Genomic DNA, 72,089 nt, shown 5'->3' with positions numbered 1-72,089 from the left:
GGCCATCAAACAAAATGTTCATTGAATGTTTGGGCAGGAATAGTAGAAAACCGTTTAGTTGGTCCTTATCTATTACCAGATAATTTGAATGGGGACAATTATAGCACTTTCTTGGGAGAAGTATTGCCTGAATTGTTAGAAGATGTTCCTCTGAATATCCGGAATGGAATGTGGTTTCAGCACGACGGTGCTTCTGTTCATTTTTCGTTAGCTGCTAGAGAGTACCTAAATCGGAAATTCGGTGACAATTGGATTGGTCGAGGTGGACCTCACAAATGGCCTGCCAGATCACCAGATTTGAATCCTGTTGACTATTTTCTTTGGGGTCATATGAAGTCACTGGTTTATGAAACAGAACCAAAAAGCCAAGAAGAATTAGTCGCCCGCATTCAAGCTGAATCGATAACGATTGCCGAAAATTTAGAATAATTTGAAAAAGTGCGATTTTCTATGTTGCGCCGTTGCAGATCGTGTATAAGTGTTGACGGAAAAAATTTCGAACAATTACCCTATTGATTATTCATCAGATGTTCTCATTATTATTCAAAAGCACATTTGAATTTTCAATGAAAATTTCAAAAAGAAATTCGTGTTTATGACTCACTGTTCTAGAATTTCAACAGTATTGTTTCTTATCACATTATCTAAAATATGTGTAGAGAAGGTATATTTTGAACATGATATTTCTACTCAAAGATGAATTATGAGTACCGACATCCAACTAAGAGTTATGTAATTAGCTGTAAATAGACAACTTCCATTTCTTCATTTATTTAAAAAACTTCATTTACCGACTAGAGTTAGCGAAGATCTTATCAGATGGTTATTCAAATAAATTGACTTCTTCCAAATACATTTCTTTTTTTCAGGCGTATAATTAGAGTCTACTGGTAAAATTTTGTTTTTCGGCTTCATCTGTGGAAATTTGAAAACACTGTAAACTTTGAGAATGTTTTTCATTTTCTTATTAATGAATATTCTTCAAGATATTTACGATTCTACAAAGAGAAGTGTGATTTCACGAATGGGAAAGACAGGATAATTGTGAACAAAAAATAATTTTCCCAAAATCCAGAATAATGTTGTTATTTTAGGATTATTGGAGCCTAACTCAGTCGAGATTCCGAATGATCGCAAATTTTATTTGGGGTCACTTTTTTTCAGATCACAAAGTCACTCGAAGATCTGAGAACAATGAAAACATTTCAACAATGAAGTCTATTGACAAGCACGAAAATAAGCCTCAAGAGTTATGATTTTTCATTACAATATGCTAAACATAACAAAAATTGGTACGATGATAGAAAACCCACAATAATTACCATCACTTGCAAGCGCTAAATTAATGGTAAAATCATAAAAAAGTTCAAATAATTTTGGTTTTGGAATTTCGATTATTTTAATCGATTATTCCCATATAAGAATGCACGTATCAGTTCAACTCAATTTTTCTCGAAAACTACTGGTTTTTTCATAGTGAATGTTTATTTGGTTTTTACGATGAAAGCTCATCGAAGGAATTCATTTGTTTAGTCAATTACCAAAATTTGGATGATTTTGAATATTCACTTGAAAAGTTATCAAAGAAAAATATTTTTCATTTTGCAACTTCGAGGGCCCGTTACTTGGTAAAGAAGGATTTTAGGAAAAAAAGTTATATGAAGTACTGGTGATATTTTGACCCCATCTATTCATTCCCGAGAGGAAAAGAGGAAGTCCAGGGACACCCTGTATATATATATATATATATATATATATATATATATATATATATATATATATATATATATATATAATATATTATATATATATATATATATATATATATATATATATAACTGTCGAAAGCGCTCGCTGATAATTAATAGAAGATATGAAGCTTCAAATCCTTTTTGTAGAATTTATTATTGAAATACCCAAAATAAAGGAAAATTAGTTGCATCAATCAAAATATATAAATATATATATATATATATATATATATATATATATATATATATATATATATATATATATATATATATATGTATATATGTATATATATATATAAATGAATGGATAAGTACTTTTTGATCATTTCCATATTGATTTCAATTCAAGAGCCACCGGTAGACAGCTGTTTCAGCCTATTGGGCATCGTCAGTACTGGGCAGGCGGTCCTGCCTTTGTCGAAATGATTGGAATACATTGTTGAAAGAGTACACTTTCTCAATTGCTGATATATATATATATATATATATATATATATATATATATTTACAACTACGGCCAATATGGGAGTGAAATTGAAATGCGTTTATCTCATTCAATTGATGGGTCCAGTATCTACCCAATATTGATAATTCGTACATTATCTATGCTTGAACCAATATGAAATGAATACTGATGTTTGATCTAATCTAAATACAGTACTTCAATACCTGTGTCAAATGTTTTAACCTATAGATGAATGACATGAAAACAAAAAATGCATGCATTCAACCGGTATTTCCGGAACTGAATTTTTACAAGATTACCAGAAATCATGTCCTAATGACAGCCGTTACTTATCAATCTAACTCAAGCGAATATCTACGTTATAAGTAATACACACCTTCGTTTTTTCAAGTATCACTTTCGTTCTATCAACTACTTATTCACTTGTTGAGAAATAACCTACAAATACAAAAAACACAACATACACATGGACCTCAATAGGGAACTGGGAATGTGAAAGGCTGAGCGGCGCCGGCGTTCGTTTGCGCTTTTCTATTGGTAGAAATCCATCGGAATTTGTGTCTTCACCCAATATTGGATTCATAATATTTACTAACCTATAAATCACATTAATATGTGAATTGGATATAAACAAATTTTACATTCACTTCAAATATAGTTATACTGATGATATTTATTATTATAACGGAAAAGAGAGAAATAACATAAGTAATTACAATATTCGTATCTTTTGTCAGGTTTAAGGATCTAATTTATAGCGATGCTAGAATATATTTACATCCAAAATAATAATCCAAAATAATTTACATCCAATTCAATGATACGCCAAATGTTACCACCAATATTTCACCTATATTGGAATTACAATATCTGTTTCCAACTTTCAATGAGTAATGAGCCAATATTAGAATTACACTTCCAACCAATATTTATTAATATACAATTGTCTAGCCAATATGGGAGTGATGTTGGATTTATGATATTTCATTCAAATGGTGCGTCCAATATTTATTCAATATATGAATACTATTGAAATTATCATATACATTCCAAATTTTACCACCAATATTTTACCAATATTGGTATTACAATATCTGTTTCCAACTTTCAATGAGTAATGAACCAATATTAGAATTACACTTCCAACCAATATTTATATACAATTGTCTAGCCAATTATTATATTTCATTCAAATGGTGCGTCCAATATTTATTCAATATATAAATAATATTGAAATTCTCATATACATTTCAAATATTACACCAATATTAGAATTACAATATCTGTTTCCAACTTTCAATGAGTAATGAGCCAATATTAGAATTACACTTGCAACCAATATTAATATACAATTATCTAGCCAGTATGGGAGTGATGTTGAAATTATTATATTCCATTCAGATGGTACGTCCAATATTCATCCAATATTGAAAGGATATGAAAATAACCATATAGTTTTTCGGATATATATCAATATTGGCTCAATATGTTTTTCATATTTACAATATGTCTACATTGGCCCAATGCTAATTTACACTCTAGCCAATATAGTGTGCCACAATTGAAATCGATATAGGAATCATCAGAATAGTATATATATATATATATATATATATATATATATATATATATATATATATATATATATATATATACAGGGGGTAACATAAGTACCGTAAAATATTCAAGTGACGTATTCCTGAGACAATTTTGAGAAAAAAAGTCTATATGAACTTGTGTTAGAAAATGCTTCACTTCGGAGATACGGGGTGTTGAAATTGAATTTTATTTTTCGCTTTTTAAAAATAACTCTTGCAAAAATAAGTTATTTGCACGAAATTCGGTATTCAGGGTTTTTTTGACGTGGGAAATCATAACTTCGTATTAATTTTTATGTAACATCTAGAGGGCGCTGCGTACGCTGTCATTATTTACTTCAAATTGCCTTAACTTTTTTGACAGTAAACTTTTGATACTTTTCATGAAAAAACCTAAATCCCACACCTTTTTCAGGTAAAAAAGGTACACCTCCTCGCTCTAGGAGCTAAGTAATATGCATCGATATAGAAAATTGTAAATGTCTCGAAAACGATCACCTCCAGCGTTATTAATGAGGTGTACCTTTTTTACTTGGAGAAGGTGTGGGAATTAGGTTTTTTCATGAAAAGTACCAAAAGTTTACTGTCAAAAAAGTTAAGGCAATTTGAAATAAATAATGACAGCGTACGCAGCGCCGTCTAGATGTTACATGAAAATTAATACGAAATTATGATTTCCCACGTCAAAAAAACCCCGGGTGCCAAATTTCGTGCGAATAACTTATTTTTTGCTAGAGTGATTTTCAAAAAGCGAACAAAAAAATTTAATTTCAACACCCCGTATCTCCGAAAGGAAGCATTTTCGGACACAAGTTCATATACACTTTTTTTGCCTCAGGAATACGTCACTTGAATATTTTCAGTCAAACACATTCTTGTTCGCACCAGTCAGGCCCTTATCCGAAAAACCATCCACGACATCAGACGTAACCTACACTTCAATAATGAATCATTATATCAATGCTATGGTATGCTATCACTCGCCAAAATCCATTCACTCATCTGAGACATATTCCTCAGAATTTCTCAAGAGAAAGCGGACCATATCAGCACACAAAAAACAGCAACCCACAAGAATGAGCTATCATTTCTCCTGGAAGCCAATACACCAACGCCATTCCCCAGTCCTAGTTCACAATCTCTCCGATACCCCACTGGACAAAAATGCCCACAACATTTTATCTGAAGGTTTCAATTTCTCCATCACTTCCACTTCAATTCCAACCGAAACTCTCATCACTCAAATCAAATGTGCTATCTCTCACCTTCCTGAGCCGATGAAACTCAACAAGATATCGCTACTACTCTCAGGAGGGCAACATTTCCCAAATCCAACATCAAACCGACAGAGAGACATTCTCGCAAAAGTCTCCACAACAACCCAGACCCGATCATCCTCCCAGCAGACAAAGGCGTATTCTCAACACCTCTGACTATGTTGATAAAATGAGTACACTACTTGATTCCCCGGAATATCAACCCACCGATAAAGACCCAATTAAATATCTTGAGAAGAAAACCAATACTCTTATCAACAACTCCAATCTTCCTACCGAAACTAAGAAAGCTCTCATCCCCCGGGAAAAATCCTCACGTACCCCCCGCATATACGGTCTCCCAAAAATACAGAAACCCAATGTTCGTCTTTGCCCCATTGTCAGTGCTTTCGGTTCTCCAACACAAAACCTTGCTAAACATCTTGCAAACACTCTCCAACCCCTTGCAGAACAGTCCTTGTCATACGTACGAAATTCATTTCACTTCTTTGAAATCCTCAAAAACCTCAACATCCAACAGACTGACATCCTTGTGAGTTTCGACGTAGCGTCTTTATTCACTAATATTCCCGTATCAGACACATTGAAGATTCTCGAAACAAAACATCAAATTTCCAAAAGCACCCTCAACCACATCAGTCACTGTATGCCCAGTCATACTGGTTCTTTCAAGATACTTTCTACAAACAAGTAAAGGGCGCCCCCATGGGTTCTCCTCTTTCACCAGTCTTTGCAAACCTTTTCATAGAAGACTTCGAACCAAGGCTACTGACAGGTTCGACCACAAACCCTCTTGCTGGTACAGATACGTAAATGACGTTTTTGTCATATGGCCTCACGGCTCCGACCTCTCCATAATTTCTTTTATCACCTCAACGACCTCCACTCAAATATAAAATTCACAATGGAAATTGAAACCAATAACTCCCTTCCATTTCTAGATGTCCTAATTACAAAACCAATAACTCTTTCACCCACAGGAAATCAATACACACAAACAGATATCTCAACGCAAACTCCCACCATCATCCAGCACAAACCAACTCCGTCTGGAATTTAATCATCCATAGATCTATCAACCTCACAGATCACCACAACAAACCACAAAAGCTAGCCCAACTCAAATCAGCTCTTCTTCAAAATGGACCAGACCATCAAATTAACAGATCCATCTGTCGTCAACATACTCCTTCGTCCAATCTCAAAGATCCAAAAGACAACAAGTTCCCCACAAAGCCTTCCCTCTCTACATCAAAGGTGTATCTGACAAAAATAGCCGAATTCTGAAAAAAAAGGACATAAAAACTATATTCACCGCCAAGAATCAAATTTCCACATTCCTTCGTTCTTCCAAGGACAAAATTATTAATGAATCCCAGGGTATATACGAAATTCCATGCTCCGATTGCGATAGAACATATGTAGGCCAGACTAACAGACGTGTGACAAGTAGAGTATATATCTCTCTGTATTTATATCCTGGACCCGGATGTCACGCAGGTAGCTATAGTTGCCTACGTGGTCATGTTAGATGTAGCCTGGGAATTCTAGGTTTTCTAACTGGAACCACAAATGTGCGGTTGACTCCTGTTGTTGACCGTGCGTATGTGTTGTTTCCTGCTTTCGGCAAACAAGTGTTGCCCATCTTTACACTTGGCTGCACCGCGCTGATGAGGCCAATAGCCCGAAACACGTGTCCGCGGTTCGCGGACACAATGTGGAAGTGGCATTCAGACTACATGACAGGTTATCTCATTTTCTTTTCAATGCCAAAGATAAGGTCGAAAAGTTGGAAAAATCTGAAGTTTATAAGCTTAAGTGTCCGGAGTGTAATAGTGTTTATGTGGGAGAATGTGGCCGAAATTTCCAAAAACGGTATGCTGAACATGAAAGGTCCTTCAGACTAGGAAAAAATGATTCGACATTTTCAAACAATTCCTTGGCATGCAACCACAAGTTTCCGAATCTAAACTATACGAACATTCTGCACGATGCCAGGAAGGGTTGCAAACCCAATTATTTAGAATCCTTGAAAATTCACAAGCATAAACATTGCGGGTGCAACCTGTTAAATTATTATCAAATCGATTTAGTTTACTCGCCGGTTTTTAAATTGGCACATCCGCATTGTGAACTGTGAATTCAGGTACTCAATTTCTATTCTCTATTTCTATTAGTATCTACAGGGGTGGTATATAATGGCGAATATAATGAATCATTGTTAGTTTATTGTATAAGTTTGAAAATGTCCGTATAGGACGAATCTGCAGTAACGTTAGTTACAAATAATATGATTTCCTACCACGTAGTAACGGCTACATCCATAAATTTATTGAAAGTATCACTAAGACTAAGACTAACCCCTCTACCATGGATTTTAAACCTCCAACAGAAAATAATGTAATATATTCTTCCTATGGAAAATTTGGTCCTATCGATGAAGGCAATGTGCCTGTTGACGGTATAATTCAAAGAAATATATATTTATACCACCTTCATAAAAACAATGACATATTTTCACATTTGTCGTAGTTGATTTGTTATTTTGTTTGTTATGAATCATATTTTTCAAGAATTTCATTCATTCAATTCGTTGAGAATAAATGAGTTGAATGCAGTACGCCTATGGCACTAATGGCTTGGCGAAGGTTCTACCGCTGAGAAACTTGGCGAAGGTTCTACCGCTGAGAAAGTTATCGAAAGGCTGGAATAGATAGTAGTCGGTTGGCAAGAGTGGGTGAGACAAAACTTCGACGCTCATTCGTTTGACTTTCGGACGATGATTTGTGAAATGTGCGAACAGGCTTGTCGTGGAGCAGAATCGTACATCTTCTGTTGATCAGTGCCAGCTGCTGTTGATTAAATTTTCGGTAGATTTAGTCGATTTGATGTGACGGTCTTTTTATAATGTTTTCGCCTTTGGGAAGTGCCTGGGTGGCTCATTGGTGTCCAACCACTGTCCTGAACTGAACGTCTCGTGTTCACTTCATTACACGTGAGGATACAATCCCAAAAAATATTTTTCTAGTTACGGAAAAGTCAAAAAGAATAGACCCTGTGACAGACGTGACAATTTTTGTTGATAGTTCAAATCGGGAGGCACCCACTTTTGAGCTTTTTGACCTTTCCATTATGTTTTAAACCATGAAAAATCGCATGGGAGCTGACACCCAGTTCTTTTGCTATCCCTCGCACCATTTGTGATAAGTCAGTCTCCACCAGGGTCTTTGAATCCTCGTCCTGGACCACTTCAGGGCTCGTCTTTGAGGCTAAAATCTCCGGAATGAAATTTCGCAAACCATCGTTGAGTAGTGCATTCATCAACACTATCATTGCCAAATGCCAAGTTAATGTTTCGGTCTGTTTCGGCAGCGCTTTGGTTCAATTTGAATTCGTAGAAAAAATACTCGAAAATCAATTGAGGACATCATATAATAATGAGGTGAAAAGAGTCAAAAAATTGAAATTTGGAAAAAATTAACATCATCAATATATACAGAATAACATTCTCTATCGATAAGTATATTTTCACTTGCTATCGTCCAACCCGTGTTAGTAATCACACGTTAAAAAGGTAAGACCTCGTTAATCCTTAGCTCGCACTTCTGAGGGTTGTCGTTCGTAGAGGTGCGAAAGCTGGTTAACGGAAAAAACAGATTTTTAACAGAAACAGATATTAAACAGATACCAGAATACGTATATATTAAGATATAGAGCTACTGAATCATATGACATTAAAACGGACAAAACGATTGAAACGACCTAAAGTTTCAGTATTATTTTCTTTTCTAACAAAGGGTTTGCCTGCCAACCTTACCGTCGTGTCTTGTTTTATTGATTAACTACGCCTTCAGCAAATGTTACATTTCTGGTAGAAAGCATTGAAAAAAGAAATCAATTACCTTTCAAACAAGTGATCATTTGATCAATTTTCTCATTCACCCCCTACAGAGGGGGTGAATGTGACATGACTGAAAATGTGCTGAAGTATTTTTTTCTAAACGCCAACTTGTTTGATTTTCATTGGCCCGTCCTCTAGTTCAATAATGAACATACTGCAAGCCATAACTTCCAGATGAAGGAATGTTCGTGCAAATTCAATTCAGTTCTTCTTCAAATTTATTAACAATGTTTCATTCAATGTTTGTATAATTGTTTAAACTCATTTATAAGTGAAATGAATTCAAAATGAGGTGTTGTGTCTTTGTGCTTGGTTGTATATTTATAACCGAAAATAACTTAGAAGTCTTCTAAAATAATGTAACATCAAAGTTCACTTGTCAATTCAAGTTTCAGATAAAAAAATACTTATATTACCATTGTATTTTAATAAAATTTCAGTGCCAATCATTAATCGTACTGAAAATATCGAGGTAATTCAAAAAAATTCTAAAAAATTATTTTGGGTTTGTTATATGAGTTTTATTTCACCCAATATTTGAATCACTAGTACTATCGACTCTTGAACCATCGTTTCTTTTAGCAGCTATATATTAGGAACATAAAGAGGCGACATCGTGAAATTCCTTATGTTAATACTTATACTTTCTAAAAAATCTGAAAGTTATTTTGAATATTACTATCCAACCCCTTACAAATCCGCAGATTGCAGAACAGTATCGCTTTGTTTTCGTCATAGGTCGAAACGGTAAACATAATCCACGATAATCCATCTGAGAACAATCGAAATAATCATTTCAGCCATGAAACCTGGAATAAATTGCAAAACATGGCCATAATCCGAATCTGTCGACGCAAATACTCCAATAAAAAAATCGCGATATACCAAAACCAGTTTTGCCTCCTTCGCTATTCCAGGTTGTGTAATGAAGTGATTCATTCTACATTTTGAAGTGTAAGTATAAAAATCAGGTATGCATGGGCGTAGAAGTCCGTGGTTTTGACGTTTCAAAAATTATTTTTCAGGAAGAGAAACAAAAGCATTTTTTTATAAATTAATAGCTGTTGAAATATGATAAGAGAATGACATCAGTTTACAAAAAAAAGAAGATGCCAATCTCTTGTGTAGGCGAACCTTTGAGTAGTTCACTAAAAATAAACGATGACAAATACCTAATGAAAAACTGCAAAAAAATGAAAAGTGAAAAAAAATTTAAAAAAATAGTTATGCCAAGCTATTTTACGACGTTTCGATCGTTAGTATTCAACTCTTCTTCAATGCACCATTATCTGTCAACCACAAATAGCATTGCATTCTATACAAAAATGAAAATACATTCTCATCCGATCTGTTTGCAACTTCATGAAACATTTTGTATTCCTAATTATTAGACCCTTAGCTGGCCTGTTGGTCGAAGAAATATAGCGTCAAAAGTTGTGTTTCTCTCTGGGCAAAGGTCCATACAAAGCCGACTAAAATAACAATTTCTGCGTGGGAGAATCAGCAGGGGCAACATTTTCCAGAACTTTAAGCGCTATTTCCTTCTCGCGATGCATTTAACTAGTCATGAGGGTGTTGTTTAGAGCCCTTCTGGCCATATTCCACCATGAAACGACTTCGTTGTACAACTGGATCTCTTTGAGTGTGCTCGTTTTGCAATCGGACGTGGCTACCGGTACAACTCGACTTCAAAACTAGTAGTAAACTTAGGGACGACACTGATGGAGTGATCATGTGTTTCTTTTATCAAAGTAAATTTATCGATAGATAAATAGGATGAATAGATAAGCTCTCTGCTTTTAACAAGTTCCAGCCAGAATACCTTTGTTGTATAACCTTTACGAAGGTAAACATATTTATATTAGGAACTTCGTTCTTCTTCGACAATTCCGATAACTCGATCTGTCGGAGTTTATGCCAATACTTATTACGGAGAATGCTTTACTGCAAATACCTTTTCACAGTGGAATGTTTTCACTCTAAGGCATAGGTCTCTACAACATCCAGATGCACATCCTCTTTCGAGGCATCTCCTTGTTTTGAGATGTACCTTTTGTACATTTGTCTATTCCGAATTGCATACCGATAGCAAGCTTGTACTGTTTTACCTATTACTATCAAGGATTGTTTGAATATTTGCATATAACGATGGATATGCTAAACAAAAATCCGCTGAAAAACCAGTGGTTTCTCCCCAGCACATAGGTCAAATAATTGAATCTTATAGGCAATTCTTCATAGTCTGAGTAGTTATTATTGCGTTACAACCTATTATGCTAAGCGACGGTGATGTATCTTTCTATAAGTTAAAATTATTTTCAGAATCAGATAAATGATTTTTGAGTGCATCCATTACAAACCCATTTTTTTCTCTTTATGATATCAACTAAAATTGATGTGTAAATCATAATCAAACTATTCGAATAATAATTGTTACTAATAATTGTATTGCAACTATAGTATGTTGTGGAGTTCTTCAATTCCTCGAATTGAACAGTTGAATAGTCACTACCATTCCCTCTAGCAAAATATCCCTGATGCCTTATAGAAAACAAGTGGAGCGGGCTTTGCTTGAGTAACGCTGAAACTTATTGAATTAATTGATAGTGTTGATTTACTATTCAGTCAATTGGTATCACGATATAGCTCAAACGAGATGGTAAAAAGTTAATAAAGGCATGGGGCCATCCAGAGTAGTGTGTATGATGCAATGTGATATGAGATGAACACGAAAATTCAAATTTGAATGTAAAAGTACTTCGTGTCACCGGCAAGTCGACACATTAATTATTGCTTAACTGTGATTTTGGCGGACTTTTGGAGATGCGAAAGTAATGCAATAAAATCCTTGGAATGTACTCAAGTAACATTTTATTGTGAGATTTTCAAACAGCTTACAGAACTGCAACACGAATACAATAGATTTCGGGCGTGTGCACATCTTAGCATTTGGTTTTGTAAGTTGTTCAGTGAAAATCTCACTCTGAAGTGTTTTTTGAATCCGTCATGTTTCATGAAGTACACACAAGCAGCAAAGAGGACTTTCAACATCCACAAGTTGTATTTCTCATGATGCACTGTTTGGAACCTTCGGTGTAGTAATGAATATTACTGGAGTTTTTCCCCAACACCAAATCGTTATTTTTAACACCTCGACACGTGTTTCGATCATCAAGTGATCATCTTCAGAGAGGAAGATTAAACTAGAAACTAACGCGAAGCTAACGCTATTTATGCTATTTAGATATCCCATCCAGGTGTACCACCCATACAGGTATACCGACCTATTCTACACTCTCATAGGCATCTAGTTGCCTGTTGTTAACTTGTCTAACTAATCTTAATGAACTGAGGTCTATGGAATAGTTTTGTTGCAAAATATGATGAGCGACTGCTGATTTTTCAGGTCTTCCATATTTTAAGTGTGCTAATATGTATTTCTTATATCTTACTTTAATAGATCTTTTTTATATATAAAGGACAAAAACCAAAATAAATACATCTCAGTTCCATACCACCAATATACGAAGAACTTTGGAAAGATTTCCAAGGAACTAGGTATGGAGGTGGTTTTTAAAACAAGTCCTACAGTACAGAGCTTTTTGGGAAGTCTAAAAGACAAAGTCGAGAATTCGGAAAAATCTGGAATTTACCAAATCGAATGTAAGGACTGCAATGCAAAATATTATGGACAGACAAAAAGATCTATTAAAGTAAGATGAAAGAAACACATAGCACACTTAAAATATGGAAGACCTGAAAAATCAACAGTCGCCCATCATATTCTGCAACAAAACTATTCCATAGACTTTAGTTCATTAAGATTAGTTAGACAAGTTAACAACAGGCAACTAGATGTCTATGAGAGTGTAGAAATAAGTAAACTCAATAATATTATGAATAACGATGACGGACCTATACCAAAAAGCTATCGCTTGTTAAAATAATATTGTTGGGTTTACTGATTACTACATAAGGACACATTGCAAAAATAAATTTAGATCGGCAATATTGTGAAATTAATTTTTATATAGCTGAAAATTGTTTCATATACAGCTATAACATTTAAACATATATTGTAAAATAATAGATAAGGCATATATATATATATATATATATATATATATATATATATATATATATATATATATATATATATTGTGACACAACTAGAAATACAAATCCATTCAAAGAACTAAGATTATTTAAAAAAAGGAAAGAAGGCAAAATTGTGAAATTAATTTAGGTGAGTATACCTGTATGGGTGTCGTACACCTGGATGGATTACCTGTATGGGATATCTATATAGCATAAATAGCGTTAGCTTCGCGTTAGTTTCTAGTTTAATCTTCCTCTTGGAAGATGATCACTTGGTGATCGAAACACGTGTCGAGGTGTTGAAAATAACGATTTGGTGTTGGGAAAAAAGTCCAGTAATATTCAAGTTGTATTTCGACAAATTTCCGTAGACAAATTTGAAATGGAACAAAAGCTAATAATCGATTTTTTAAATTTTTTGTATTTAGAGATACCGTTTTTAATAGAACATGAACTTTTTGAACAGTCAAAGAAATCTGCTTTGTTGCGACACCTTCATATATATTGATAATTGACAAAGAAAATCACTTTCGAGCAACTGATATAGATGATGGATATACTATTCCATAATAGAATATCAGAACATGTCTCAATCCCAGGGTTGTTTGCAAATTGAATGATTTGAAGCACATTTGACTGAGGCAAGGTATTTTTCGGGTTTGTTGGCTAGGACCACTTGGTCCTATGCCAGACATTTCGTTTACAACTGTGGTAGATATTATCAGAGACTATGAAGCAATGAACGAAGCTTCCTGTTTATCCGTCACAGCTTTATTCGTGCATTGCTGAGTGTGGACAGTCAAACTTCAGTTGGGTTAATTTTGTTTTCATTTTTACTGAAATTATATTTATTTTTTGATTTTCAGTATTCATTCCTGGACAAACACATTGAAACTACCTAATAAGGTAAAATAAAAATATTGTGCACCTTCACATTATGCTTTTCCTCGTCCTACAATCAACCAAGAACTAATGAACCTTTTTATGAAAAAATCAGACGATATGTGGGTTTCCTGCAAATGGAATACTCTCCTCCACTTCATCCTAAGAACATAAATACTGCCCCACCGTGGCTTAATCATTTACCAACCATTATCACTTACCTGTCCCAGTTCAACAAACATGATAGCAATGAACGAATCATCATACAACATTCTTTTTAAATAGTCCATCAACATCAAGACTGTGGAATTTCATACAGCCTCTTCTAAAACAGTATACGATTCTGAATCTGATAAACGAACGCACAAACTGCCAGTAACTACAATAATTCTCACACGGGAAATTTTTGCCATACTTTAGGTGCTATACTTCGCCAAATTGAAGGATTCAAGGAATTTTTCAGTGATACCAGATTCCTTGAGTTCATTGCAAGTACTTGATCAACTATATGTAACTCACTCCTCAGGGGAGTTGATTGAGAAATAATAGTACACATTGCAATCACAAAGTAAACAAATAAATTTCTTTAAGTCCCTCCTCATACAGGTATATGTGGAAATTAGGTAGCAGACAGCTATGGAGGATTTGGAACACAAATTGGAAATCTTTAGAGGCGAAGCTTTTGGAATTCAAACAAAATGTCAATATATGGCAGAGTCAATGGACGAATAGACGTGAGCAGGTTATTATGTCCCGACTACGACTTGATCATACTTGATTGACCCATAATATCCGGAGGAAATGAACCAATATGCGATATATGGAAAGTTCGGCTAATGGTAAATAATATTATAGTGGAGTGGATAGACGAATTTGAATATTCCCATAATTTAGAGCTATATTAAGAAAAACAATATTTTGGAATTTTCCAAAGGTGCTGATATGATAAAGAAACTGTGAGTGACAAAGGACTAAACCGGTTTTTTTATATACAAAACTATTGTGCCTAAAACTCAATTACTTTTTCGTTCAATACAGATTTTGAAATTTTCGTTAATCAAAGTTTCAACCTAAAGGCAAGTTTGCCAGCCTACTTGGGTTTTTACAGAGCGAGGAAGGCTAGGGAACAATTGCAAGGTTGATACGTTCCATATAAACATCAAAACAATTATGTAAGTATTAATTTTGCCATTCAAACTAAAAGCGAATAGTGGTCACTTTGATGAACCGACGAACAGACTGATTAGAGCCCGAGAATTTTGATTTGAACTATCCAACCAATAAACGTACACTCGTGCAGGTGGTGTGATTCAAACTGGAATTCTAATTATCTCTCTCTCTGAATTCGTTCATCTTGTTATTTGCAATTTTCGACTCTGTAATTAGGGTTTATTACTCTCTAAATATCAGACAGACTATAAAATTGTACTGAATACAAAATTATTTTTGATATGTCAATAATGACTAGTTAATATCTAATCTTCCTTTTTTTTATTCAGTTCTCGAATAGAGTAAATTTCTACTGAAAAACCTCGTCAACTCTGAAAAATTTCTTATGAATTTCGCATTGTGAACATATTTGCGAACAAGAAATATTCGCAAAGGAGAGGGTACCTTTGTAGTCAACTTTATTGAAATGTATTCTTTCCGACACGTGTAGCTTCATGAAAACTGCATGAAGGTATTCTTCGCAATACACATTTCCCAGACGGGCTTCGGGAAGTAGCGTTATTCACGGAGAAATATATGAGACAAGAAAAAATAAAACTTGTGAATTTGTGTGCGCCTCACCTTTCACTTTTCATTTCGTCCGTATCCGCGTTCGGCGGAGATACACAAAAAATGATAACTCTGAATTCCAACATTGCTCCAGTGGGACTAAAAACTGCGTTCAAAACAAAAATGTGTGTTATACGAACAAACAATTAATAATACCTCTCACCAGTTTTACATTTTTTATGGGTTTTCAACTCTCTAATGTGGGAAAGGGATATATCAAGTATTTATACAGATGATAATGCAAACCTCTTGTAAGGATTGAATAAAAAATATATTTACGTGAACCATTAACAGAACAGTTTGAAAATAATATTTTTTTTTTGAATGAAATAGTTTGTTTTACGAGAGCCGTATATTCCTAAAAGTATCATCTGCATACAGCAGAACCTCACCTTCTGATACTTGAGTTTTTCGGACACAAAAAAACTCTCAACATACTCAAAGATAGTGGGATATAGATACTTAATGATTACCACATATTTTCCATTGGTTAATTTTTTTAAAACTATCTGCACTGTGTCGAATAGAGTTGTCATGGAAGGTATGATTTGATTAGGGAATATTTCGTTATATTGATCTTGCATCTTTTCTATTCACGAAATGAGCGTTCAACATTTCCCATTTTTCTACATAAAAAAGTATATTGTTCAACACTAATAAGACAAGCAGAAACTCCAAACATTTAAATCTATCAGAGCCAGGATATTCTTATTTTCTTGTCCAAACAATAAAGTGTTTGTGTGAAGTAGCGCAAGACGACCCATCTTAGCACGACACAGCATAACTTTATTCTCCCGGAAGCGATAGTTTTTTGATATCCTGCTTTTTTAGTTGACTAGAAAATGTTAAATAAAGAGAACTCGATTCTCATCTCTGATAGTTTTCACTTGTAATTTACTTATATGAATTCATTCAAAATACAAATAATTATTACTTCAACATAAACACATTGTTTCGATTCACGATTCTCAAACTCCTCAAAAACAATTGTCACCTTTTTTTTAAAAACTAAAACATTATTTTTCACCGAGAAAAAAATATAACAGACATTTTCAGAAGAAAAAAGTTCACTCAGTTATATTTTCGTTATGTATCTTGAGAAGCTTATCTCAAGTAATACACTAGGCACGCACATTAATTTGGCTCTGCCTTTAAAATAGGAATTTTTTTTAAATGGGTTTTATTACGAATTGCTACGAGTAACCTTAGAAATTTTTCAAGGTCTGAAGATAAACCTGTCAAAATGCGCTTACAAGCATTAGTCAATATGCCGAAAATAAAGAAGTGCAACGTTAGTTGTTTCTTTGTTATCTACGGTATCGACAACTATGGACAATAACCTCTTGTTCTGAGGCTATATTATCAATTTCTCGAGTCACCTAAGGATCTCAAGCTCATTCGTGATTTCGCTTGTCATGTTAACTAGTTATCATTCCAGATTCATTCCAGATGAATTACCGCCAGAAAATAATGGGTAGGAGACGGATTCGAACTCATGATCTCGAGATACGGACCCATTACCACTGCACCAAGACATCCCTGTAATCTCAGTAATAAACTAAAAAAAAATTATTCAACTATACTATGAAATTCCTAGTAACATTTTTTCTACTTACATGGCTATTGCTTGTACAGAAAAACATTGTTGTGTTCAATTCCTTGCAAACGAATTGTATTCGTTACTAGAACCCAAAATAATTCATTCAGTATAATCTTCCTGGAATTTCAAGGTCAGCATTTCTGTCAAAATGATATACACCCAAGATGTTGAATCGAAATGGCAGATAATTGACGGACCTCCAGTCCTCAAGGAGGACTGGAGGTCTTCCAAAGAAAGGAAGGAACCACTTAATTTCAAAAAACAAACCCTATACAAAGATGTGTAGATCATTCAAAGAAGTAACTTTCAGGCACAAACTGAAGAAAAAAGAAACAGCTATTTTCATATAAACATTGAATTACACGAAAGTCAAATACTTTCCAAACAAATGCTTTCATATGAACGCTGAATTATACGAAAAACATTCATAATGTAATCGAATCAGATATCATTTACAGGATTCCTACACAATGAATGAATAATAATAATAAAGGAGATGAAGGATATCTAATCAAAGGTTAGAATCGACCCATAATTCTAAATTTTTAAATTGGTAGATCAAGATCTTCAGATGATGTGGTGCTGCAGGTTTTTCTGGGTTTTCCTGCAGCTGAAAAAGCAAATGCGCCACTGGAATCGATGAGTCGCCCCGAAGCGCCAATTAATTTTTATTGTTGTTTTTATTTTTATCGTTGTCTTCAATATAATTACTTATTTTTAAAGACTTCGAGAGCAGTTCCAGCTAAATGTATGTTAAATTTATCGCATATTTGCTCACGCTCACTTGGGATCAAAAAGCATTGTAACTGATTTTGATGAATTGAGTTTGAGGTTATGCACTGCAGAGATGTCAAATAAGGATTGAAGATATTTTTCGATGTTACTGAAAGCCTGAGTGATATTTTCTACCTGAAAAAGCTGTATATATTTGTGTGTCGTCATCATAGTATTGGGTTGCACAAGTTTCCACACTTTGGTAAAAATCTGTTATATAGTGAGAATAGTAGGGGTCCGAGAATTGAACCTTGCGAACTCCATAAGTTACTGGCCTGGCATCAGATATAGAAGTTCCAATAGATTGGCAGCATCCTCAACAAATCCATAGTGTAATAGCTTTCGGTATAATAAATTATGGTCAATTGTATCGAAAGATTTACTATAATCTAGTAGTGTTAGACATGTTAGCTGGTTGTTATCACTTGATCTATATAGATCGTCTGTCATATTCAAGAGAGATGCGGTTGTGCTATGGAATGCACGGAATCCAGACTGAGCTTCCGTTACAATATTTTGTTTCATAACATAATCTGTGAGTTGTTCTTTTCGAATTCGTTCAAAAGGTTTGGATAATGTTGGCAACAAACTAATAGGGCGTAGTGAGATAAGTCGGTGGGAGTACTAGTTTTAGGTATGGGAAACCGGTTAGTGGTGACGATCTTTTTGAAGATAAATTTAAATGATCTAAAAGTTTTTTTCTCAATATAGCTTCTTCAAGTTCCTGAGGAATTTAAGATCGTTTATTATGTCTTAAAATTTCAAGAGATCTAAGTGTGTTCACTTGGTGTTTGAGTTTTTGTTCGTGAAAACAAAACTTAGGTATGCGTTCTTTTCACGTTGTAATTCGGCTGTAGAATAGTTTCAGATATCTTTATAAAAGTTTTCCCTTTTTATATTTTTTCAATGCCTTATCTCTAATTTGTATGATTTTCTTAATATTATATGTTAGACAAGGTGCTGGTGGTTTGGTAGTTCTAACAACGCGGACTGGAGCAAGAGTATCAAAGAACGCTATTATTTTATTGTTGAAATAAGTTAACACTTCATCCACGTTCTCCGGAGTATATATAGATGTAATCCCAATGAACTGAATTCAAATTTGAGAAGAAATAGTTGGAAAAATCTCTGAAAGTAACATATTTCACATGAGAAAGGCTCTGAATGAATTTTATTTGACAACTTATTAACATATGATCGGAAATGCCACGAAAGATGTAAAATATCACTTACATGGAACACTGTCGTCCTCACTGCTAGACATCCGATGTTTCGCTGTAAGACACTTGCCTTATCGGCTGTTCAGTAGCAAATAACATCAATTCGTTCATGAAATTATGACTTTTTGTCACGGAATGGGTTAAATCCACCCATGTCATCGATGACAGTACGTATATAATAATGATAATTTGTTTTTTGGATTCCAGCCATAGCAATCTTGTTTAAATTGAAAAAGTATATTTTTGGGATAGATTAATTATTGGAAAAGAAAGGTTTCGGCTTTCTACTGCTCCATCTTGTTAAAAAAATTGGGGAATCTTCCAAATTAATTTTTCCTCATCTGTATCTGTATAATTTCCGTACGTCACTGCAAGAGACAGATAAAGGCAAAAACTTCACAGCCATTTTTGAGAATTTTGTGCCTACTATTTTGGAATTATAGTAGCAATTTCATTGAAATTGAAAATAATACGCGGCGACTTACAGTCAATGCTTCTACCGCGTCAAATTATATGGAAGCCGGATTTTCGGTCTCATATCAAAGCACATCGGATGTCTATCAGTGAGGATGACAGTGTTCTATGTAAAAGAAATTTGACCTTTTTCATTTACTATATTGTGTAGCAATCCTGTAAATAATATTTAGATTCAACTGTACAACGAATGTTTGGATTACAAACTGAATGGAGAAAGGTGTTTTTTGTATAATTCAGCGTTCATATAAAAGTATTCAAGTATTCGTCTCGAAAGTTTTTTTTTCTTGTATTTCAATGTTTATATGACAGTAGCTGTTTCGAAACGGGTTTTCATCCAGTTTGTGTCTTAAAGTTACTTCTCTGCATGATCTAAACATCTTTGTATGGTTAATTTTTTGAAATTGATTATTTCCTTCCTTTCTTTGGAAGATTTCTACATTTTTTTATATAAAGATGGAGAATTAGATAGACAAAACCTTTCTTTTCCAAAAAGCACGATTAATTTCAATACTGGAATCCTATTGTTGAAAAATACGAGATAGGTTATTCACGTACTCTGTTCATATATTACAACATTGTGTCTTCTATAATTGTACTTTCAAACAAATGTTTTTGTTGAAATTTCTCGTTGTTTTGGTAATGAAATTGATTTGATAATTTACATTGGTAACTCATGTCTATGCATTCAGCTGAGAATAATCCAAAAAATAATTTATAAGAATACCCCCTTACCTGAAAGTTTTCTCAGATATAAATGTACATGTTTTTTTAACTCAAACTTTGTTTTAGAGCAATACCAATTCAGCAACCAGCAACAGATATAACTAGCAATAAATGAAATCACTTGTTTTATTTGCTCTCATAGTATTGCTAATAAATACAGTTTTGTCAAAAAAATGGAATTTTATCGATAACATTTTGAGGTCTTGTGGTATTACTTTCGGAAAGTATTACCATTAGTAGATTTATCTATTTATTCAAAACGTTACTGAATATATTCATAGTGAGTAGGAAATTACTATAGTTTGAAATAACTTAAGTAGTTTAGAGACAAATGAGAATGAAAACGATAGCAAATGAATGTAATCAAACTTCGTTAGAATCCGCAAAACATTACGTGGAAAGTTTCATTAGAAATGTTCATGATAAATTTAATTTCAATCAGTGAAAAACTAGAATTCAAACATGCTAAGTGAAAAACCCTATATGGAATGTTAACATGGAGTGGTGTCAGGTTAATATATCATTTTCAAAATTCTGCTTATCACAATGAATGGACCAACGGTGTAGCGTATGCCGTGACCACATGTTACAAAATTAGTGCAATATTTCCCCTTTATTCCGCAGGAATGATATCCGCTGGTGGAAATTACATCAGTGTACTACATAGGCGTTATAAATTATATTTTTTATGGTAGTAAAGAGTTTTAACAAAATCAACAAGTCTAAACATTTTGCCATACGCTTATGTTTGTTAACATTACTGAAGTTTCAATAACATTTAGAAGAACACCAAATATAAATCGGGGTGGTGGGAAATTTCCAATGAATAATTTTGGTCCTCACAGTTCAACCATCTAAGAGGGGTAGATTCTACTCTCATAATCTTAAATGGTGAGTAGAGTAAAGTGGTACATCATTTTGTTGGGTTTCAAATTTAGTTTTACCAGTAAAATACTTAAAAATGTTTACACTAGGAGTAATGATTTTTTGGTCATTTTATAAAAAAAAAATATAGTAATTGAATGGGGTATATTTTTAAGAAAGATTAATTTTTGGGGGTGAAAATTTTTGACTTTCTATTTATCCATCTTAACACAAAAAATGAGGGAAACTTCAGAAAGAGAGGGAAAAAAGCAATTAATTTCAAAATACACTTTTTACAAAGATGTGAAGATTATGCATAGAGGTTACTTTCAGATACAAACTGGAAGAAAAAACCTTCTTGAAATGACTACTTTCAAATAAATATTGAATTACACCTAGAAAATAGATAGTACTTTCGACACAACTATCTTTATATAAGCATTGAATTTCACGAAAAACACTTTTTTCTATTTAGTTCGACTCCAAACCTAAGATATGAAATTGAATCAGATATTGTCCACAGGAACGGTACACAATATAGTATATGAAAGAGATGAAATTACAATACAAACTGAGTAGAGAAAAGTATCTTCTGTATAATGCAGTGTTCATATAGAAGTATTTGTTTCGAGAGTATTTTTTTCTTTCGTGTAATTCAATGTTTACATGAAAGTAGCTGTTTCAGGAAGACTTTCTTTCAGTTCAGTTTGTGTCTGAAAGTTACTTCTTTGCATGATCTACACATCCATGTATAGAGTTACTTATTTTCAAATTGATAACTTCCTTCCTTCCTTTGGAATATTCCTCATCTTTTTTGTATCGAGATGGAGTAGTAGAAAGTCAAAAACTTTCTTTCCCAAAAATTAATCACTCTTAATTCAATTCAATTGAAATTCTTCTTGGCTGGGATTAAATCAAATAGGTGAATGAATGTCATTACGATGTCATCGATGACATAAGCAGATCAAGCTTATTTCGTGACATTAAAAATCGTAATTCATGAATGAATTGTATGTATTTTCTATAATGTTATCCAATTTAGTACTGAAGAGCCTTAGGGCAAGTGTCTTACGGCGAAACATCGATGTATACCAGTGAGAATGACAGTGTTCCATGTAAGTGCAATTTATTACCATTCATTTAAAGTAGAACTCATGTGAATGATATCTGATTTTATTCCACAACGAATGTTTGAAATACAAACTGAGAAGAGAAAAGTATCTTCTATATAATTCAGTGTTCATATAGAAGTATTTGTTTCGAAAGAATTATTTTCTTTCGTGTAATTCAATGTTTATATGAAAGTAGCTGTTTCAGGAGGACTTTCTTTCATTTTGTGTCTGAAAGTTACTTTGCATGATCTACACATCCATGTATAGAGTTACTTATTTTCAAATTGATTACTTTCTTCCTTTCTTTGGAATATTCCCTCATCTTTTTTTGTATTGAGATGGAGTAGTAGAAAGTCAAAAACTTTCTTTCCCAAAAATGAAATTACACTTACATAGAACTCTGTTATCTTCAATGGCGGAGATAGGTAATCACATATTTCAAAATTGAAATTGACAGTTGTGAACATTCCTTCGTTTGAGTGAATTTCATCCAAGTTAATTCTCATTAGGTCTTCCTTTATATACGCCTTCCAATAGGTAGCCCCACCCATATTATGCTCCACAATGTTACAGAAAATTCTACGGGGCGAAAGCCAGTTGCGTTAGGGTGATTGTGAAAGAAAACTACATTCACAATCGACTGATGTGAAAAGATATTATGAATGATGAATTCTTCGATTATGAATCAACATGTCAATGTCAGCAAAAGAAGTTATCAACATAATCAAAAGATCCAGCGCAAAAATAATAGGTACCTCATGAAATACTGTTGATAAACATTATGACTTTTTGAATGCCTTTCTGTTTCTCTTTAAATACTAGTTCTACTGAGCAACATTTCCTAATCTTTAATTCTCCATATGTTTTCATAACCTGCAAAATCACTCTGTCGTCATTGCTTTTATGCCTGTAAATAATATAATTTTTATAACCCAGAGGACCCAATTTCTATAACCCTTCGACCTGATCATCTTCCACATGAGCGACTTCATTCCCCCGCCACTGTCTGGCCAAAAAGGGTACGTCTAGAGTCTAGCGTTATTAGAGTCACTTGTCACGGACGTGGTCGGTCTCTATTAGTTCGGCGCGTCAATGACGGGTCGTGGCGCCCCATAGATACACTTGATTGCTTCGCTGGACGTGCTTAGGGAAGCTGTAGGGATGATTCAGAAGGTTAACAAACTTATATCACAGCGTTAGGTGGTTTTGGTATGGTTTTTATGACGAGGGAAAACTTTAGAATTTCGTTTCCTGGTGTTAATTTCGAAGGACTTTAACAAGTGTGTCATGCACAAAGACACAAAATATTCTAGCGGAAAAATCGTATCTTTCAATTCCTGTCTAACCAGAATTAAACTTTCTTAACTGATTTCTAAAACAACCATAAGAACACTCAGATATCGGTTAATACGCAGAGAACGAGAGCTGAAATATGCATACATACACTGAGCGATGCGATTGTCTATAGCCTGTATTTTTGATGATGAAATGTATGAACAGATAACTTGGGAAATGAAATATAAATGTGGAATGCAACCTGACTTTCCAGTCGAAATCAGAGAAATTATTTCTACTTAAGACCTTTTTTAGGGTGGAAGTGAAATATGCGTGTAGACATAAAAAATTCCTCTATCAACTTCTGAACACAACAAAATATAATGTTGGTCAAAATTCACGTAAAAAGTTATATTTTATTTGCTTCTGATAAAAAAAAACGATACGAGGTGTTTTGATACATACTCAATAGGTATTTCATTTCTCTACCCGACACTACATTATTTTCGTAAGTCGTCGGATCAGCCTCTCCTGAGTATTGGCAATTTTACGAATATGCAAACGATAAACAAATTACTTTGAAAAAAAAAATTGGAAACTAACTCTAGTTGATTTCATTGAATGTTCGAAATGATTAAGTCTTTTTACAAAATTGTTTTTTACATTAGGAAATTGTCCCGAGATAAATTGGTTGCAAGCTGCGGTTGTATATCGTACACTTCAGATGACACGTAGGGTTTAAGATTACTGACAAAACAATAATAACTGATGTTATGCGCATTATCACAGGCTGGTTCGACGGTCTAGATGACAATTATTCGGCCAGATAGGTGAACGAGTTCCTTAAAGTAGCCCGGTAGATCACGTGATATTATGCCCTTAGAGTATTTCAAGGGAATTTTTTCGTAAATATCCCCACATTACAACATAAGTACTGACTCTCGACGAGCGTTTCGCTAACCAAGTTAGCATTATCAGAAGATAACTAAAACTAAATACTGTACGAAAGAAGCTGTTAAGTGAGAATTTTTTCTTACCGTTTGTGTCTGAAAGTTACTTCTTTCTACAATCTACACACCTTCGTGAAAATTTCATTCCGAAATTAATTGCTTTTCTTCCTCTCTTCGGAATATTCATACAATTTTTTATATAAAGATGGAGAAACCATTCATTCCCAAAAATTATTCTCTCCTGAAAATATACCCCTTTCAATTTAGGTTAGAGCCTTTTATATACATCTGGACAACCCACTACCTTCGATAGGTCATTGTTAAACTGAATGATTTTCTAGTTTTGGTGATTTGAAAAAAAAAACAAAAACCAAAATGGAATTCGCTCCAATACAGTTTGATGTCAAAGGTGTTAGAGTGGTACCAAAAAAAGCGATCAAGTATTTGGGAGTATGACTGGATGAAAAACTGACCTTCGCCGAACATATTGAAGGAGTCATAGTCAAAGTGCAGAGAACAGCAACAGTTTTGTCTGGAATAATGCAAAATATCAGAGGACCACCAATGGCATCCAGAAGAAGATTGAGTGTCGCTCAGTCCCAAATTTTGTATGCGGCTCCTTCCTGATACTTTGTACCAGATAAATAACACCTAAGCTGGAAAGCTCACAACGTAAAATGTTGATAAGGGTATGTAGCGCATATCGAACAATTTCTGCGGAAGGAGTTGGGGTTATTGCTGGAGGAAGATATTTGATGAGCAGATGGCAGAATAAGTGGGATGACAGAAGATATGGAAATTGGATATACAATCTCATACCAGATATCCATGAATGGATCGAAATGTATGGTGAAGTTGATTATTATTTGACACAGGCAATCTTTGGGCATGGGTGCTTCCGAAAGTAAATTCGATCGCTCAAGAGCAGAAACAGACGAATGTTTGTATGTACCAGATGGGATAGAGCCCGCTATAACTACTTGATGGGTACTGGAAGATCATTTACTGAGTCAAACATGATGATATCCCTAATCTGAGGAGGAATAATATGGAAGGAGGCACATTCAAATGTGAGAAAAATTATAGAAACAAAGAAAATAGAAGAAAAAGATGGAAGACAACCAATCATGCATGTATAAAACTCTCACTGAAGTAATGCGAAATTAGTCCCGGTGAGAGATGTGTATTATAGGGGGAGAGGTTTTAATACAAAACAACGAGTTTGATAACCAGCAGTTAATTTTCTGACTAGATAGTTTCCACAATATTGCCTTGAAATATTCCCCAAGGACCCACCGCAACCAAACTTCAACTCCAGTCGAAACTTCTCTTTATCGAAAGTGCATTGAGTTCTGAGTCTGATATTATTCAGAAGCACGATCTAACTATCTCGATCCGACATTAATTATAGCGCTTGACCGTGGTCTATATATTCCCGAATATTCCGGAAGTAAACAATATTCATGAAATCCACCAAGTTTCCACCACAACTCGAACCGCTGCCTTTTGATGGAAGTCGTCCCAAAGGAAAAGATTTGACAATTCCCATAGACTGGATTTCTCATATCGTGACGATCATGGTCGCTAGAGGATTGCCTTGATCGAAACGCACCAGCTGTGACACGAGTTGTATTCAATAGTACAGGGAATTGTGACATATTGTGGAAAAGGTCTACTTTCATTTATAAAACAAAGAGGGGAATCTACATTCAAACTATGCGTTTCAATGATTGAAGCGATTCTGGAGAAATTTTGATATGAAACACTTAAAATAGTTTTAATGATGAAATCCTAATATCGAGGAGGCTCAATCTTCCTGGGGATTTCACCTCTACTAGGTAACGAACAAACCAATCTTTAAAAAAAAACACAGCCCTCAGAGCGGAAGCGCGTTCAGTAGTGCATTTGTGTGACACAAATGATATATTGGTACGACCTGAACTTTTGCGATAATGAGTGAATATATCTAATCATGTATGTAGGTGATTAACTGACTAGGTCATAGTATTAGGCGGTAAAGTGAAAAATAAAAATTGGAACTTCTGGCACAGAAAAAACCAAAAGCATTTTCCCAATCACCAGCCCCGGAATAAGCAACTCAGTGCGACTGAGAAGAATATTTTATATAAACGAAAAGTATTCTAGATTATTGATGGAATTTTACATTTTTCTATTCATGAAAATAAAATATATATTGGGTCGTATTCGCATCTTCTTTGATGCGAAATGAGAATTAGATGGGACTGAAAGGTTCCGTGGTGGCTGTGGTTGTGGACGGACGTGCCAATAACATCCGTCCATAAAGAAGACACACAGATGCTCCGCCGATGGATTGTATCTGTCCTTTGTGCAAATTAATGCAATGTGTAAAATTTAATTGTGGTTCGGATAAACACGTAAAGAGGGCCCTGTATGTACAACCAAAACCCCAAAGGTCTCTCGAGAAAAACGGACTGTTTGAAAATCGAGAAAGTTGAAAAACAAAAAATTTAAGAGAAAACTCAGGATGGCAGCATTGCTTTGAGCAAGACTGCTGCGTCTCCCGACGAAGATTCAACAGGAGAAATCAAGCCAAATGCGACCGATTGAAAAGCAACAACCATTTAATGATAGAGAGAGATGAAGATGCGACTTGAAAACAAACAATTACATAACGCTCATCGAAATTTCTTTTTTCTGTTGTTTGATTGAATCGAATTTTTCCTTCCACAGCAGTTTATTAACATCTGTATACAGTCAAAAAGTAGCGCATTATCGATAATCATATTACATCACCATTATATTTGGAATGTACAAAATTTTATTCAAAAAAGCAATTACTCTCATTGAAATATTAATTTTTTAGATTATCAGTATTCTGATCACATTCGAAATAGCTGAAATCAAATTACGTTATCATAAGTTCTGAATATAAGTTAGGTAAGCTGAGCTAAGGATGGATGACTGGGTGCGCGCATGCTTGCATTTGCGCATGGTATCCAGCTCACCGTACGACCAAACTCAACACCACCCGAGGCAATCGGGAGAGTCTTCCTCACCACTTTTCCACTATAAATATAAGTGACACACAGCATTATGTCAACCTATACAAAAGGTTAACGTTCAGGTCTCACGTACGGCAGAAAATAGGAATGGAGAAATCTGCCTGACAAAACCTATTACCAATAATAGGTCGAAGAAGCAACATGGGACTGAAAGTGAAGCTGCTGATGATAAAGACCGTAATACTACCGATAATCCTATATGCCTGTACTGCCTGGGGCCAGTGCGCAGCGACATATAGGAGACAGATCCAGTCGTTTATGAACGCGTGCGTAAGGACCGCGGTAAACGTTCCAAGATATGTACCGAATAGGTACATATTCCGGGATCTAGATTTGAACATACACTACGTAGACGCATACATAAGGAAACACGCAGAGGACACATTTGACAGAATCCGAGCGCATGACAATCCAGCGCTAAGCGACCTACATAACTCACTAAACAGGGATGACCCCAGATTCCGAGAGAGGGACAAACACAGGAGGCCAACGAAGCAGAACCAAAGACAACCCCCGAGAGTCGCTGTTAGGCGGCTCCGGTAAGTATAAAAATTTCGTAACCAGACGTCAAATTGATCTTATTTTCAGATTCACTGAGAACCAACACACTTGCTCGCGACTAAAGACACTCGTCTTCGGTTAGTTTTTGGGAACCCTATGCAATAATTCAGTTAGGAAAGTCATGATAAAACAATTCAACAGGACAGAAAGTAAAAGCTCCTAGAGACTGACTTTCGACCAAAGAAGGTCAGATGTCAATCTTGCTGAAGTGCCCATCAGTAAACGAGATGGGATGTTCTGCACACATTAACCGTGTGGAGAAGATTTCAACTCAGGGCACTCAACCCGGGAGGGGGCCTAGGAGGGGATTAGGTCTCAATAATTAAAGAAGATGCCCATCGTAGTTGTGTGCCAAATGTTCGGAGCCAATCTCTCATTTGATATCTGGCCACGAGAGCTTTAAACTTCAGTTATAACGCACAATATCGTTTAACAAACTGAGTTGAACAAATTTTATTGTATATTTGCCTATGGTCAATTTTCTGTTTCACATGATTTACATGAACTTTTAATATATATATTCGATATTATTGACACTTAAATAATAATTACATATAATTATATTATTGATTGGAAAAAATGAATTCAAACCAGGCTATTCTAAAAATTATAGATGTTTATATCTTGAATTGTACGAAACATGTAAAACCTTTTACTGTTTTTCCTACTTTCATAATCTTAAGTTTACATTGCTTATGAATGCATGCAATCTTTTCAACGATGATATATTTCAGATTATGTAAAGTGAGCAGAGAATTTCATACCTTGTGAAAAATATTTGTAACATAATGGACATTTGATATTAATAGGTACATATGAATAAAAAAAATCATGGATTAAATCTGTTCGTCAGATCCAGTTTCATTAGGGAACGTTGGTTGTTTTGGTATGACGTCTTCTATATTTGGATCGACTTAGGTTTTCAGGTTTCATTTTTCTATGGAACGCTAAATCAATTGATGTTATTTATTATTTTTGATATGATGTAAATTTTGCCTGTACAGCGATACTAATATTCGAAAAATCATCGCACACTCTACATAAAATGGTTCCTGTGCATGATTCTTATACTTAAAAAATTATCGCCCACCCTACATAAAATGGTTTCTACATTGATGTATAATGTAGTTTGAAAATGTCCTTATAGGACGAAACTGCAGTAACGTTAATTACAAATAAAGTAATGTGAATTACATTTCACATTTTTCAAAATGATAATAAATAATACCATCAAAAGTTGATACCAGTTCATTTTCCTATAATCTCCGAAATAAAGAGCATTGAGAACTTTTTTCAATTTGAGTAAACCATAACGTGTGTATGTATGGGTGCTAGACACGAAATTTCAAAATTTCTTAAACTTCTGGAAGTTGCACGACGCGACGTGGGATAACCTCACAGTAAATATTAGAGATTTGTAATATCAACAAATTACAGGTACCCGGTGAAGTTAGTGTGAATAAGCTGTGATATATAAACACAGTAAGAATTGTGACGATCAGGATCGTAATGAAAAAATAATTTTTTCACGACTATCAATTTATTGAAACCATCGGAAATATCAAAGAAATTTTAATTGCTACAAAAATAGAAGTTCGTTCGTATTAACAAATTTCAAACTGGAAGATGCTCCAAAACTGAAGACACCCTGAATAGAAATTTTATGATCATATTCTAAGGATACTTCAAGAGTTCTGATGGCTTGATATAACGAATAAATATAGAGAAATAGAATTTAAAATTTTTCAGGATTATTCAATAGAACTCGAAAGTAGGCAACTTTAATACAATTTAACGTACTCTTTACCTCTTACCGTTTACAATGTATAGCCCAGTATAATAGTGGAGAACTTCTGAAGAAGAAAAAACTGAATATATAAATAAAAATTCTGTTTATCATGCACAGAAGTTTAATTCAGGAGCCAACCGGAAGATGAAATCCACCCGAAACAATTCCTTCCAAGTATGTATAAACAACTGAGTTGAGAATTCTGTCGCCCAACAAAATTTTTTGTAGCTATTATGTATATTCATATAACGTCACATACGCCAAAAGTATGTGAGAAAATCATTATTACGCCACGGTCCTCATTCAGATCGAAATATGAAGCGATATAAGCCATAATCAATCTTTCGCAAAATCATCGAACGGCCGAAATAAAATACTGCTGTAATAATTCACATCTCTCGTCTCTAGAGACACCCCGAAAATCGAACGTCCACGCCGATGTGCGTTTGTTAATTAACGTCCGCATGGAAAAAACAACTGCGTGGAAGTATGGGCTTAAATTAGCCTCGATATACGATATTGGAAAAGGTGGAAGCGTGCAATAAAACTAAATTTGTGCATGTACAGCGGAAACCAGAAGTGTTTGTTCGATCACGAAAGGCTGTGACTGATGGGAGGCCACATGTACGGGGCCGCAGCCAGCATCCCCCCAGTTGGGGTGTCGAAGAATCAGTTTCACTGCATATACATAGGATGTATGTCTGGAAACCGGATAGCGTGATTACACTTTTCCTACAAATATTGTTAACAGTTTCAACAATACCTGTGAAATTGTTTGCTTGACAGGTAGTTTTATAGCCAGAATCATATAACTTCACAGCGATGATGAGGTAATAACCTGATTCAATATTTCTCATTTGATGAACAAAGAAATCCCAATTTCAACTGATGTTCTTAGAACTGCAGATCCAAACCTTGCACCTGAAGATGGCTCATAAAATTCTTCAAGACGATTAGTAAACATTACATATATTATTTTCCATGCTTTGACATAATTCATTTTCAATTCGGTGCCATACTTCATATCAGTAGCTTCATTATTTTATGTTTGTCAAACAGATGTGCTTCCTTCCTGTTGAATCATTGTTTTGAAAACTTCCAATGTATTTAATTTGTATTTATATATTTCACTTCGCTGATCTGGTCAAATTTCAATTTAATTTCAATATCAAGCAAAGACATACTTTTTATGTCGCTGAGAATATATATTCATCAATTTTCAACTTTATCACAACTACATGTTAATGTATTGTTTTTAATTGAATATTTAATTGAACTTTTGTTCATTATATAATTATTATATTTTTTCTCTACCTTAGGGATATATAGTTTTCACATGTCTGAAAATGTGGAAACCACTGCTATTTAGTGTAAAATGTATCCAACTGAGATCGAAAAAGCTCTACAGATTATTGATAACATCACATTTAAGTGAAAAACTGTCTCAGGGTTATGTTAATCCACACAATATTTTGTAACAATAATATTGATTGTTTTATAAAGTAACATAATACCAGTGTTGTTGAAAAAATATTTTCAACATTTGCTTGCAGTTAATTCATACAAGAAATCATTGAATCTCACACCGAAATTCACATCCATATACTGAAAGAAACGCCTAGTTTAAAAGTGTTTTCTTATGGACAGCCAGATCCACGTATCGTAACAATACCTCTACAATCAACTACCAGCAGTGACCTAAGAAAGCCTGTTAGACATCGCAGTTCATCCCTACTGTTTGGTATTGAGCTTCGAAGGGTGGATAAACGCCTTGGAGTGAGCCAATCCTGGAAGATTCTGCCAGAAGTCCATAAATCCTCTTGCCATCCAGGTGTTCAATGTTTGTTTGGCAAAGCCCAAAGCGATGCCAATGACAGATTCTGGTACGATGAAGGCCAGTATGGCCAGGAATCCAGACAATCTGTTAAGTCTTCCTATCGAGGAGAGTCGTTTTTGGCAATTTACTACCAATTTAGACGTTGCTCGGTAGGAGCCAAGAGCTTCCAACGCCGATTGACTGCCCGAGAATTTTTTTATTGACTAGTGTGTGAGGTTGGATTTATCCAATCTCTCCGCACACAATTCAATAGCGAAAATTTCCGTTTGACATACAATTTTGAGGTTATTAGCCTCTTATTGTGCAATTCATTGATATCAATTGTGAAATAGCTGTCGTTTGTGTTTCTGATGAGTTTACCACACTCCTTTTTGGGCATTCCTGTGTATTTACTTAACGGGAAAAGTAGTTTACAAATGAAACATGAATGTTTTGAAGAATGAGTCCCATTCCTGGTTGACATTATTGAGCCTCGGTATCTGTCACATTTCAAAGCCAATTGCCGTTTATTGATAGCAGTGATCTAATATTGAAATGTTGAAAATAGATCCTCTGATATCTGTTGAAGGGCTCGTCTAGATAACAAATTACGCTATTCTTTGTCGAAATACCATAGGTGGCGACACTGAGGATTTTACAAAAACGATCTATATTATTACCAGATAACATGCTTTTTCTACTGATCAATAAGATCATCATTAACTGAAATCACTATAATATGCGTATTATTATTCATAAGATTCATTCAATTATATATAATGAGGTCAAATATTTGAAAAACTATTCAATTGAATCCAAATAAACTTCCACCTTCAGAGATTTTTGAGAATTGAATACATTCATAGGTTCTCCTTCAGTACATGTCAATACTATTCACCCCTATTAATAATCAAGGCAGTTTCCGTGCAAAAAACCTACCTGAGAAACAAAACATATTTTTTAGGAAAACAAGAGAATAAAATATACTTGAACATTCACACATACAGAATGCTGGTGAACAGTCAGTAAAATTCTCATTAAAAAAATTATTTTGGTCTTTGAATTTTAAACAGCTCAGTTCGAGACTAGTTCATCTTCAGTTGCAGTAAATAACTCAATACTATCGAACCTCTTGAACATTATACATCTTTTTTCAGCTATTTATATTTCTCTATATTAGCTCTACATCTTATCCTCATTGAACCACCTTTATGAGCGACCGTGCTAGTAGATTCTTAAACTGATTTTTTATCAAATTATAAAATACTTTATGATCTTCATGAACGTTTTTTCTGTGAATCAATTCTTAACTATATGGGAAAAGGCGACGATATCTCCCCTTACGAAGGAGCCATAAATGAGATCGACAGAAGACTCGAACCACGAATATCAAAGATGAACGAGGCAAAATATATGAGCTCGATATGAAATATTATATATTGTATCCCCAATAGCCGCCAATAGCGCTCGTAAGGAGGGTCTAAGTGCTTTCGAGAGGCATCCACTTGACTTTTAGTAGCATATGATATTAGTTTCTAGGGAATATGGCTGAAAAATGTTATTGATGAAAAGAAGGCTGAATATTTCAATAAATGAAAATGTTTTTTTGAACCGAATTGCTTCATGTCAAGTACGATAAGATAACAAAGAGTAAGAACAAATAGTTTACGACGATGTGCCATTGAAGTAAAATGTAAAGAAAACGTTAAAAACCTGTTCTTACCGAATACGGAATGAATATTGAAGTACGGTTCATGTACAAAAATAGCAAATACTTTAGCTAAAAACTGTCAGTAATTATTCCTATTGCCAGGAAATATGCTAATATGAAATGAAGAGAATTGAATTGAATTGCCATGTTGGTGCCATTTTATGTGAATGGCTGCAAATGAGGTAGATATTGCATAAGATGTTACATAGATAAAATGTCAACTGTATCCTTGATATATAAGCATGTATAATGATAAACTAGTGTTGACACATTGGGTTACTATATTCGTCATGGGTATTTCAATTTCTGATTGAACATCAAGCATAGTATACCTAGTATAGGAATCTAAAAACGATATGTTATTGCATAAATGACCTACAAAATTGTCATATAAAATATTCTTGTATGAGTAACATTTGAACCTATTTTGAATTTCATACCAAGATTGGTTACTTCAATGAGTAAAATTTGGAACCTTCAGCGTGAAATAAATTAATTGAAAACACGTCTTCCACACCAGAACAAAAATTATGAGAGGATGAAACATTGTTTCTGATGTTGGTTAAAATGCAAGTTTGCAAGTATAATGTTCTTTATATAGAATGATATTTTTGTTGATATTCAAATTGAATAAGGTATATTTTTAGGAGCATTGATCTTTTGGGGAAGGAAGGTTTTAGCTTTCTTTTTCTCCAACTTCATACAATACGTACTGTCATCGCGACACGATAGATTTAACTCATCCGTGACATGAAGTCGTAATGTTATGAATAAATTGAGTGCTTCGTCTTGTAATGTTGTCCAGATTAGTACTGAAGATGCACTAAGACAAGTGTTTTATTCCGAAACATCAATGCCCACCATTGAGGATGACAGTGTTCATGTGAGTGAAATATTACCTCTTTCATATTCTATATTTTATGTATTTTATGGGATTCTTGTGAGTGATTCAGTACCATAACGAATGTTTTGAGTATTGATTGAATGAGAAAAAGTGTCTATTTTGTATAATTGAATGTTCATATAATAGTTGTTGTTCCGAAAGTAATATTCATTTCGTGTAATTCAATGTTTGTATGAATGAAATTGTTTCGAGGCGGCTTTTTCTTCCAGTTTGTATCTGCAAGAAACTTCTATGCATGATCTACACATCTCTGTAAACAGTTCGATTAGAAGACAATATATATGAATGAAATAACAAGTAATAATAATGACAATAATTTACTCATGGATTATGACAAATTATCTGAGGAGAGTTTTGAATTCATAATTGAACTAATGTACCACTGCTTGGAGGTGAGTAGCATACGTTTAATTCATTTTTCCAATCTCAACGCGGTCAATATGTTCTAATATTTCTGCTTGAAATGTTTTTCCAGTTTGACCTATGTGAAGTATCGGACATAAACGAAATTTTATAAACACCTGAGCCACCTGTCATCAAACTCTCGTCTCTGTTATTATCGGTTTTATACTCCATGTTGACGTTTTCATTATTTGGGAAACTAGAAATGGTCATACTAGATTGACTCAAATCCTTGTGTTGTGAACATGGTTTTGTACTGAGGTCTGGTCCAGACAAATTGTGAGTACGAAACTGATAACAACTGAACGAAATTTCTCACAAATACCAATATTTCTTGGTCTTTATAAAATAACTAATTTTGTCTGTATAAGTACTATATATCTAGATATTAATATAGTATAAAAAATACACCCTATTTAGAATTCTCAAATTTGTTCATGAAGAATTTTTGGATAGTCCTATATAATGAACTGGCAACGTGGTACCTCCCAAATTTCTCTAGTAACCAATTCGTGTCACGTATTTTCATATACATTTTTATGCACCCTTCCAGAGACCTCCCAGAGTCCGCTTTGTTGCTGATGTTCCGGATTTCCGTCTGCACGTGCCCCGAGTTCGTCAACTGAATGCATGCGGGTAGGGCTTGATGGGTTTCCATCAATAATCTGAGAGGTTAAATAATAATTTCATTTTGTTCATCTTATCCTTTGGTTCAAACATTTTTTATGTCCCAAACGTGATTTAAAAATGAGTATTCCGTTCAATGCTCAACTATGAAACAGTTGAATATTAGACAGCGTTTAGACACTTTCACATTGTTTAAATACAACCAAACTTGTTCGACCGATTAAAATAAACATAAATCGATGCTCTTATTTCATGCAAATTACAAAATGTAGTTATTGAAACTGAATTTCTGAGTTCATATTGTCTCTTTCTCTTTCTGTAAATCTCTCCCAAATATTCTCAGTAAACTAGACACAATCGATAAAAATGCGTGCAATCCCATAGTTACATTAAACAGTGTCTTCGAATTGAAATCCGCTCCTACATGTTGTGAGTCAAAAATACACCATATTCAACACCTGTCAACATTTATTATTTCAGACACATTGTATCGTTAACCTTTTCATTGAGGGCCTTATCTGGAATCCGCAAAAAGTTTCCAACCCTCTTTCTTGTGATGACCTTGATTTATCAGCGTTACTTGTGATTTCTGGTTTATGTAATGGAATTGACCTATAGGTACTTGATGCAAATTTATAACGTATTCAAACAGCATTCATTGTGAGATTTTCATTGAACACTTAACGAAACCGCATCATGTGTTTCGCCTTACAATAGCTTTCTCAAGAGTTTCACTATAGAGATCAAAACGTGTCTGGAGACTGTATTGAGGAGAGATACATACGCATAAGGAAATAAATACTTCGAAATAAAATCTCGAAATATTCATCTCTCCCCAGTACCTATACAGTGGGTTCTGGTAAACAACTACTTCCCCGGCTAATGCCATGCTGGATGTTATGCAAGATAGCTCTCATATGTTTCTCGTTCATCCAGCAGCACATCCATGCTACACACCGAATGGGAGGCAGTACCTGGAACGGACGGCAAATTGAACATTTAATGAGTTATCGTGAACGATTCAAATGGTTAGCAAATATTTTAACATTATGTTGTTCTTGAATCTGTTTGAAATTTGTTTATCCGTTAACCAGCTGTCGCACCCCTACGAACGACAACCCTCAGAAGTCGAAACTTGTGCGAGCTAAGGATCAACGAGGTCTTACCTTTTAACGTGTGATTCCTAACACGGATTGGACGGTAGCAAGTGAAGATCGATCGTTCAGACTAGGGCTTGAACCACCGACCAACACGGCAGTCAATTCGATTGAGTGAACAAAGCACCCACGCCGAACCGCTTGGCTACCGACCGACCGAATAATTGAATAGAACTGGCCGATACTTAAAAATCCATATTAAAAAGCTAATCAATACAGTTTATTGTATGAATTTCATACAATAAACTGTTTTTTCATTATGTTGTTCTGTTTGTTACTTGGTTCATTACATATCCTTCCAATATGTGAAGTTTATGTAAGCTTCAAGTTCTAGTCCCAAAAAATATTGGTCCCTACTTTTTGAGGAAGCTTTGACCGGGAATTATATGAGTGATGATGGAAAAAACGTCAGAAAGCACGTGTAATGTAATACATAGCTAAATTTAGCCGAAATGAAGGTAGTAGAGCCAAAAAACGATATTCGACAATTCTAGTTTTTGGCGAATTGAATTTGCAGATCTGAAAAGAAATTATTCTAGTACATCAAAATAGGAAAATTCAGTGCAATTTAACCGACCATGTAGGTCTTACCGTTTCTGAGATGGCAAGAGTAGGATCAGCTAAAAAAAACGGCTTGTATGTATTGTGAGTTTTCCCGGACTTTTTGTTTTGTTCACTTCCTCAATACAGTAACCGGGAGCTCTGTAGTATCAATTAGTAGCATCGACTTTCAACAAATGAAAGCAGATTTTATTTTGAAATTTTCCATTTGTTATTTGTTTTCTTGTCGAACTTTCTTCGTTGTTTTGTGTCGCAATAGTAATTTCATGGATATTTTAGTTTTACAGCTGAATCTATTTCCAGTTTTACTGATGATTTGATTCTGTTTGAATGAAAAAATCAAATTGTAATGCAACAATGAAAGTTTCGTGTGAAAGCCCACAGCAAATAGCATCTGCAGTATGACAAGAGGCAGTGTGCAATCAAAAAAGTTTATATTTTGTAACAAATACATCAACACCAAAAATAATTATTGAATGTTGAACGTCTTGATTTGACCAACATTTATTTTTAGCCGCATTAGTTCGCCTCAATTAACGGTACCACTGATATCCGTACCTACATATACGGGTGTTAAGTTATTCACAAAGTACACTTTGTACACCTACCAATTTCCACCCCTTTTCACCCTTTCGGACGGCCTAGAAGCTAGGGCGGTTATTTTTTTTTTTCGCTAAATCATTCAATAAGCGCATCATATTGAAAAATGGAACAACTGTGTTACAAGCTAACGGCTACGACAAAAAAGACATAATCCGCGCAACGCGTCCAAGAGAGACAACAGTGAAGATCAACCTCAAGGCACTGTCTATCTGCCATACGCAGAAGGTGTCACCAACTGAATCGGAAAACTTCTCAAGAAGGAGACAATCAACACCGTCTTCAAACCAATGAAGAAAATATCGAAATATCTGAGATCAGCAAAAGACAGCAGAGCCCCACTCAAATCAATACAGAGTGATAAACTCAGAGATTTCACTTAGGAAAATTGCTCAATAAAGTGATGACCTACAAATTTTCCCAACTCTGAGCTTTTCTATGATATTAATCCAATTTTAGGTCATAAATAGATTGCTTTTCAGAAAAAATGGCACATAAAAAGGTTCAAGAGATGACTACGGAATTTCTTGACGAAATGACAACCCAAAATTTACCTCTTCCTCTTTCTTCATTTCAATTAACTGAATCTAAAATAACAAATATCGTTGATATAAATAACGAATCCGTAACTGACGTAATACCCCAAGAAATATTAATAACCCATATTCTTCCCAGCCTTATCGTTCTAGTTGATGAAGTTTCTAATTTACTCGAACGGCTTCTGTCAAAACGGCGTATTAATTTATATAAAATGCTCTCAGTAAATCTTCACCGTTCTCAGGACTCGGGTCACAACAATCGCATTTATCATCCTTTTGCAGAAACAATTACTTAGTATCGCAATCCACTCGCACAGCGGAAAGCGTTCGTCGGATATGAATGACCACTTGTTTTTACATCGGAGGTTGTGTTGACCACCTCCGAAGAACGATGAGGCCTTATTGATAGCAGTATACAACCAAAATGGTGAACTGATGGAGTGTGAAGGGAAGATGATGATTTGTTGAGTAATAATAATAATAATTGTTTGGATGCGGAGGTACATAGTGTTCTAACAAAAGAGGCTGACATCTGGCAAATCAACACCGTCGTGTTTCAAATCCCCACCTTGCGGTTTGGAAGATTGAACGACGTGTATACAAGATGGAGGCTAAGTTCACGTCGGCGAGACAACACGTGTCTCATATACAATGTGTGATGGATTACAGAGCGACCAACAGGCTTTTCACGCCCGCAGTGCAGCGAATAGCCGTCAAACTACGACGTAACCATAACACTTTGAGTCAAGGCGTACTGCTGACCACTGCTGATAGGATACGAAAGCTAGTGGCTGGAGATAAGTCACTAGTGAGGCGAGCGAGAAGTATCGCGGAAAACCTCAGCTTTCGCGATACTTCTTGGGTAGGCTTGAAACAGTATTCAAGCCCACCAGGAAAATACAAAAAAGCCTTATATCTCCGAATGACAAAAAACATCCACTATCAGCTAGGGATATATCGTTTACCATACACCTGCGGAAAAGTTTATATCAATACCACCAAAAGATCCATGAGTATAAGGCTGAATGAACATCAGAGAAACTGTAGATTACGACAAACTACTACTAGCACTACTTGTCCCCGATTATAGATACCACAGTCGGCTCATACGGGAAGTCATAGAAATCCATAAACTTACGGAAAACTACAACAGAAAAGATGAGACGGTAACACTCAACCGGATTTGACATACTAATACTAAAAGATGCTAAACTGGCAACAGGGCAATGCAATATTACGTCATTAATAGGTAATAACATTTCGGCCAATAGCAAGGCATCAACAAAAGAGGCGGACTACCTTTGTGAAAATCAATATGAATAATCAAGATGAATAAACCTCTGAAGAAGCCAGCTGCTCGTGCTGGCGAAACGTTAGGATGCAGTTCCAAACTACGACGGCCGTCAAACCCGAATGAAGATAGTAACACTGATAAATCCCCTATTTATTAAAAATGCTATAAAGTATGTGCATGCAAGAACTATAATTTGTATAGAAAGAGAAGGACGACATACTGAATGATGAATTCGGATTCTTTATAAGATTATTGAGATAAATCGATGAATGTTATGATATTTTCTTGTTAATTTGGTACTAGTTATTTTGGTTCAATGTTATTTATGTTATGTTATTGTGAAAATAAAAAATATGAGGTTTATGAAATTAACTCAAGAAGCTCTATTATTTTCTCGATAACTACATTTAACAGTTTACATCCAACAGTCACACTGTTGGGTGTAAACTGCATAAAAATATTTTGAACTCATCTGTAGCTAATGAGATACAAATCTGCTAAAAAAAGGAATACGGGTGTAAATAAGAATGAAGAGAAATACGTTTATTCGCTTACTGACATATTAACAATGCGGGTATTTTCCGGGACAGATATTACATTGATATCTCGTATTCATCAGAATTATGAAATTTTAAACATGTTTCGTTCTCGATAGAGCGAAAGATTAAAAAAATCAAAAAATGGACAATAGCGTTCAAATGTCGATTTGGGAACCGAGTAACTTTTTTTGTCATTTTTCGAAATTCACAAAAAACAGATAATTTTGTGGATTTTCGAAAAAATGTCAAATTTGACGGGTTTAGAGTATCACATGGCGGAAGGAAAGAGGTTGTTTTTTACTCATTTCTCAAGCACAAACTAACTGCGAAGTCAAATTTTCATTATATCTTGATAAAAAAACTTCATATGTCGCAAACTTTATGTGATTTCAGTTACTTTTTCTGATTTCAGTTATGTCTCGACTAGCATTTTGATTTCTAGGTTTACCTTAGTATCAGACATTTCCTTTATACATCCTATATGTTTTCACTATTATTTTTGTTGAATTTCACTAGTTCTGACTTCCATTGTCTACTATATAAAATGATTTGAAATCCCTGAAACAACTAAAAAAGAAGAATTGAAAATGACTAGCTGAAAATAACAATTATATTAACCAAAATAAACCTGAAATAAAATAATAGTGAAATAAAATACAAGTAAAAATAGAACAATTGAATAGATAAAAAATAAAGAAATGAAAAACGAAAATAAAAATAAAAAGTGGAGAGATTCCAAGTCACGTTAGTTCACGACATTTCGATTGTTAGTATCTACAATCGTCTTCGGGTGATGACTGGACTGATTCCTCCTAGAGATGACTATTTATATGTCGTTCGAGTACTTTGACTTATCCCCGCTTTCCATTTTCCGCTTCACTGGTTTCGTGGGAGATGACCGTTTGGGCGGGAGTTGGCCATTTTTCGCTTGATGATGGGTTTCCATATGTTGCGTATTTCTACGCTGGCTTGGCTGAATACGTTGTTGGACAACATGTATGCGACTTCCTTGAATTTTCTTCTAAACCAATGTTGCTCTCTGTGCAAGATCTCAGCTTAGGACCACTCGTGGTTGTGTTGATGGGTCCAAACATGGTCTGGTATTCCTGATTTGCTGGTTTCCCCTCGCTGTGTGTGTTTCTTGTGCTCGGCAATGCGAACATTCAATGGCCTCTTAGTTTCACCAATATAGGATTTTCCGCACTCACAGGGTATCCGGTAAATGCAATTCTTGGAATCGCAGTCCGCGTTTGGTGACCTGGTTTTCGTGAGGGTGCTACGGATAGTGTTACCGGATCTGAAGCAGGTTCTGATGTTGTACTTGGAACCAATTCTTCTTATCCTTTCCGATAATCCTCTGATGTAGGAAAGTGCAAGCACTGGTTGCGACGGCTTATCTTCCTTGCGAGGCTCCTGCTGTCTTCTAGCCAAAGTCTTGGTTCAGATACTGTCCCGTATGAGTGGGTTTTCGGTATACCGATGTTTCCCACTTAGTGTCGGTCCTCTTCACCAAAACGTCAAAGAATGGCAATTCGTTGTGGATTTCCTTCTCCTTTGTAAAATTGATGGAAAGTCTCATGCTGTTGGTGTGTTTCAGGAAGGCGTCTAGTTCAGTATTCCCATGGTTCCATATTATGAAGGTGTCGTCAACATATCTCAACCAGACTCGAGGTTTCTTGTGGGCTTCTTCAATGGCCAGAGTTTCAAACCACTCCATATATATGTTGGCTATGACTGGTGAAAGTGGCGATCCCATTGGCAGTCCCTCATCTTGTATAAAGAATTCGTCCTTCAGTTGGAAATAACAGTTTCGTACACAGCATCCTAGTAATTCCATGGTTACTTCTATAGGTAGATTCGTTCTCTCTTTCAGGTTCCCGTCTTCGGATAGCTTTCTCTGTATGATTCGGAGTGTATAATTTCAGCTACTCATTTTCAATTCTTCTTTTTCAGTTGTTTCAGGGATTTCAAATCATTTTATATAGTAGACAATGGAAGTCCGAACTAGTGAAATTCATCATGAAACATTGTTAATCACCTTCAAACAAATTATTTTTGTTACATTCGATATTTTTATTGTGGTATTTTTTCTTGGATCTCTTAGTTAGGTTGTTCAATATGGTTCTGTAGTTATTCAACTGTTGTCTGTTTTATTCAGTGTCACGTATATATATAATTTGTTCTTCGTATTAATCGAATTCAGAAATATCGTCTTTATCCACTCTTTTCGTTTTGAATCTTATTTAAAATTACCTTTAGGATTGTTGACCTTTCTGAAAAAACTTTCATTTCATCAATAAATATTTCAAAGCCTGCATTTCCATCATTGGGGTGAAATACATCAAACAAATTCTCATCGTAGACTAACTCAACCAATTTTTGTTTGTCAGTTATAGATTTTATTTTCCTCTTTTCTTGTCAATTTTCGAATTTCAGAATTGTAAGCTCAGTTATATTCCTTTCTATAATTGTGGAAATATGTATGCAGTTTTCATATTCAGTCTAAATAAATATATGATGGACGCAAGATTTCTGTTCACCAAAAACTCTACTATATTTGTTAATGAGACTTATGAAACCTTCTGTCCTTGAAATGTAACGATTTCACACGTATATTGTAGATAATTTTTTTGGAAAGAGTGAACGTACCGACATTGTGAAAGAATGGGTAATTTTGAAGGTGGCATAGAGATGAATCAGTTAATTGCCATGTCTATGTGAGAATTATAAAATCGAACTCCTTGCTAATATGATTTGGGATAATTTTCACTTCATAATTTTTCTTGATAATATTCATTTGAATTAATGATATGGCGTTTTTTCATGCTTATCAGTTAGTGAATTGTTATCCCATATATGTAATCTGATAAGGCTCCATCAAACACATTCGAGGTTCATGGAGAAACTGTATTTCCCAAATTGAAATGCCAAATCACAGAGGCCTGTCCAAGGACGTAGCAGACAACTTTTTACAAGAAACATTCCAGGCACATGTACCGGTGAGATTTATACACTGAGAAAAATAGGTAATTTTATCTTGACATTACAAGGGAGACTGTCGAAAACAAGTGTTTCGACTTGTTTCCCTCTGACATCTCTCAGATGGTCATCCATTTCATATGTATATTTTAGTTTGTTAAATTATTATGCTGATATATTCGATGAGGTATACTTTTCGATAATAGGCCTACAAGGAAAATTCACAGGAGATGAAAGGTGATAATAACAAAATGCTAATACAACAATGTATGATATTAAACAAAAATTCGTAAGAATTGTTAGGATTCTGAGTAATTTCAATTCGAGGATTTACACAAGAAAAAATTTCAGGAGAAATAAGTTTTATGAAATTTATGAAACAGGAAAAAGAAACGAAACTGATATTCGTAATCTAATCAGATGACATTATCTAAAAACATATAATATTTATGTTTCATCCACCTGTATGTGTCTAAATAGCAGATCACTAAGCTGTAAATGAAAATTCTTTTGACGAGGTATGCGATTTTATCTTACGCTGTGTTTTAAATTTTCTATCAACAATTTTATAGTTGTCTATATTTAATCATTTGAACTAATAATATATTATTTGATTTCATAATTTTCTGTATTTCAATTAGTTTTTCTCAATTTCAAATTGATTATACCCTGACATCATTACCCAAAGAACTTTGACATCTATGTTATTTTTCACCATCGTGAATTCATTTTTCATCAAAGCAATTTTTTCATTATTGATCATTTGAATCAACATTTGTTTTGCTAACAAGACTCTAGATTCTAGAACAATGACAGTTTGTTATGAAAAATACATAAAATGCAACCTAATTTCTTCCTAAAAAAAACTTCATGAAACCTATAATTTCAAGCAATGGGGTGATGCCTATGTAATTTCGCCCAACAGTTTTATTACTGAAATAAGACAATTTAGGTTATATTCAAGCAAGACCCTCCTTGCAACCCAGTAATCAACCACTATCAAGTAGTGCGTTTGATAGGACACAAACAAGCGCCTCGAAATGTCGGAAAAATAACGGGTTGCCTACCGAGCGGCCTTTGATGTGCTAGTACATAATCTTAACCAAGTTCATTGATAATTCAATGCTGGATATGGATGGCACGGCAAGATTGGTTCGCTATCTCTATTAATTTGACGGCATTTAGTGGAAGTTGGGGTCCAGCTGTGTGCCGAGTTTGATGACTCTTTGGATCACTCATCCTGAGTTAGATCGAAGATGGGGTTGAATAATTGTGTGTACGTACTGGAGTTTAGAAGGATATATCCGGGTGGATATGAATTATGGATGTTTCAGATTTGATATATGGAATATGACAAGCATATTGGATATGAATAAACATATTCAAAACAATTGATATATAATATATTTGAAATCAGATAAGTTAGAGCAACTAGATTTCTCGATGTACCAATTATTTGAAATTATTAGAATTTCAAATCAATATGATAATTCTGAATAAACACTTTTCCTTCCGAATTAGTTTGTAAAAAGCACGTCATGAAGTATTTGGGAGTAGTGTTTGTTTTGGATTTATTCTACACCAGAGGTTTCTACTTCTTCCTTTCAGGAATTATCTTTTCAAATTTAGAGGTCTTTAGATCCAGAATAGCAGGTATATTGAAAACCCCCACATCAATTTTCAAGTCATTGTTTATTTGATGACATAATTGTGGAGATGTCTAAAGGAAAGGTTCTGACGAAATTTTACCAGAATTCAATTTATAGCAGTCAAATTTTATTGGTAACAGTAATTTTCTTGATATCCCAACTTATATTGAAAATTTGTTTGAACATGGCAATCTTTTTTTATACACAACTTGGAGCTCAGAGCAAATACCAACTACTATTATTCTTCTTCATCTATGAAACAGTACCAAATGAATCTACTATAGACTTCGAATTCAATGTAGTAGGCGATATTCCAAAATAGGTATTTTTAGTAGCTTTAGATAAGTTACCTTCATCAAAAAATTTTAGGCTCAATTCGTGACACTTCATCTAGAGAAAAAGTTCTATAACGATCCTAGCAAATTGCAGGGCAGCTTTTCTTCTGTATTTTGATACATATACCTTTTTATGATGCACTGTTTGGAACTTTTGATGTGGTAATGAATATTACTGTAGTTTTTTCCCAATACCAAATCGTTATTTTTAACACCTCGGCACGTGTTTCGATCACCAAGTGATCATCTTCAAAGAGGAAAATTAAAACTGCTTTATCTTTGAAGATGATCACTTGGTGATCGAAACACGTGTCGAGGTGTTGAAAATAACGATTTGGTGTTGGGAAAAAACTCCAGTAATATACATATACCTTTAGTAAAATATTTTTGACACAGTTGTCAAATCATAATTCTATAAAATGAAAAGTGAAACTGTAACCTATTGCTTGGAATACTCGTAAATCTAAAAATACTTTTGTCACAAACACGAGAACTGCAATACTCTTCTGGACGCGCGTTTAACCAATTAAGTTGGCGTTTTCAGGAGATGAAGAAAACTAGTTTTCTCCTACTTTCAAAATGAGCACATTTCCGAGATTTACCGACTGAATTGGTAAATGGGAGGTTGAGGTTTGTGATTTTTTTGATAACTCAATTTATTATTGAGTTTTGCCAAAATAAATCGAATCAAATTTTTACATGAACAAATACTTCCTTAGGGGTAAATACTTCCTTAGGGACAATGGCAATCCTTTTTGGAAAGTATCTTTAGAATAATTCAATAATGAATTGCATTGAAATTGCATTGTTTTTGTTCGCTCATTTATGCTGAAACAGCCTGTTTTATAAATCTTACTGAAGTGATGTAAGGCCAATCGTTAGATATCCAACCGACACGCCTGAAGAAGCTATTGTATAACGAAACACGTGTTGAGTTTTTTTAAAACTGTTTAGTGAAAATATCACAATAAAGCGTTACTTGAATAAGATATACAAAGCTGTTTGTTGGAAAAAACATGCTATCACTGGCAAGAACAACGTAGGTTCGAGCCAAACGTCTAGAGTTCAGCGATCTCGACTTACCTGTTGGTAATCTAGATTGATATGAGGCAAATTTCATTCTTTAATATTTTTTAGATTTTTGACATTCCTCAATCTGAAAATTGAATAAATCTATAATATTGTCGTTTTAATGAATTATGCCTAGGGGTGATGAGTAAAATAAATAATTGTATTTTTCATATACTTTATATATACCTCGTTCCTATAATGGCTGACGTTTCGAAAAGTGATTATTTTCCGTTCTCGAACATGAAATTTATTGGTGAAAAATGCCTTCAATAAGTGTTTGAAAAAGCTGTAGGTATATATGAAAAAATGCAATAATTCATGCATTATATTATTATAAATACTAGTTACTGACCAATTGGAATGAACAAACAATTTGCTGCGAAAAATTTGCGAAATGACATGCTCCTTCACAAACATATGCGGATACAAAAGTTCGAATCGTGAGGAAAATACGCACTTGCGGGGGAGCGATTAGGTTAGAAACCCGATAGATAATTACCTCCCAGACATGAAATAATTGAATTTTAAGAGACTGTTCATATAGAAATTCTCCAAAATTTGCCAAATATTGAATGCATTTGAACATAGTTGAGAAAAATAACAAAATTTGTCATTGTTTTTATTATTCACTGATCAGAGGGCCAAAACATTACTCTTTATGTTTTGATATTCATGTTCACTCGATGATTCTTGGAAACCGCCGACTAATCAGATGTTTTTGAGAGTTTCATTTGCGTTTGTATGTTTATGTCTGATATCTCAACGATAAACGTTTTCGTAAAGAAACTGGCTTGAGAATAGCTTTGCGAAATCTTTCCCTCCGTCCATAAGGCATTTTACTGAACCAGCCCTATTCTCAACACCATTGGTCAAACTTCTGGGAATTTTCATATCGGTACACGTTCTTGTATCTTTAACAAAAATTAGTCATTCGCATTTTTTAACATCCTAGGCTCCTCCAACCTTTTCGTGTGAGACCAAAGGAGGTTACAGGAGCATCACGCCATCAAAACTCTTACATTATTCAAATCAGTCTGATGACTGAGAAATATTTGAAATTGTAATTCTGAAGTTTGAGCGAGTTGAGATTTTTATTGAAATGATATAAGTTAGAACCTCAAACAGTGGTTGTGGTCAACCAACACCGCATGAACGTTAAATGATCGGCTAAACATTTTCAATATTTTTTACGAATGCTACCGTCTTAAATAGTTTCGGCTTCAAACATGCAAAGTGAAAATTTTGTTCAATTATCCCTATTCTCCTCCGTTAACAATCTCAAGAGACATTGTAGTAATGCAATTGCAATATCGTGGAAATGAACAAAATAAAGATTAAACTCACTACTTTGAAAGAAGAGTTTACTGGAAAAATATTCACACAGTTTCTCAAAGAGTTTCAAAGAGTTTCTCAACCACATCCAAATTATTTTAACGAGATGCGCTAGAGTATCCTCATGTTTTCTCTGTACGAATAGTTTTTTGAAGTTTCACCAGTTTCAGTTAACTGAAACGTTCACATTTTAATGCGAATGAAGTGTCAAAATCTCGGTTCAAAGCGGTTCGAAAGAGGCGTTGGAGCTACAATGCTATACTGTGCCATAAAGGAGAGCTTTTGATGTATTATATGAAACATAGGTTTCATTACTCTGATTCAAATATCCGTTTGATGGAGAGCAGTATCATGCATTTTATGAGTGCTTAGATGCAATCGAATGAAACTTGGAAGTCAGTATTACGAAAAGGTCACTTTTACACTTTCCATCATTTTTTTCCTAGGAGCGGTAGATTCGAACAAATAAATATGAGTTTCATGAAATTTTATTTTTTGCTTATGAGGCGTTGAAAACGATTGTTTTCACGAGAAACCTTTGCTCTTAATGGAGAAAATTGTGTTTCTACCAGTGAAATTTCATATTAAAACTCTTTTCCTATGAGACTCACTTCAGATTTTTATTTGGAGGTGATTGACAATGTTTCATGATGAATTTCATTATTTCGGAGTTCCATTGTCTGAAATATAAAATGATTTGAAATTCCTAAAAGAACCAATACAAATGAAAAATTAAAAAGAAAAGCTGAAAATAACAATTATATTAGGAAAAAACCCCGAAATGAAATAACAGTGAAATAAAATACAAGTAAAAAATAGAACAATAAACAAGCAGACAAGTTATTTCACTGTTTTGTTTAATTGTTCTATTTTTCACTTGTATTTTATTTTAGTGTAATGTCATTTCAGGGTTTTTTTTGCTCAATATTATATATTTCCCATTTTATTCATTTCATTATTATTTATTAATTTTTCATTTGTATTGGGTCTTTTAGGGATTTCAAATCATTTTATATATTAGACAATGAAAGTCCGAACTTATGAAATTCATTTCAGATTTTGTTTGAATGCTTAGCTGAAAATACAGAATGAAAAAGTTCATATAATATGTATAACTATGTATTTGAAAAATATATGTGATTAATCTTCATGATATAATACTAACTATTTGTGGAGTGTACTTATTTCCTTTTGAAAGTTCCTTTTTGTTTGTATTCGACTGAAGAGGTAGGAACCAAAGAACGTTTTTGGAAAAAATTATATCTTTTCAAAATAAATAAAAAAACAAAAGTCATTACATGGGAAGACCCAACACAGCGATAAGTGCCTTTCTTTTGAAACCACTTGGGCCTAAGAGATACTCATTCAAAATGTATGATTGAAATAATTGAAGAACAAAGCAAGAACAAAGCTAGTGACGAAACTTGGAGGTCAGGTAGATTACGACCTCGTTGTCAAATCATTTAACTTCAGTTTCAATTGGTTCTTGAGAATGACTTCAAAGCAGGAGTCAAAACGTCGAACGGACGAAATCTACAGACACGGTTCAACCCGGACTCAATAGATAACTTTTGTTGTGTTTCGACTTTTAACTCGATATTTCGAACTCAAACTCGAAATTTCGTCTATAATCTCAAAAGTTTGAATTTTAGGTCGAAATTCAGAGTTTGAAGTCGTAATTTCGGGTAGGGGCGATGACATCTAACCTCACGAAGACGCAGGCGGTCAGCTGCAAAGTCAAACTTCGACGTCGACCGCCGATGAGATTCGTCCTCTGTCTATCACTGCAACTTTCATCGTAAGTTGTAAAACAACTATCTACTTGTGAATTAGATCCCAAATAACGCATTTATGATTCAACACTAGACAGCGCTAATTCGACCCGGCGTAAGTCTCATCGGTGGTGCTATGCTGAGCCACAAATACGCCATCTTTGGGATCGACAAAGAACTCAATACTCAAAAATTAAAGATGAACGAAGCTCCCCAAGGCGGTCAGTTGCAAAGCCAAGCTTTGATTGCCGACGAGAATCGTCCTCTGTCGTTCACTGCAAGGCAACTAGTTGGGAACTAAAGCCCAAACACAACGCATTCATGATTCAACATTAGACAGCGCTGTTACAACCCGCCATCAATGGTGCTAGGCTGAACTACAAATGCATGGGCTCGATCCCATAAATGACGTTTTCGAAGTTTCAGATTGAAGTCGAAATTTCAAGGAAAATTCTAAATTCTGAGTTCGAAGCCGTAATTTCAAGGTAAAAGTTAAGCATTTTCATTTTGAAGTCGTAATTTCCAAGAAACAATTAATAATAATATATGCTTTGCTGTGCTTTCATAATATTCAGTACCTACTGTAAAAAAATATTTTATGTGGAAAACTGTCTTAAGCGGCGATGAGTCTATGACCTAACAAATAAATAAATGAATAACAAGTATAGTTTCATAATGCAATATGCAATGGAAATTGCACTTTCCATTGTATATTTCCTTTCCTTCATAAAATATAATTTCTCAAGTATTGACAGTTTTTGAGTTATTTACGGAAAATTAAATACCTTTTTTTTTAATATCAATTTGTGAATAGAAATTGATTTTATTCTGTAAAATCATCGAAGGACAATTTTCTACACATGATTCTGAATTTATATTTGAAGAGACGTCTGAATATGCATTCGAATGTATAATGCTCCAGTACAAAGCTCAACACTCGTAAATGATATATACAATAAATAGACAAATTCGATGTAAGAGTTATCAAGGAAACAAAAGAATATACAATGTAACATATTTTTTTCAATATAAAAATATAATAAATACCTACTTTGTCGAATCTTACAAAATTATCGTTCGATTATGATATTTGAACAAGGATTGATGAACTTGAACGTAACTAATGCAAACCATTTGCAAACCATCTTTTGGCAGAAGGGCATGAGTTCCATAATGACTGAATTATATTGAGAAAAGAAAGTTAATGAAATATTTTTCAGAGTTTTCCTAAATCAATTAATTCATAAATTCAGAATAATTGCTCAATGATTAGTTGAATGATTATTTTTCATTGAATCCATTTTTTAATGATCGGTTTGAGTATTTTCTTAAATTTTGTACAATAATCTAGTTTTAGTTATCATTATCATATTTACTGATATATTTGAAATGTATCGAGTATAGTTTAAATGAATATGAGAAACGACGATATCGGCCTGTATTCCCGTTTTCGATGTATAGACTGTTACGTGAAAATTTTGCAAAATAAAGTTATTGAATGAGATTGACATGAGACATGGGATTCTATACACTATTTAGGTATATAAAACATAGAATGAAATATATTTGAAACTTCACACTACAGCGTATGTCAAAAGACATGAAAAAATTCTGCCACAAAATTCATCGTCAGTTTTTTAACGATTCACGTACAAATTTCTTTTTCATCATACACGAAAAGACATGTGGGTTACTCGATATATGTATTTTCACGGCCATTTCGTCAAATGCTTCGAGAGGATGCAAGCTGACGCCTTATTCCAGTCATCCGCGAGCTGCATAGGCCCTTAACAAAGATGCCATCGTCAGAGAACCAGATACGTGACAAAAAAATAAATCAGAAAACGAAAGATCAAGTCTGGGATTTTAAAGAGAAAACAGGCAGGATTCTTTTATTTCGATGTAAATTGAACTCTTGTGTGAATTCGGAATTTTATCTGAAGAGCTGAAATGCCCGCGTTTTGGCGGATATTGGATGTATTTGATTTCAATATTTATTATCGGATAGCAACTGGAGCAGAATAACGGCGACTAAAGGATTTTTCCTTCGTAGTTTGGAATCAATGAAGTCTTCAATCATGGAACAGTTTGATTTGACAAATATACTTTCACTTCGATATATGAAAACTTCTCATTTGATGGAATTTCGACTGTTAGTTATGAATAATTACAGTCTGCAATATTATTTCTATAGATAATAAAGTAGTTTCTAGCTGGAGCAAAAAATTTATTTCGACGCAAATTTCGCCAAGCTTCCATCATGAGTCATTACCCCTCTTGTCAATCTCCCGCACCTCCTAATTATAATGAGTCGAAGGTCTACGACATTTCTATCTTTCACTGTACCCCATGAAAATGTTTCGAGGTACGTGATATCTGGAGACCTGGCTGGCTATCTCACCTGCCACGGGTGACTGGGATGTTTTGTGCTCCAGATATGGTTTATTATTTCTATTGAATACTTTTCAATTTTGAAAAATCTGGTCTCTTCAATAGCCAAATACAATATTATGATCGCTTTCCCACCTGAATATAGTTGTTGGGATGTATGAATTCTATGCCATTTTAAACCACTTCTCCACCTCCAAGCCCTTGTTTGGAAGGAAGTATTTGAATCGATGGAAATTCGACTTTTGAATTGACATGGATTCCTATTTATCTGCGAAATATTTACTTCAATAAATCTGAATGGAATGGATAATATTTAACGTTAATTTTAACCCACTGATTACATTTGCTCTAGTTTCACCATTTATTCTGTATCTATATCGATTTCTTTAACGAAACACAATATTTTTATCCAAAAGTTCAAAGTTCGATAGGGTTGTTGTCTTTCGGGATACATGCTCAGACACATTTACGGAGTTTTCACATTGCTTATATGGTTATTATAAGAAAAATTCACTGGAGAAATTTATTTCATTCGACAAAAATGGTTCCCTGCTTTTGAAAATGACATTTAAATGTGACAAATTGAAAAATCAATGTATACTGATACAGAACAAAGTTTTTATTATTGATTTAGAGTTCTCAAACACAAAACTAACTTGCAATGCATTACTGAAAAGATACTGAGAAGGGCTTTCGGAAACTGTAAAGATCAGTTACGGCGAACATAAAAAATATTACTGTTAATGACGGAGACCGAGAAACTTAAGATCGGATGGTGAATCTGAAAGAACCATCATGTAGCGTAGAAAAAGTAGTAATGAAAATGTGTGATTAGTTCTGGAATATATCTTCGAATACAGTCAGCAAAAAATAAAGAAATATCTTCCCCAAGAAATAAATGCGTTTTTGAATATGAAAATCTTTCTACGAAGCCGTAGAAAGGCTGTTCTCTATATTTTTATATTATCTTGACTTTAATCTTGACTTTTATCTTGCGATTTCCTTTTTTTTTTCGAAATTTCGACTTTTTCTATAAATTTAGACTTTTTATTAGAATCTGGAGATATCGATATGACATACAAAATACAGTATAGCACTTCGAAACCTTTATATATTTTTTCTTTACATTATATGTCTTTTGCACTGACGAGACACAATAATTTAGAAAATGGACAGCCACCATATCCTGAACCGTCATTTGCAATGTAGTTTTTTGATAAGTGAGATGGAGAACTGTGGAAAAACATTTTTGACAGCTGAGAAACATTGACTATGTCTCTGATATTAATCGAAATTAACAACATTCGTTTTCTCTATATTCTCCGGAACTCGGTTGGACGATGAGTGAGAGCAGAATTGAAGTAGGATATGAATGTGACTCCAGGCGGAATTAATTAAAACTACTCATTCGCAAGAGAGCAGGATGTTTGATAATGAAACAATTTCGATTACACCGAAAACATCGACTATGACTAATGATTGTCACCAAATGTGAAACGAGATGACCAAATGTTTTGAATAAATATTTCCTGTGAAAATGTGGAAATACATACCCAGTGTGTCAACTGTTCAATAGTTTTGTTAACTCACCAGTAAATCACCAGAAAGAGTTATTCTAGTTATTCTAATGGTTATATGTGAGTTGGTTGGTGAGATGCGCGTCAAAAAGAGTATTGCAGTTCTGGTGATTGGGAGAAGTACTTGTTTTGGATTTATTCTGCACCAGAGCTTATGCGTTGTCTCTTATTTTATTTGGGCAATTGTCTCTCTCATACAATAAATCAATGTTTTCAATATAAATCTGCAAAATATTTCCTGCTGAATTCAAATGTGTTAAATGAAAAATGAATAGTATAAGTCTAGTATTATGACTGTTATCAACAATTTCAAGCAAATAATTCATTCTATTGCCCGCCTCTGAAGTGTTCTGAACAATCAGTTTTTGAGATTACTTTCATATGAAAATGTTTCTAATGTTCAATTCAATCCTGTAGCGACTCTTGTTTCGTATGTCTGATATGAGCCAAGATAAAATTTGATTACAATCTGTTTGAAAAATTACGGCTTTACAGAAACACTTCCAGACGTTGAAGAGCCAGACGTATCTTCTTTCTATATGCTCCTGTCATTCAGGAACCTATATCTTACTTGTCAACACGAATTGTGAATACATTTTGGGTAAGTAAAAACAGTCGTAAGATTTATCGAATATGTTTGGCAAAACAAAAAAATAACGAGAGAACATAAAGTTTCGCTGACTGACATTGATAGTAGATAAATAAAGAGACTTCTGGCCTACACCAAGGTCGCGCGTCGTTGGTGTTCCAGAGAGATACTTTAGTGATTGGAAGAGAAAAACGTGTGACTTAATCGATGCAGAAAAGGATGGAATGAGTTTCTGAGAGATTCACAGAGCGTGGACCTCCTAGGGACTCCGCCTCACCCCCTCCAGCCCCCTTGGGACTACGCCTCACCTCTCGGCCTTCATCCCTGAGCTACTTCGTCACGTACCAGTTACGTGGTCCTAGTGGTCATCGGCAGCTGAGTTGAATTAAATAAAAAAAAATTCGGTATGAGATTTCAACGCAGGTCGTCGGTGTAGTAGACGTTGTCCTAAGCCTCGACACCAACATGAAATATTGGAAGTAATTGCGAATTGTTGATATTTATAGCAGTTGTTCTGTCGGAACTGAAATCACTCATTTTCTATTCTTAACCTCATTTCTGGATTTCCGTAGAAATTTAGGGAAATTGTAACGCCATTTCCATGTAGAAGATACGGATATATCCTTAGATTTGTGAAATAATTGATGTTTCGTGTTTGTAATAGTTTTTCCTGACACCAGAGCCTCAAAACAAAGAATCCGTGATAAAAAAATCATCGCTTTTTCGTCTGTCCATGAGTTTTGCTTGGTTGAACCACGAATGATTTGCTGGAGTCAACTGTTCTCAAAAGTCAGAAGTAAATAAAGGCGAAGACATCTTCCCTTGCATAGACGATATCGATGGGATCAACAGGGGACTCAATCCACGAATATAAATGGCAAATACCAAAACAATATTATGTCTGTCCTTGCAGCTTTCACTCTTGAGCGATTGGTTGAAACCACAGTCCAGTGATGCTTTTCTGAACAATAAATGCATTGCTGGAATTAACTATCTTTGAAGGTCAAGCCTGAATTAGTAGAGGCGAACTCAATACGCAGCCTATTGCAAGGCCAATATTCGAGATTGACCGCCGAACGAGATTCTCTTCAGTGTTTTTTCGCAGTATTATTCACAGCAAAAAAACTAATTAAAACAAGAGCACAGAAGCAATGCAACACTCCCCGTTTGGAGCGACCACCTCTGGTTTCCACTAGCTGATTTGCAATGAAAGCTGCAGAAAAAGACAATGGACGATTTTTTGTAACTAACCGTTTCGGGAAACTACATTTGCCTTTGTTATCGTGGACTGAGTCCTCTATCACTCCTATAGATAACATCATCGTCTCTACTCACTCAGGATTGTCCAGCGCTATCTGACTGTTTTTGGACTCTGGTTTTAACGGTTGCAAGCCTTTTATAATCATACCGCAACAGGTGTTTCACTATACAATAGCTATTGCATGGTGGAATACGTGATGCATAGTTGTAACACGTGTTGTAACACGTGTTGTGATATTTTCACTGAACAGTTTAGAAAACCGCAACACGTGTTTATCTATTGTAGAGTGAAACAAGTGTTGTGGTTTGGTAAACTGATCAGTGAAAATCTCACAATGAAGTGTTACTTCAATGAATATTGTATATTTCTTCGATAAAGAAAAAAGAAAGGTAAACAGTTCATGAGTTGTTTATTTGAAATGTTTTGAGGTTTAGTAATTATATTCTCAGGTTAAAATAATTTCTGGCTGTTGCCAAGTGAATTAGAACAAAAGGAAGGTGAACAATTCATGAGTTGTTGACTTGAAATATTTTGAGGTTAGTTATAAAATTTTGAAGTTATACTAATTTTTGAGTAATACCAAATGAATTAGGGCGTATTTTCACGGCGTAAAAAAGTTAGCCAATGAAAAACTATCAAAAACAGTAACTATTAAAAAATAGTACACTTGTTAGGACTTCTTCCAGAGAACTATTTTTTTATATCTCCGAATAATTTTTTTTATAGAATCAGTGTTTTGAAACTAAAGCATGCATTCTCATTTTTGCAGAAAAGGGTGAATTGCGCTTCAATAATTTTCCAATATCACAAGAAAACTTCAGCTCGACGTTTATAAAAAATTGCCACGCTTCTTCACCTCCAATAACACACTAATCCATTGAAAATCGACAAGTTTTTCTTTCGATAGCATCAATAATTCATGCTGTCACCGGTGTCACGAGAATTCTCTCACGTTTCCTTCATCTCTCGCTGTTATCGAAGAAACCCATTAAAAATGTGAAATATCTGAATCCATTTTAAATTTACATCCTATCCTGACTGGCGTTGTTTTCTACGAACTTTTTAGTGCCCTATAATTCTATAATTTCGTAATTCGGAGTTTCTTTCGATTATTATGCTCGATCTGGCGAAAAAAATTGTGAAAGTTTTTGACGTCGCGTCAATCGGGAAGATCTACTCAATAGGAGTACTAGAACTCGATTATGACAAAATTTGCACTTTTATTTAATCATATCTTCTTTTATAATTAACACAAAAGTTCATAAGTTAGTGCAGACACGCCTGGAGAAGCCATTGTATGCCGAAACACATGTTGCGATTTTGTAAAACCTATTAGTGAAGATCTACTTAATAGGAGTACTAGAACTCGATTATGACAAAATTTGCACTTTTATTTAATCATATCTTTTGGTAAAATTAACACAAAAGTTCATAAGTTAGTGCAGACACGCCTGGAGAAGCCATTGTATGCCGAAACACATGTTGCGATTTTGTAAAACCTATTAGTGAGAATATCACAATGAAGTGTTGGTCGTATGTTTTTTGTTAGCGAGATATTGAAAATACATATTTATGTATCAACTCTGTCACAGAATTTCAATAAGCTGTGCTATGTTCAGAGAACTTTTGAACAGGATGTAAACTGTCTTGGACCATCCTCAACACTTGAATTTCAAATACGTTTTTTTTTTACATTTACATTTTTTACATCCCACCCTAATAATTATACGAATTGAAAACAATGCCCCTGTATATTCCACAGGTGATTCTCAAAAATTTCACTGATTTTTGAATGAATGAATTCCCACATTCCTAAAATGTGTTATTATCCCAAGACATCAGATGACATCATAGCCTAGAGTAACCGGTACCGGAAATGGAGATAGGACAAAAAAGCTGAAGTCTTTTTGTACAAACCTCACTAGAATGATACGTCAGTCTATGTCAAGAAAGCCTCGCCACTAAAGATGACTGCCCCACTTGCAGTTGAAACGTTTTGGAGACCATGGCAAAACCCGAAAACTAATTAGAACATTAACGCCAGACGCGAAAGCCTACATTCCTATATTAGTCTACGTATATTATATCACACGAACAAATTCAGTGTTGACAACTTTCAATTTTTCAAAATATTACTCGATTATTTGAATTTTGGTAGATTTAATGCTCCTGTATAAGATGGCTATAGTTCAATTTACATTTTTTGACATACCTACTTGCTTTGCAGTACGTCTGGTTTGACAGGAAATGACCCCTTTCGATTTTTAAATGGGACATCCTATATATTTTTACTTATTTCGATCAAGTTAACTGAAAACATTCATATTTGTGACTGTGAAATAATTCTTAAAACGACTGTGAAGTCATTACTTAAGCCTTAAAGTCGTAGTTTTTCCATGTTACTTGATCAAGAATGAAGCGATTTACACGATCCATGGCATTCTAGATCAAAAAATAAGAACTGGAATAAAAATGATTTCATTTGTCAAATATTGACAAGTGAAGTATTGTTGGATTTATAATGTCATTCTCGATCAAAATAAGTAAGAATATATAGGATGTCCCATTTAAAAATAGAAAGTTGAGGTCATTTTCGGTCAAACCGGAAGTATGGCAAAGCAAGTAAATTTGTCAAAAAATGTAAATTGAACTAGAATACACAACCCCAAAATTTCGTTTCTCCATCTCCAATTATAAAAAAGTTATAGGGGTGAGCCACCTTAGAGAATCACCTGGTATGATTATCAACTGAACAGAATTAAAAAAAAACTTAACCCACTCTCTACCGCTTACAAGATCCCCATGCATAGAGTCGAATTTGAATAGCCCTATAGCAGAAGAAAACTTGGAGTGGTCAACTATGACATCGAGTGTTATAACAGAAAGATTATTAAAATCACATCAAACAAATACACACTCTCATTAGTGACTCTCAGAAAACGTTGCTCTAAAACAGAAAAAAATATTCAATGGATTTATTGGAGGAGGCGTCGATGTGAAAAATTTATTTCTTTCAATTCGGTTAGACCCTGTCGTTTCAAACAATATTAAAATAATGATTATTGCAAGGAACCTCTCTTGTACACACAATATTTTTTAAGCACAAGCTAGTGAGTGCTAACTCATTTTGAAAAAAAAAATGTTGAGTGAATTTTTGAAATAACTGCCCAAGTGAGGTTGAGTAATTTGATATAATGGAATTTATTAATTCATTATTATTATTAACACCATTAATGAATATTAATTATCTATAACCACGACAAGTATCGCAAACCTTAACTAGTTCAGAACTTGACCAACTCCCGCAGTATGTGTAATATTTTCTCAGATGTATATCGGAAACTTCCTAAAGTTTTTTCGAAAGTATATTTGTCGTTATTGGGTTTTCTTTCGGGAAAGTTCGTTGAGATCTAGTTTTTCCGTGAAAGTTTCCTTGACAACACAGCGGGCTGGTATTAGTTTTGCCAACTTGCCGAAAGTTCAAAGCTTATTGACCATAAAAAACTATTTCAATCGAATACACGCAAGTTTTTACAACGCTAATGGAACTTGGAGCTGAACCAGGCTCTGGTCAGTAATGTTTTCGTTGGAGGTCACCAATTTCACCAAAATCGCTTGTGAGTGGAGAAACATACGTCTTCTTTTATGAAAAGGATGGAACAAAATCGCACCTTCAAGATAAATGAAGAAAAGTTTCTTTGTGCAATTATTTATTTTTTGTTAAGTTCTTACATGTACCTGTTTCGTCAATATACAGGGTGTCCCAGTTCTTGACGATAAACCTTGAGGTGGTGATAGCTGAGGTCATGACTAGCTCATAACAGGAAAAAAGTTTAGGTAAAAGTGTTTTCGTTTTGGAGATATCGGAAATTTTATTTTTTTCGAAAATCGGCGACTCGGTTCAGTATTTTCAATGTAACCTCATAAAAACATGACTTATCCACAGCAAAAAAAACTATTTTGTATAGCTAAATAATATCCGCACACGACAGTCATACCAAAAGCTTGCGATCATTGGAAATAACTGGAAAAAAAAATAAAATGAATTATGAAATGAAACAAATTTTTTGGTCAACTTTGACCTATCACAGTGAAAAAAAATTTACTGTGCTTGGCTGAAAAGTATTTCAGAAAGTTGGCGCATTTAATGGATATTCCAAAATGTGTGTGATAGTTAACTTTCTATCAGACCTTCAAGAAAATATTGAAGCTGGAAGAAAAAAGGTATTAAGAATCCAATAATAAACGGCAATATCAATTATCACAAAACGTTAGCACTGGGTGAAAAACATCCGCAAAATAAAAAATGATGTCTCAAAAAATAACAAAAGAAACGAGTCCAAACAGGTTTCCTTCCAAGGCCCCCTCCCCTACCCCGCCGCTACCGCGTCCACGCTTCTTTGTATCATTAATGTCAGTTCGTTTTTCGCTGTTCATTGTATCGCACGTGTATTTCTGTTATCGATAAGAACTAACGATCGCTGCTCTGAACTGGATTCTGAAACTGTTTTGTGATTTGGATATTTTTAATAATGCCGGCTTATTATACTCTACTGCAATATGCGAATATGCATTTTATTTACGGCGAATGTCGCGGTAATGCAATTGCAGCAGCCCGGTTGTATCGAGAGCGGTATCCAAACGAGGAGAGATATCCGGATTACCGAGTCTTCATTAATGTGCATCGATCCTACACGGAAGGAGTAATTCCTGGAAGACAGGTAAATCGCGATGCAGGAAATATCCTTGGTCCAGATGTTGAAGAAGAGGTTCTGGCTTGCGTGGAAGAGAGTCCAGATATTTCGGTACGTGCGATTGAAAGACAAATCGAAATTCCAAAAACTGTTGTGCATCGCATTCTTCCAGTGCACAGGTACCATCCATACCACTTGCAGAGAGTGCAAACATTACTGCCACGAGATCATGCACCAAGAGTTTTGTTCTGTCAAAGAATGCTGGTGAGACACGCGGCTGATCCTGAATTTCTTAGTAAGATTGTGTGGACTGACGAGAGTACGTTTAAAAAAGACAACTTCATGAATATGCACAACTTGCATTGCTGAAGCTTGGCTAATCCACATACCATCAGAGAAGACCGCTCACAATACCAGTTTAAAATTAATTTGTGGTGCGGAATCATTAATGGCCAAGTAGTAGCCCATTGAAATACCTGGAGCGTTTAATGGTCAACACTATTTAGAATTACTAAGGGACGAGTTGAATGGCCTTTTAGAAGATGTTCCTCTCGCAACGAGACAAGGCATGTGGCTGCAAAATGATGGCTGTCCTGCACACTACGCCCGGCCTGTAAGGGATTACCTAGAAGAAGAATTTCCTGGCAAATGGATTGGTCGACTTGGACCAATTCTCTGGCCAGCCCGCTCCCCGGATCTAAATCCTATGGATTTTTTTTATTGGGGGTTCCTCAAAGAAAATGTTTACTTCAAACCGATAGAAACTGTAGAAAATCTTTGTGATCGTATTAACGGCGCCGCTGAAACGTGCAATCGATTACACAAGGCACGATTTGTGACACGCTCTTTTATTCGCAGATGTCGTACCTGTATCCGGGCAGGTGGTGCTGAGTTCGAGCATTTATTGTGAAAGCTTTTAATAAAGTTTGCTTACATGATTTATTTGATTTTTATTTTTTAATTACAATTCATAGTACTGTATCTACAAAATTATCCCACAAATAAATTTTCCTTGAAAAATTACGAAGGGTGAAAAAAATTTTTTATTTTGTGGATGGTTCTCACCCAGTGCTAATATTTTGTGATAATTGATATTGCTTGCCATTTATTCTTGGATTCTTAATACCTTTTTTCTTCTAGCTTCAATATTTTCTTGGAGGTTTGATAGAAAGTTAACTATTACACCATTTTGGAATCTCCATTAAATGCGCCAACTTTCTGAAATACCTTTCAGCCAGGCACAGTACATTTTTTTTCACTGTGATAGGTCGAAGTTGACCAAAAAATTTGTTTCATTTCAAAATTTATTTTATTTTTTTTTCCAGTTATTTCCAATGATCGCAAGCTTTTGGTATTACTGTCGTGTGCGGATATTATTTAGCTATACAAAATAGTTTTTTTTGCTGTGGATAAGTCATGTTTTTATGACGTAACATTGAAAATACTAAACCCAGTCGCCAATTTTCGAAAAAAAAAATTCGATATCTCGAAAACGAAAACACTTCTATCTAAACTGTTTTCCTGTTATGAGCTAGACATGACCTCAGCTATCACTACCTCAAGGTTTATCGTGTAGAACCGGGACACCCTGTATAATACATGTTACTTTATAGAATGCTTAAAACCTTTCACGAAATTTGCAATGATATTGAATATTTTGAAATCTCTCTAGACTGTTTCAAATGCAGGATGAAAAAAAAATTCATTGATAAGTTGTGATCATTTCTGTAGTCTCTGTCACTCTTATAAGAATTATGTTATTCTTCGATTGTCCAATTTAATTTACAAAAAATTAAAATTTACATTCTTTTTTTTTCAAAGCCCACTTGAACTAAAATTATAAAGTGGGTTCTCTATTGGATTTGTTAATCTGTTTGTAACCCCTATGTTGGTAAACAAATGAATAAATGTTAGTTTTCAATTCACATACTAAACTTATTTTGAAATGATGAACTGGTGAAATATATTGTTTTCATTAAAAGTTAAAATAAAGTTACGAAAGTTAATCTGTGTTTATATGTTACACATTGGCACATCATGTAGTGTTAGTGTACGAACATGAAAGTTATATTTTGATTAATCCATGTTGGCCGGAAAAAGATAATGCCAATAGTTAATTCAAAAGCATTCAGTTGTTTATAAACTCATATACCAATCTCTATCGCGGGAAGTTTGTGTTAAATATTCATATTCATATTATATTCATATATTCATATTATATAATATTATTATATATATATATATATATATATATTATGAAGTGGAACTGAAATTCATCAAGAATGATGAACAAAAAAGAGGTTGTGAAGTGGAAAATCAATATTTCCAATAAATCAAATGTTTATTTCCCTTTGAAATGAGTATATTTCCTGTATTTGATGTTTTTCAGAGCAGCCTATGGAGCGGAAGTACGAAAAATCACTCACTAGCAGCGCTAGTAGTTCGGTAGTGACAAACACTGCCTAATCCTCATATAAACATATGGTAAAGTACAATTAAAGAAGAATGTTTTTAACAGAAGAAAATGTTCCTGGAGCAAAACTAAAATTTGCAACTGTAAAGGATGACAATGTTGTAACATTGAAATGTTGGCTTGCATGCCGTAATTTAAGGGTAAATAAAAAAAAAGTGAATTAATAGACAGGTTAGTATACAGACTCTAGTAAAAGAGTAGCGGTAGATTCAATCTGTGATAAAAGAAATTTAAAATACATATGAATTTCAATCCGAGTGAAATATGAATCAAATATAGATGGTAATGAAATAAACTTAATTAAATATAATAAATGATCTCTTACCACGTAGTTACGGCTACATCCATCAATTTATTGAATATAATTTAATACAAGATTGAGGTTATATCTCATTCTAATCAATGGTAATTAACTATGAAAAATTTACTATCCATTTCATGTTTAGAGCATACACATGAATATTTTTTTTTGCACTGTTAAATCCACTCTCCTCGAAACATGTATGCATTTCTTACATGTAACCTCATTAATATGAGGTTTTATAAATGCTATAAAAACACGTTTTCTTCCGGATATCGATTATCCGATGTACAATTTGCAAAACAGTAATGTTTTTTTGGCATTATAGTAGCACAAAATAAAAATAATTGTTTATATCCGATTTCTACTTTTGAATAATAAATTAATATTACGTAAATAACACTGTTTTACATGTGAATAGTTTATGTTTGTCCCTACTACTAGTGCTGCCTCTCGTGACACGTTTGCTGTACTATTCTCAGGAAAAAGGCTCATTTAAAAAGCATATCAGAATACAAAAAAAAAATATGAATTTCATCAGTTCGTATTTCCATTGTCTAATTTGATATATAATGATTTGAAATCCCTGAAAGAATCAATAAAATTAAAATGAATAGCTGACAATAACAATTATATTGAGCAAAAAAACTCTGAAATGAAATAACAATAAAATAAAATACTAGCAACAATTGAACAATTGTTCAATTTATTATAATTGTTATTTTCAGCTATTCACTTCAATTTCATTGATTCTTTCTGGGCTTTCCAATTGTTTTATATAATATTTGACAATGAAATTCACCAAGAAACACTGTGAACCACCTTCAAATACAAAAAAATATAACACCAATAGGTTTTTTTACCTTTTCTGGATAACAAATAGTAGTCGAAATATGAAAACAGAACTAAATGAGACCACCATTATTGTAATGAACTGGTGGGTAGCATGTTACGAATATAATGGATGAAAAAATTCATTCGATTCTGGTAAAATGTCAATGCTATTCCAATACAATTAAAAAATAAGTGTAATATGAACGAACAAGGATATAAGCAATAGTCGAATCATATTATCGCTTTTGAAGTTTACCTTGAAAATATAAAGTTGTCAAGTATACAATACAAAAGTAAAATTATAGAGAATTTGAAAAAGAGTCGTAACTTTTCAACGTTTAATTAAATTCGCTTTTGCACATGACTGAATATATCAGAATATTCAGTCATGACTAAAGCAATTTTCCATTGCAATAAATCCTCATGAGAGTATAGAACCGTAGAGTCACGAACCAATGAAACCAGTGAAATAAGTTGAAAAAACAGTGTTTCTGTGAGAAGCCAACTCTCTTTCTGCTGGACTGAATGATCTAGAGATGACTTTCAACAAATGAATTATGTTAATGGAGCATGATTTTCGCTGTTTCACAGCTACACTTTACATCAAAGGTATGTTCTGAATCAAACGCAATAATAGAATTACGTGCAATACTCGAACAAGGCATATAAGCAAAATTGAATAAACGCTTTTGGATGAACAACGATCAATCAGTTAGGTTAATGTGTTTTGAGGTAGGTTTCAATCAAAGCTTTGAAATGTCAGTTGCAAGTATATTTCAGAGCATTTTGTTTGCCTAAAAAATTAAAAAATTCAAAAGGAAAAAACATATTTTTCCATATACAATTATGAGAAAAAAAGTAAAATTAATAAATATGAATCAGTGAAAAAACAAACAAACCATATAACATAATGAACAAACAACAAAGAATACACAGAATGAAAAAATCATCGTTAAAATTCATTCAGAGGGAAGCAATTTTTATGAACTGAAAATGTTTTCAATCTGGTTCAAAAATATCGATATTAGGGCTACTTTCACATTATTATCTAAATTGTTGAACATTTCTGGTCCGAAATAGTATTCGACTTAACAAAGATACAAGACATTTTTTCAGTTTTTTTAATTTTTCAACATAGGCTCTTTTTAACTCTACATACTTCTTGTAGCGATGCTCCCATCTCTGTAACCGGTACTCGGCGTTTTCCTCTGCAAAATAATTGTTCACGAAGTTGATTGCTTCTTCCTTTGACGGAAGCATCTGTCCTCCGAGCACAATTTTCAGAAAAGGGAACAAAAAGTAATCGCTTCGGACTAGATCTGGTGAGTAAGGCAGACGTGTGAGACGGTGCGTTGCGTTGTCTTGGTGAAACACGATATTCTTTTTCTGCGAATGTGGCCGTTTTATACAGGTTCTGCCTCCAGCTTGTCAAGGTATGATGCGTAGTATGCTCTTGTAATGGCTGTGTAATCGATTCAATGCTTAGCTCCGTATAATTTGCCTAAAGTATTGGTAAAACTTGGAGGAACAAATTCGTACGATGGAATAGTGAATACACAATAGATATGAAGTGCCTTAATCAGTAAGGAATGATTAGTCAGGCTAGACTAATGCCACAAAGTACATCCAAATATTTTAAATCGAAGCAGTATGGAAGTTAAAATCGACCAGCAAAAAAGACAGAAAAAAAACTACATATAAATAATCTATCAGTATATATTGTTATCGAAACTGATATATGTGTTTGAATAAACCAGTGGCGTATCCGAAATAAGAAGTTGCGAAAGATCTCTGAGAAAGGATAACGTCTGATGAAGAAATGAAAAATTAATTGCTTGCAATCAAACTTCAATATGAAAATGAAATAGAAGAACTCAACAAAGAAGTATCTTTACTCAAAGAAGAAAATGAATACTTGAGAAAGAAACACAAAAAGTGAAGAAATATAATATTTTTATACATGGAACAATAGAAGAGAAAGATGAAAATGTTACCAACAAATTCATAGCAGTTTGTAGAAACCACCATCAATTAGACATTCACAAAAATGATCTGAGAAATATACACCGAATCGGAAAACCAGAACCAGGAAAAAACAGACCAATCATCATTGAATGTCTTTGATTGAATAAAAAAATGTAGTTATGATAAATGTACATTAATTGAAACCCACAATTATATACATCAGCCATGACTTATGTAAAGAGGACTTACGGAATAATAAACTTCTTTGGGGTTACAAAAAACTTGCTAAAAGCCACAACATTGAAAGCAAAATTAAAAAAGGTAAACTAATTGCAAACAGTATTGAATACACCCCTGAAGAGATTAAATCTGACCCACTACTAGTAGCTACTAGTGAAAAAGAAAGTGACCCAAAGAACATTGTAGCAGAAAGAATAACGAGAAAGACAAATAAAAAAGAACGAGAAGACAGACCAAACTGCATATTCTCAAGCTGAAAAGAGAATGAACTCTGGAAAATGAAGAGACTATTAAGTTGATGAGTTCTAGTGCATAAGTTAGAGTAATTTCTGTGCACACAAAAAAATTGCTTTTGAACTAGGTAAATTTTTTTCTTCCCTTACCCACTCAATTCATTTTAAAATATTTCTTCATATATTAACACTAACCTATAACTCTCTCAATAATCATGAATCCATATTTACGGGATTTCACAATAGATAAACTGGAAACATTTGAACTCAGAAATGTATCAGAAAAAAAATACATTCTGAAAGTCAATAACAACCACTTTAATTTCACAATAATCCATAATAACATTCAAAGCATATAAAAATAATTCGACGAATTCAACATTTTTATAAAAGAATTAGATTCATCTTTAAAATTGCATAGTACTAATTGAAATTTGGGTAATACCAGACTATATAATATTTAACATAAAAGGGTACAAAACAATATACAATCCTGGAAACCTGAATCAGAATGATGGCGTAGTAGTTTTTACCAAAACTGGATTATATCGCTCCCATGAACTAAAAGAAATATGTGGGACAAATAAAATACAACTCAATACTGTCCTAAATGAGAAAGGAGTCATAATTAATGTATTTCATAAATCACCAAGTACCCCAACTGATATATTTGTAAATGAACTCAATACACTCTTGAAAGAGAGACAAAAAAACTTTACCTACAGTATTTTCGTCGGAGACATGAACATAGACCTACCTATTGGTCAATAATGATGATTCCCAAAATTATTTAGACACTCTTTCTGAAAACGGCTTCATTTCAGCAATGAATTCTGTTACGCAATGTCAGAAAATATCAAATACTTGCCTAGATAATATTCACGAACTATATCAAAATAAAAAGTTGTAAGAGAAAACGAAAGAATTGGATATCAAAATCGTTGATAAAAGCTACAAATAAAAACAAATCGAATGTATCATCATAACTTGAAAACAGAATCGAACAATGAAATCCTACAACAAGAGTTTAGAAATTACAAAAAGTTCTTGAAAAACTAATTAAAAAAAGCAAAATCGGATGATTAAAAAAATTGAGATAAATAAAAAAGATTCGAAGCAATTATGGCAAACAGTAAACGAAATACTCACAAACCCAATAGTCTGGGCTATAAGTTTATATTCGTTTTAAATACTTTTAGTAAAATTAAGTGGTTGGGCTCATTCGATCCGGAATATTGTCTAGATCATTGTGAAAAAAAAAAGTAAATTAGTTCATATAAAATTCTAAAAGTTATAAACAATTGAAGACCCTGAAAAGCAGTGTTCGTAAACTATAAATATTTTTGAATAAAAAAAATTCTTGAAGAGGAGGACATTTACTGAAAAAAAATTTGTACTTCCGAAACGGTATCTCCATTATTTATAATTTTAATTTAACGCTGAAAATAGCCGTCCGCGCGCAATTTTTAAGCTGCGCACACGGCCTCTAAGCGACTACGTAACTTGAGAATAATTTATTTAAGGTACTTAAATTGAATAGAAAAATTTAAAAAAATATGATATAATCTAAATACCATAGAGAACTGATTCAAGTTGAAATTTTTCATTGAAATTAATTTTTCAATAATCCAGACAATTGCAAATTAACAAAATTTTCTAAAACTTCCTTTATCTTTCAAAGTGAAATAAATATTCAAATAATTACCATAATTTTTTTTTGCATCGTGGAGCCCTTCTTAGATACATACAGAAGAAAATTGCATGATAAAAGTTCTGAAGATTTTATTTCTTTGTTTTGTTTATAATAATTTTTTGAAGTAAAAAAAAAGAAAAAACACAATAATGTTGAAAAAAAATTTTGTCTTCATTTATCATCATTTTGTCGTTTTTATGTCGATAACCGACATTTATAAAGTAAAACAAATAACTTTATCTCCATTTGTTTATAAAAAAATTATAAACTATTTCAATATTTGAAAAAAAAATTTTTACAACTTTATAGAAAACTGTCAATTATGATTTAAAAAAATGCTGTTAATAATATTATTTGATTGTTTATAATCTTTTTTTTATATATATACTGTTTAAATTATTAGTTAAGACATTTTTTCTTTTCTGAAATCTTAATTAACAGTTCTCTACAAAATAACAAAAAAATGTATTAACAATTTCATTGTTTACTAACTTAACAATTTGTTATGAACAAATTCTCAACTTAGCTCTATTTTTTTCTTGAAAGTTATAAAAATTACAAAAACTACCACGAGCATAAAAATAAAGAAAAAATGTCGTTCCATTGTTTATTCAATTTTGCAAAAATTGCAGCAGCTGATCCATTTGTTGACTTTAATGCTTGTATAACTTTCAGACTATTAGAGATACGACAATAAACATTCGGGTCATTTTTGTAGATAATTAAATTATCTTCCAAATGTCGTCTTGCATATATTCTTTAGTTATTGTTGATTCAGGAATTTGTTTATAAAAATTAACGATTTGCTCGGGTTTTTTCAACTTTTCAGGCTTACAGCTTAGTTAATAATGCGAATTCAGATATTGAACTTCAGAGCAATTTTGGTGAACTATAAATTATCTTACAGTCGCAGTTGGTTATTTGTTATTTTTTTATGAGCTATTAACGAATTTCGTTGAATTTTGGGAATTATTATATTCCTACGTACTTGCTTACTACTATTCCACTGTATTTTAGTTTGTTATTAAAAAAAAATGCTTTAAACATGCAATAATGCATATCTACTCAACAATAATATTGTTGAGTAGATATGATATTTATATAACTGAAAGCAGTTTATTCCTTTCAAACACAATATTTAATCGTAATATTATAATTAGCGTCGTTAATATTCGTTATTATTATATCACGAATGATAAAGCAGTCAATTTATTTGATTAATTTCGTCGTTTCCTTTGTTTTTTAGGAGGGAAGTTTTGGTATTCTAGGTAACGAAAAGGCAGATTTTGTGGCACGTAACTCCTTTGAGAACCCTGAAGCGATATACATATATAAAGTTCATCATGAAGATTTATACAGTTCTATTAGAACGAAAACATCGCAGGATTGGACAGAAAGGTGGCAAAAGCCACAAATAAATTATTCAAAGTGAATCCGGAATTGATCCAACAGAACTACTCATACTTAACCAGAAGAGATCAAATCACAATAACTCGTTTGAGGATCGGTCACACCAGAATAACACATGAACATTTATTCAAGTAACAAACTCCCAAACTATGTGAATTTTGCAATACACCGTTGATAGTGGAACACATCATATGTCTTTGCCCCTACTACAATCAAGAACGAAAACTAATGAACATCAGTAAGAACATAAAACTTACTTTGAATAACAATGTGGAGAAAACTATACAATTTATAAAGAAAATTAATGTATACAATCAAATATGAAGTTAGTGTATATGTGTGTATATATCTATATCTATATATGTTTGTATATATCTATTATAACTTGCAATGTACCCGCTAATAACCCTCTGTGGTTGATGCGGTTCTTGCTTGAATAAAAAAAAAGTTTTTGAAGTACTTGCGATATCTAGATTTGAAAGTGAACGTGCTATTCTTTTTCCTTTGTCACTCGGGGGGTTCTCGATGTTTTGCTCTTCATTCTCTTCTGCTTCATCTTATTCTTCTTGATCTCTAGATTCTTCCATTTCTTTTTCTTCTACTTCAATATCATCTGGCTCCGTGTTTTCTTCAGATTTCTTCAGAAAGAATTTTTAGTACGCCACGAGGTTTCGACACTGAACTGTGCTTGGTAAATAAAAAGGTAAGTAAAAATAAATCTAAATCAGGTTAGACAAAAGACGACCTATGGAGAAGCAGCTGCATATTGTAACGTACAAAATTCTAAACAATAGTCAAAAAAATATGAATATCAAAAATCTGGGTACATTGTAATGATTTGTTAGAAAATAACAGTATAAAATCATAAGGAAATAGAAAAAAACAAACAATCTATGAACTTTTTGGAGATGTATTAATAAAATTCATTAATAGCTCATGGAAAAATGAACAAATAAACAAATAACCAACTGCAACTGTAATCACAATTGGGTGTAGTAGTAGATAGTTTAACAAAATTGCTCTGAAGTTCAATATCCGAATTCGGAGCTGTAAGCCTGAAAAGTTGAAAAAACCAGAGGAAATCGTTAAATTTCATAAACAAATGCCTAAAACAAAAAATTAACAATAACTAAAAAATATATACAAGATGACATTTGAAAGATGACGTGAATGTTTATTGTCGTATCTCTAATAGTTGAAAAATTATAAAAGCTTAAAGTCAACAAATGGATCAGCTGCTGCAACTTTTGCGGCACGTGTATTTTCAAAATTGAATAAATGATGGAAAAAACAAATTTTCGGTACTTTTATGCTCGTGGTTGTTTTTTTAATTTTTATAACTTTCAAGAAAAAAAATAAAGCTAAGTTGAGAATTTGTTTATGAAAAATTTATAAACAAACGGAGATAAAAATTATTTGTTTCAGTTTATAAAGGCCTTTTATTGACATAAAGACGATAAAATAATGATAAATGAAGAAAACATTTTTTTTACAACATTATTGTGTTTTTTTTCAGAACTTTCATCATGAAATTTTCTTTTGTATGTATCTAAGAAGGGCTCCACGGAGCGGAAAAATTTTACGGTAATTAGTTAAATATTTATTTTACTTTGAACGATAAAGGAAGTTTTAGAAAATTTTGTTAATTAACAATTACCTAGATTATTGAAAAATCACCTTCAATGAAAAATTCCAACGGGTATCAGTTCTCTATGATGTTTAGATTATATCGTAATTTTTTTTAATTTTTCTATACTTTAAGTACCTTAAAAAATTATTTTCAAGTTACGTAGTCGCTTAGAGGCCGTGCGTGCAACCTAAAATTTTCGCACGGGCGGCTATTTTCAGCGTAAAATTAAAATCATAAATAATGGAGATACCGTTTCGGGAGTCGAATTTTTTTTTAGTAAACTTCCTCCTCTTCAAGGAACTTTTTTTCAAAATTCAAAAATATTCATAGTTTACGAACTATAAACAACGAAACCGAACACTGCTTTTTAGGGTCTTTGATTGTTTATAACTTTTAGAATTTAGAATAAACAGCATAAACCCAAAAGATGGGTATGTGTCAACAAAACCACCAAAAATAATTTTAATGACTACTTCATAAACGTAGGTTCAGAAGATGGCTAGAGTGAAATTAAAAAATTTATTGAAAATTCACTTTTTCTCTTACCAACAAATCCTTTAGAGATTTAATAGTGTCATATCAGGTATACCGGGCAGGCGGTACTCACGATGCCCAATAGGCTGAAACAGCTGTCTACCGGTGGCTCTTAAATTGAAATCAATATGGGCATGATCAAAATGGTACTTACCTATTTATATTTTGATTTTCATGGAATTATTTTCCAGCAGCTTGACTGCATTAACCTTTCTTGATGTCATATCATTTTCAGAAACATGTGGATTCGTTTTCCGATGGCATTTCAGGTTAGCTTCCCAAATTTCTGCTACCGCAGTTGTCGGTTGATTGGTCAAACCACCAACACTGACATAAAAACTTGGCAAATTGACTTGGGTGTCACACCAATAGGTGGTTCCACTTATGTCTCGCTTGCGTTTACGCAGTTATTTTTATTAGGTACTTTTCTTGGTTATTCACATATTTTCTTCAATCGAGGACCGCCTGCTTGGTACTGATGATGCCCAATAAGCTGAAAAAGCTGATATATATATATATATATATATATATATATATATATATATATATATATATATATATATATATATATATATATATATATATATATATATATCAGCTTTTTCATGAAAGTGGCAAACCATAGACACGTGTTTCGGGCTTTTGGCCCATCATCAGTATGGTGCAGCCAAGTGTAAGGATGGGCAACACTTGGTTACCAAAAGATAGAAATACAAATGCACGGAGCCACCAACAGGAGCCAACCGCACACTTGTGGTTTCAGTTGATAGATCTCGTGTTTATATATCAAGACACTCAATAACTTTCATATTTGTATATATATATATATATATAT

The sequence above is a fragment of the Leptinotarsa decemlineata genome, unplaced genomic scaffold, assembly GCF_025532065.1.
Source record: "Leptinotarsa decemlineata unplaced genomic scaffold, Ldec_3_MD MMD2_P_RNA_scaffold_6, whole genome shotgun sequence".
Classification (NCBI taxonomy): domain Eukaryota; kingdom Metazoa; phylum Arthropoda; class Insecta; order Coleoptera; family Chrysomelidae; genus Leptinotarsa; species Leptinotarsa decemlineata.
The sequence above is the reverse complement of the archived record's forward strand: the minus strand, read 5'-3'. Positions refer to the sequence as shown.